The 70,643-nt window shown below is 49.2% G+C and overlaps 1 protein-coding gene and 1 long non-coding RNA gene across 2 annotated transcripts; both read right to left on the bottom strand.

Annotated features, from left to right (window-relative positions):
• Window positions 1–35,696: 35,696 nt before the first annotated feature.
• LOC135189830 (E3 ubiquitin-protein ligase hrd-1-like) lies at window positions 35,697–37,068 on the bottom strand. The gene is made up of 2 exons (XM_064170555.1): window positions 36,052–37,068; window positions 35,697–35,879 (listed from the first exon to the last, which is right to left on the bottom strand). The coding sequence occupies exon 1, from the start codon at window positions 37,030–37,032 to the stop codon at window positions 36,052–36,054; it is 981 nt and encodes a 326-aa protein (XP_064026625.1). The 5' UTR covers window positions 37,033–37,068; the 3' UTR covers window positions 35,697–35,879.
• A 5,924-nt stretch (window positions 37,069–42,992) lies between these two features.
• Window positions 42,993–43,700, bottom strand: LOC135189855 (uncharacterized). The gene is made up of 2 exons (XR_010308333.1): window positions 43,347–43,700; window positions 42,993–43,174 (listed from the first exon to the last, which is right to left on the bottom strand). It is a non-coding gene; the product is annotated as an uncharacterized LOC135189855 (long non-coding RNA).
• Between the last annotated feature and the right edge of the window lie 26,943 nt (window positions 43,701–70,643).

The following is a 70,643-nucleotide window of genomic DNA, read 5'->3' as shown; positions in this document are numbered from 1 at the left end:
ACAATGCCTGCTCACGAACGCGTGGTCTCCTCTCCCCCTCGTCACAGGCAATGAGAACTTGCAAGGCAGTGAATTTTCAACAGCCACTCGCATTTCCATGCCTGTTGCCAAGCACCTGTCAATCAGATCTGGGGCAGAGAAGCTGCCTGTCAGATGGGGGAGCAGATGGGGGAGAGTGGGAGAAGAGCCACCCACCCCAGCAAGCTGCAGGCAGCAGCCACAGCATCACTGCTGCCTTCTGCAGGCAGTGTCTTGTTGTGCTTTTGAGGGGTTTCTTTAGCAGATATGGGCCACATCACCTCCACCACAGCCTGGGCTGCAGCTTCTTCATGCTGAATGTCCCAGGTTGTCCTTTGGTGCATAGTGACTGAAGTCACTGCTTTCAGCTTTCTTCACAGGGGAGCAGGGAAAAGAAGAGTCAGGACTTCGAGGAAGAACCCCTCATAGCTCTCCTTCTTGGAGCCAGGACTCTGAGAAAGGTCTCCTCATTGCCCTTCTAGACACAGACTTGCTGGGAATCAGGACTCAGATCTCCTCATTGCTCTCCTACACACTGGAATCCAGACCCAGATCTCCTCATTGCTCTCCTACACACTGGAATCAGGACTCAGATCTCCTCATTGCTCTCCCACCCAGAGACTTGCTGGGAATCAGGACTCAGATCTCCTCATTGCTCTCCTACCCAGAGACTTGCTGGGAATCAGGACTCAGATCTCCTCATTGCTCTCCCACCCAGAGACTTGCTGGGAACCAGGACTCAGATCTCCTCACTGCCCTCCTTCCCACAGACTTGCTTCTCCAGCCACAGTAAAACTGTCACTCCTACCCTCTCAAAGCCCTTTCTCCCATGAGCAGTTTTCTGGACTTCCAGTGGACACGAACACGGAGGGTTAGCTGGCAAACCAAAAGCAAAAGTGAGCACATCTCACTCCTCAAGCCTTTGATCTATCCACTGTTTGGTCCTGTGTGCAAACAGTCCATCTGAAGCCTGTAGCTCCCTTCCATATTTGGTCCCAGAAGCTCTTTTTGAATCATAGAATCATCTCAAGGATCATCTAGCAACCCCCCTGCCATGGGCAGGGACACCTCACACTACATCAGGTTGCTCAAAGCCATATCCAGCCAGGCCTTAAAAACATCCAGGGATGAAGCTTCCACCATCTCCCTGGGAAACATGTGCCAGTGTCTCACCACCCTCATGGTGAAGAACTTCTCACCTCCAGTCTGAATCTACCCACTTCTAGCTGATTTACTCCCTGGGATCAGCAGTAGCACTCTCCCCTCCCCAGGGTTTCTGTTCTCTGAGAGGCTTGGCCACACAATTCTGTCTTCTAGTGTAAATAGCATTGCTGGGGGATTTTCCTATTCCCTTTCAAGGTGTATTTGTGGAGAGCAGCTTTAAAACATTTCCTCAGCACTTATGGTTAATAGAATTTGCTAGCAGCAATCTGTAAAAATCAAATCAAACACAGAGGAGAGGCTCAACACGGCGAGGTTTAAAATGTGCAGGGCTTGGGGAGGGAATTACTTTGTGGCTGGTTGGGGCTCTGGAGCTGAAGGTGTTCCTTTGACTTTTCCAGTGTCTTTTCAGCTCTGGTATATTTTGTAGCAGGCTCCTAAAACACAGAACACATTCCAGAAGGGATCTCAGTATATTTTCATCTCCAGCTCTTCATTCCAAAGACTAAACTGCCGCAGACAGATGTTCATCTGCCTCACTCTTAAGATACTCCAAGAGATTCTGCAGCCTACAATCTGTTTTGGTCCTCCTATTCCTTTTGACCCTGACTTCCTTAATTAGAATGCATTTTCTAATGGCTAAACTAAATCTCTTCAATTAAACAACTGCAATTAAATTGCTGCAAGTTAAGCTTATTACATCTTATCCTACCCACAGTGGACTCAGAGGACAGTTATTGCCTTTCTCTTTGGTTATGCATCTGGCATGGTTTAACCCCAGCCAGCAACTAAGCACCACACAGCTGCTCACTCACTGCCCCTCCCTTAGTGGGAAGGCAGAGAGAAGTGGGAGAAAAAATAGCAAAACTTCTGAGCTGAGATAAAGACAGGTTAACAGAACAGAAAACTAGAGGATAATAATAACAATGATGATGTTATGGTTATTATTATTGTTATTTACTACAATAAAAAGTTTAATTTAAAATTATAATGAAAATAATGATAATAATAATAACAAATAGTAGTAGAAGAAAGAGAAGGAGAAGAAGGAGAAAGAGAAGGAGGAGGAGAAGAAGAAGAAGAATGAGAAGAAGGCGAAGAAGAAAAAGAAGAAGAAGGAAGAAGAAGAATGAGGAGAAGGAGAAGAAGAAGGAGCCACTCCTTGACTGATGCTCTGCCAATCCCCATCCCACAGGAGTAGAGACTAATCCCACCTGGCTACAACCTCCCTTCAGGTAGCTATAGACAGCAATGAGCTCTGCCCTGAGCCTCCTCTTCTGCAGGCTGCACACCCCCAGCTCCCTCAGCCTCTCCTTAAAGGGTTTGTGTTCCAGGCCTCTTCCAACCTGAAGGGAGGTTGTAGCCAGGTGGGGTTGGGCTCTGCTGCCAGGCAGCCAGCAACAGAATAAGGGGACACAGTCTGGAGTTGTGCCAGGGCAGGTCTAGGCTGGATGTTAGGAGGAAGTTGTTGTCAGAGAGAGTGATTGGCATTGGAATGGGCTGCCCAGGGAGGTGGTGGAGTCACTATCCCTGGAGATGTTCAAGAAGAGACTGGCTGGGGCACTTAGTGCCATGGTCTGGTTGATTGTTTAGGGCTGGATGCTAGGTTGGACTGGATGATCTGGAGCTCTCTTCCAACCTGCTTCATTCTATGATCCTAAAGGGAGGTCTATTTTTCCTCAGTCTGGGTCACTGAGTGCAACTGTTGAGTATCAGCCGGCACCAAGAGCAGTCAGTCTGGCAGGCTGAGCTCAGAGCTGGAGGTGAAAACAGGAGAAACTGTGTAATTTAAAGAGGCAGAACGATGCTGAAAGCCTGTGAGCTAAGCAGAGCTCCTTTCTGAGAGCCATTCCAGCCGTGTGCAGGTGGGGTTTGACTCGAGGGGGTTGTGTCAGACAGGCAAGGCAAAGATAAAAGTATTAGTATGATTGGCAGCTGCACCTCGCAGGATGCAAAGCATTGAGCTCTTTCATGGCTGTTCAGTTCGTGCTGGCTGAGAGCACCAGCCCTCTGCTTCTTTCTGCACCACATTGTTCTTCCTGCAGCTTTGAATATGAGCTTCCTGGCCTTGGAATTAATGGACTTTCTGAGGCATGGCAGCTCCTAAACGTGGAGCACCTCAAACTATTGCTGTAGCATTCATCAATCTCCTGGTTCCAACCATCCTGATGGGAGACAATCGAACTTAACAGTTAGCCCAGGGAGGAATTTGGCCCATTAAGTCTAGCAAGATCTTATGGCCCATCAAACACAGCCTTATAAACCCAAAAGATAAAAATCCCCCCCCCCCCCCCTTATATTTTATCTTCCAGTTTTAAGTCCCATAATATAGGTAGCTGTCATTTTCCAGCTGCCTATTCCTTTGATTTACGCTACTTATACTGATGACTTTAGCACTTTGTTCCTTTGGTGTGAGGAACTGGCCTGAAATGCTTATTGTCTACTCACTGCTTTAACAACCTCAGTGCCACATATAAAGTACTTGCAAGAGCTTTGTGGAGCCTGGCATTTTGTTTGCTTCCACTGAGTGCCACCACTTGTGGTTGCATTTTCTCAGTGGCTGGAACAGCCTTGACAGTTTTGGGGCTTCTGACTACAAGAAGGGTATTGAGGTGCTCAAGTGTGACCAGAGAAAGGCAATGAAGTTGATGGAGAGTCTAGAGAGCAAGACTTAGGAGGAGTGGCTGAGGGAACTGGGACTGTTTAGTCTAGAGAGAAGGAGAGTGAGACCTCATTGCTTCTACAGCTCCCTGAGAGGAGGTTGGAGCCAGGTAGGGGCTGGGTCTCATTTCCTCAGCAAGGCAAAAAGGGGAAAAAAATTCTTCACTGAAAAGGTTATCAAGCCCTGGAACACACTGCCCATGGAAGTGGTGGCATCATTATTCTTGGGGGTAAAGGACACATAGATGTGGTGCTGAGCAACAGGGTTTGGTGAACTTGGACTCGATGATTTAAAGATCTTCCCCAGTCTAAATGCTTCCACAGTTCTGTGACACCTACTACTGTCATTCTATGACACTTGGTCACTGCCACAGGAGTTCAGTGGGGTCACTCATAGAGTACTGCACCCAGTTCTGGAACCTCTACTACAAGGAAGGACTGGGACATGCTGGAATGTGTCCAGAGAAGGGCCATGAGGATGATGGACTGGATGATCTTGGAGGTCTCTTCCAACCTGGTTGAGTCTATGATCAGAAAGTTGCAGCTCCTCTGCTATAGAGACTGACTGAGAGAGTTGGGGCTGCTCAGTCTGCAGAAGAGAAGGCTCCAGGAAGACCTTATTGTGGCCTTCCAGCATCTGAAGACACAGGAAAGCAGGAAAGGGACTCTTTAGGGTGTCAGGTTGAGGGAGCTGGGCCTGTTTAGCCTGGAGAAGAGGAGGCTCAGAGGTGATCTTATTACAACTATCTGAAGGGGCATTGTAGCCAGGTGGGGGGTGGCCTCTTCTCCCAGGCAACCAGCAATAGAACAAGGGGACACAGTCTCAAGTTGTGCCAGGGTAGGTATAGACTGGATGTTAGGAAGAAGTTCTTCACAGAGAGAGTGATTGGCATTGGAATGGGCTGCCCAGGGAGGTGGTGGAGGCACCGTCCCTGGAGGTGTTCAAGAAAAGACTGGATGAGGCACTTAGTGCCATGGTCTGGTTGATTGGACAGGGCTGGGTGCTAGGTTGGACTGGATGATCTTGGAGGTCTCTTCCAACCTGGTTGATTCTACGATTCTATTCTATGATTCTATAATAGGACTGAGGGGAATGGAGCAAAAATACAAGTGGGTAGATTCAGGTTGAATGTTAGGAAGAAGTTCTTCACCATGAGGGTGATGAGAGGCTGGCACAGGTTGCCCAGGTTGGTGGTGGAAGCCTCAACCCTGGAGGTTTTTAAGGCCAGGCTGGATGTGGCTCTGAGCAACCTGCTCCAGTGTGAGGTGTCCCTGCCCATGGCATGGAGGGTGGAACCAGATGATCCTTGCAGTCCCTTCCAACCCTCACAATTCTGATTCTAAGCTGAGACTGTGGTAGTTTAAGAATCAGGGCTATGTCAGAGAGAAGTCCACTGCAGTGACCACAAGAGTAGTGAAAATGTGAAGGCACAATTCTAAACTGGCAACTTCTGTCACTGCAAACAGATGCTTACAGGTACCTGTTGAAAAGGATGCTAAGGAAGCTGATAACATTCTCAGTCCTTATCAGCTTCTCTGCAGTGTTTTTTGAAGCATCCACTACTGCTTTTTTGGGGGGGGCTGAAGTAATGATGAATTCTGTGGCCACTGTTGGCTGTGGACACTCTTCTGATTCAATCTTTCTTAAACTGCTTCTGGTGTATCAAATGCAGAACAACTGCCACACTAGGAAATGGGAGACTGCTTGCACATGCCAGAAAGGACCCTTAGAAGCCCCAGCATCAGCAGCACTCATGTGGGCATGTGGGGTCTTCAGAGAAGGAAGGAGCTATCAGCTGCTACATCCTGGCCCATTTCAACAGTAGACAGTAGAGGATGGCAGATCACAGACTGCACTGGGTTGCAAGGGACCCTCAAAGCTCATCTTGTCCAACCTCCCTACGGTCAGCAGGAACACCTCCAACTAGACCATGCTGCTCAGGGTCACACTTAGTCTGATCCTGAATGTCTCCAAGGGCAAGGTTTCAACCACATCCCTGGGTAACCTGTTCCAGGATGTTACCACTCTCACTATAAAGAGTTTCCTCCTCATGACCAGCCAAAATTATCTGGAGCTTTTTTGCTCAGTCCTGCAATGACAGACTTCAGTGAGAATCACAGAATCATAGAATCAACCATTTGGAAGAGACCTCCAAGATCATCCAGTCCAACCTAGCACCCAGCCCTAGCCAATCAACCAGACCATGGCACTAAGTGCCCCAGCCAGGCTTTGTTTGAACACCTCCAGGGATGGAGACTCCACCACCTACCTGGGCAGCCCATTCCAATGCCAATCTCTCTCTCTGACAACAACTTCCTCATCACATCCAGCCTAGACCTGCCCTGGCACAGCTTGAGGCTGTGTCCTCTTGTTCTGTCCCTGGCTGCCTGGCAAAAGAGCCCAACCCCACCTGGCTGCAGCCTCCCTTCAGGTAGTTGTAGACAGCAATGAGCTCTGCCCTGAGCCTCCTCTTCTGCAGGCTGCACACCCCCAGCTCCCTCAGCCTCTCCTCATAGGGTTTGTGTTCCAGGCCCCTCCCCAGCTTCATTGCCCTTCTCTGGACACCTTCCAGCACCTCAACATCTCTTTAATTGAGGGTCCAGAACTGGACACAACACTCAAGGTGTGGCCTGAGCAGTGCTGAGTGCAGTGAAGTACAGGAGAAGTTGTGTGAAAGCTTCAGGCTGAGCTCTGGGAAGGTAATTTGTAACAGGAGGTGAACTGGAATCTGACTGATGATCTCCTTTCCTCCTCACATCTGCTCTAAAATACTAATGGTAAATAAATCAGTTAGGTGCTAGATATGACTCAAAACTGTACCATGTCCCCTCACCAAGGACACTGAAGTAGCCTGCCCCTCTCAGTGCTCAGAGCAATCTGCAGAGAAAGAAGTGCCAAACAAAGGCACAGGGCAAGGTCCCCTGAGCTCAATGTCACATCACAGCAAGGGTCTTAGCTGCCACGAGATAGGTTGGCTATGGCTGAGGTCTGCTCATAAGACATCTGAGGCTGCCTCCCCATCGTCCTGCACAGGCTGAGAGCTGGCACCACCACCCTGAGTGGAATGCTCCCAGAGCCTTGATAACATCAATACACAGCATCACTGATCTGAGGAGCTGTTTTGCTCCTGCCAACCCAAACCTGGACGCTGCAGTGGCACAAAGAGCTCAGCCACATCACAGAGGGGCATCCCCTCTGCCTCTGCAGGGCCACATGGAAACACAAAGGCTGTCTGAGCTAACAGCCTGGCCATGGAGCTCATACTGCTCAGTTTTCTGCTGGAACCTGGTGCAGAAGTAAAACATCTTCCCAGGTAAAAATGGCCCTTTTGTGGAGGTTGGTAATGAGTCCAGCTTGCTATCTGGCTGTGGGCTTGTAGGAATTTATAGCAAGAATGTGTAGTTCCATTATGAGAAATGAATATTGATGTCTGTAGTATATAGAGACAAATTGAGCCCTAATGATTTCCTAATCAAGTAATTTGTTCATAGATCACAAGGGGATACAAGCAAGAAATTTTTAATGGTAAGGCCAAGGTAATTATTTTTCAGCATCTAATTACACCTATGCAAGGGATCTGGGCTACATTTGGGAAGTAAATGATGATATAGAGTGTCCCACTGAGCTTCACATTCATCATTAAAAGCCAGTTCCTGGCCTTTGACAAGAGGGCAGAGCAGCTCCTGAGAGGTAATTTAATATAATTAGGAGGATATTATGTTTACTATCTGCACACTGTGCTTGCTTTAGATTAAACCTGACAACTGCAGAAGTGGAGGGACATTTTTTCCCAAAATTAGCCTTGTCATCTCAGATCAAACTTTGCCTGCAGTTTATTCTTTTCCCATCTCTAAATTGCAGCTAATGAGAAGGAAGGAGCCCATCACAGGAGTCACAGTAACAGCATGTGCTGGAGCAGCTCTGCTGTGAGCACAGACTGAAAGGGTTGGGGCTGTGCAGGCTGGAGCAGAGGAGGCTCCCAGGTGACCTTCTTGTGGCATTCCAGCATCTGAAGTGGGCTACAAAAAAAAAAGCTGGGGAGGGACTTTTTAGGTGCTCAGGGAGTGAGAGAACTGGGAGGAACAGAGCAAAGCTGGAGGTGGGGAGAGTCAGCCTGGATATGAGGAGGAAGTTGTTGAGCAGGAGAGTGGTGAGAGGCTGGAATGGGTTGCCCAGGGAGGTGGTTGAGGCCCCATGGCTGGAGGTGTTTGAGGTCAGGCTGGCTGAGGCTGTGTGCAGCCTGCTCTAGGGCAGGGTGTCCCTGGGCATGGCAGGGGGTTGGAACTGGCTGCTCCTTGTGGTCCCTTCCAACCCTGACTGATTCTAGGATTCTATGTTGCTGAGAGACAAAGATTGCTGTGTAAGGTTTATCTGCCTTCCACATGCAGGCAAGAGCTGGCCTTGCTTTGCTGGGCAGTGCCTGGAGGATTCTGGCTGCTGAAGCAAGTGGGTTGGTGCTTGTAGTGCATGCTTCATGGTGCACTGGAAACTCAGGATGGTTCAAGCCAAGCCTAGCTGAGAAGCATCCCTGCCCATGGTAGGGAGGTTGGGGTAGATGAAAAGAGAAGACTGAGAGGGGACTTAACCAATGTTTATAACTATCTGAGGGCTGGGGCTCAGGATGGGGGGTACAGGCTCTGCTCACTGCTCCCTGGGATAGGACAAGCAGCAATGGATGGAAGCTGCAGCACAGGAGGTTCCAGCTCAACACGAGGGGGGATTTCTTGACTGGAAGGGTCCCAGAGCCTGGCACAGGCTGCCCAGAGAGGTTGTGGAGTCTCCTTCTCTGGAGCCTCTCACAGCCTGTCTGGATGTGTTCTGTGTGCCCTGAGCTGGATTGTGTGGTCCTGCTCTGGCACTGGGGCTGGACTCAATGACCTTTTTGTGTCCCTTCAAACCCCTGACATCCTGTAAGTCTGTGATCTCTAAGATCCCTTCCAACCAAAGCCATTCTGTGGCCTCAGAAGCAGCCATTAGAAGTTTGATCTATAATTTACTTTGATTTTCAAAACACTTCTTTCTCTTACTCAGCTCAGCATAGTTAAGTATGGCCTAGCAACAGTGAGAGACAACATCAGCCAGGGATTAAAGAGATTTTCTCCTCTTTAGTGCTGTAAAGGACATCACCAACCTGTGACACATTTTAACCCTGTAATGCTATTAAGAACAGCATCCAAATACCTTATTTGCTTTGCCAGTAGCAGCCATATAAATTAAAGATGCCCAGAAACAGCCTTGCATTCATGTCTAGCAGCTTTGAGGAATGATCTCATTTTGATTGCAAGCAGTGTCACAATCTCCTTTGAGATAGAGCTCTTGGAGGTTTTGCTTCTCCATTCTCCAGCTTCATTTTTCTGCCAGCTACAAACAGTAGCAAAAATATTTTCTATCTGTCACTTAAATTCTCTCTCTAGAAACTCAGAGCATAAAAAACCTAACTGAACTTCTGCTTTGTTTTCCTATCTTTGCCATGAAATTCTGGAGCTGTTCACTTAAAGAGGATATGGAACTGGCTGCCCTTAATGCTAACATCTCTTTCCATCCAGGAGAACCTTTTCCTCTTTTCAATGACAAACACTGGACAAGAAGGGTCATCTGGGGTGCAATAAAGAGTGTGGACAGAGGTTCTCCTCTCTGTCTATGCTGTCATGTTGAGACCACATCTGGAGTATTGTGGCCAGATCTGGGCTGCCCAGTTCAAGGGGGACAGGGAAATCCTAAAGAGAGTCCAATGGATGCTGAAGGAACTGAAACATCTCTCTGATAAGAAAGACTGAGAGACCTGGGTTAGCCTGGAAGAGACTGAGAGAGGATCTTATTAATGTCTATAAATACCTGAATGGTGAGCATCAAGAAGGGGCCAGGCTCTTTTCAGTGGAGTCCTGTGATAGGACAAGGGGCAATGGACACAAACTGTAGCCCAAGAGGTTCCATCTCAACCTAAGGAAAAACTTCTTTACTGTGAGGCTGCTGGAACCCTGGAGCAGGCTGCCCAGAGAGGTTGTGGCACCTCCTTTGGAGACTTTCAAACCTGCCTGCACACATTCATGTCATACAATCATAGAATCAAGCAGGTTGGAAGAGACCTCCAAGCTCAGCCAGTCCAACCTAGCACCCAGCCCTAGACAACCAACCAGATCATGGCACTGAGTGCCCCAGCCAGGCTTGGCTTCAACACCTCCAGGCACAGTGACTCCACCACCTCCCTGGGCAGCCCATTCCAATGCCAATCACTCTCTCTGCCAGGAACTTCCTCCTAACATCCAGCCTAGACTTGCCCTGGCACAACTTGAGACTGTGTCACCCTGTTCTGTTGCTGGTTGCTGGGGAAAAGAGCCCAACCCCACCTGGCTACAGCCTCCCTGCAGGTAGTTGTGGACTGCAATGAGGTCTGCCCTGAGCCTCCTCTTCTGCAGGCTGCACACCCCCAGCTCTCTCAGCCTCTCTTCTCAGGGCTGTGCTCCAGGCCTCTCCCCAGCTTCATCACCCTTCTCTGGACATGTTCCAGTACCTCAACATCTCTCTTGAATTGAGTGGCCCAGAATTGGACCTGCCCTAGCTGATTGTGCCTTGGCAGAAGGGTTGGACTCCTTGATCTTCAAAGGTCCCTTCTACCACACTATGATATCAACTGTGATATGGTTTATCAGTCCTCTGAGGAGTTGCTACCACCATCCCTCAAACTACCACACTTAGCAAGTGAGTAGTAGGCTAGAAGATGACTCTTCCCTGTGAGTGATACCTCCAAAGGCTTGAGATTAACCTGTACTTGATGTCAGCCACTAGAACTGGGTAGTCTGTGTTGTGGGTAACTTATGCACAAAGCTGCTAGCAAAGCACAAGCCTATGGCCAGACAATTGGCCCAACAGACAAAAGCTCTGGGCCAAACCTCCTTTTGCTTCCCATCTTCCCACACCTCCACTCCTCTTTGTTCCCATGGGTCAGTGGCCACTGCTTTCTCACCACAGCTGCAGACTGGCAGGACTGACACCCATCCACCCTTCTCCTCTTGAATCCTTCTCCCTGGCACGGACAAACCTCGGGAGCAAGCACACACTGGCAGCTCCCAGCTGTGTCTTTACAGCAGACAAACCAAAGGGCTGAGACACACTGCTCAGAGAACAAGTGATGTAAATCGACCTGACCTGATTAATAGCAGCTGAGGGATTTGGCTTGGGAAGGCAAGCAGTCTGCTGGCATTGCAGAGGTGAAAATGCAGCCAGAGTGAAGCCCACCACGTTTGTCATCTGCAGCGCTGGGGTGCAAGCACTGCCTCTCCTCAGAGGGGAGCATCCCGGGTGCCAGGTGCCAGCGCTGTCTGGGATCCATCAGCATCCCAGCCCTCCCAGCCCCCTGCTTTAGCGCTGTAAATCAAAGGGAGGCACAGTGGTGCTGAAGAACACTGTGTGTGTCAATTCATTAGTCAATGGAGTGGGAGAGATCAGCGCATCTGTCAGGAAGATATATGAAGTCTGCCTCTTAATGATGTTAGCTCATAGGCAGATTGCAATGGAACCTTTTGTGGCCTGGTGACTGTGTTTAATATGTGTAATCCATACCCCAATAAATCCCTGGCTGGCAAGAGAGCACAGCCACTTTGTTCAGTTTATGGAAGGAAGCACAGCAAGAGTTGTGGGCAGCATTAAAATTTAACAATGTTAGGGCAGAATATAGAGAAGCTCTTGATTGGCTCCAAGTTAAATAATAATCAGCACCCAATGAAAGCAGTTGGTGTGGGCTAGGATGCTGCTCAGGGCAGGACAGACACCCACCAGACCCCATTACAGCTGCAGTCACGTTGGTGTCTGTGGGAATCAGATGTTCTATGGGCTGTGTGCAGCATTAATCAGTCTAGAATTTGTCCCTGCTCAAGGTGCAGCAGCTCCAAGTGCGAGCAGGGACTGACTTGCATCAAAAATGGCACATTGCTGAAGAGAAGGAGGAACCAATAAGCAAAGGCAAAAAGTTAAGAGTCACAGAATCATAGAATCATGGACTCAAAGACTCATAGAATCATGGACTCATAGACTCAGACTCGTAGAATCATAGCTTCAGACTCAGACTCATAGAATCATAGAATCACAGACTCATAGACTGAGACTCATAGACTCATAGAATCATAGACTCATAAGTTCATAGACTCATAGGCTCATAGAATCATAGACTCAGACTCACAGACTCAGACTCATGGACTCATAGAATCATAGACTCATAGGCTCATAGACTCATAGGCTCATAGAATCATAGAATCAGACTCATAAAATCATAGAATCATAGACTCATAGTCTCAAACTCATAGGCTCATAGACTCAGACTCATAGAATCATAGAATCATAGACTCAAAGACTCATAGAATCATGGACTCATAGACTCAGACTCGTAGAATCATAGAATCACAGACTCATAGACTCATAGAATCATAGACTCATAAGTTCATAGACTCATAGGCTCATAGAATCATAGAATCATAGACTCAGACTCATAGACTCAGACTCATGGACTCATAGAATCATGGACTCATAGAATCAGACTCATAGACTCATAGAATCATAGACTCAGTCTCAGACTCATAGAATCCTAGACTCATAGAATCAGACTCATAAACTCATAGAATCATAGACTCAGACTCATAGACTCATAGAATCATGGACTCATAGAATCAGACTCATAGAATCATAGACTCAGTCTCAGACTCATGGAATCACAGACTCATAGAATCAGACTCATAGACTCACAGAATCATAGACTCAGACTCAGACTCATAGACTTAGACTCAGACTCATAGAATCATAGACTCATAGAATCATAGACTCAGACACATAGACCAGACTCCTAGAATCATAGACTCATAGACTCACAGACTCAGACTCATAGACTCATAGACCCATAGATTCATAGATTCATAGACTCATAGAGTCAGTCAGGGTTGGAAAGGGACCACAAGGATCATCTACATCCAACCCCCCTGGCACGAGCAGTTATACATAGTAAGGATTTAAGATGATGTTCACTCTGGACATTTGTACTAGGGAAAAAAAAAACTCCTTAAGAGCTTGCAACAAATCTACTTCTAATATCTAAAAAGAAATTATTTCTTCCAAATTTTCAAGACCCTGTCCTGGGTCAGATCCTGGGCTGCAGCCAAAGGGCTCTTCCAGGGTAATGAAGAAGCATAAATGTACACCAACCAAGGAGCTGGTCCTCCTTAGTGCTCCAGCTTCTTTCTGCTATGCTTTGCTGCTGTGATAATGTGGGCAGGTCTGATTTCACAGAATCACAACAACATGCAGGCTGGCAAAGCCTCTCAGCACCACCAAGTCCAACCTAGAACCCTACTCGACAAGATTCACCTTAAACCATACCCTAAGCACCACATCCAAACGACCCTTAAACACCTCCAGGGTGGGTGACTCCACCATCCCCCTGGGCAGCTCATTCCAGTGCCTGAATTTACCACATGAAAAAAAAAGTGGGAAGCTGTTCCAGTTTTTGGGATGCTTTAGTTTTGAGGCAGAGCTCTCTGGTGAAGCAGCAGGTGGCAGCAGTGTAGCCACCCACACAAGATCCTGTTGGTGACTGGAGAGCCAAACTAATGTCAGCAGGAGATATAGGAGTAAGGCTGGATGCAGGAATAGGTTGTGAGTGTCCTTTTAATCACCGAGGCACAAACAATGAAGTCTGGCTCTGCTTTGCAAACAAATGCCAGTGAGGAAACTGAAATTGCTGGACCTCAAAATAAATGGTCCATTGACAATGATACAATCATAGAATGGTAGAGATTGGAAGAGACTTCCAGAGACTGAGTCCCATCCTCTGCCAAAGCAGGATCACCAAGGGCAAGGCACACAAGAAAAGCCTGGATGAGGCACTTAGTGCCATGGTCTAGTTGATTGGATAGGGCTGGGGGATGGGTAGGACTGGATGATCTTGGAGGTTTCTTCCAACCTGGTTGATTCTATGATTCTAAAAACACATCCACACAGGCTTTGACAGTCTCCAGAGAAGGAGACTGCACTGATTCTCTGGGCAGCCTGCTCCAAGGCTCCAGCACCCTCAGAGCAAAGCAGTTTTTCCTCATGTTGAGGTGGAATTCTTGTGTTCTACTTAGTGTCCATTGCCCCACATCATATCACAGGGCACCACTGGGAAGAGCTTGGCCCCTTCTTCTTGACACCCTTCAGGTACTCATAAACATTAATAAGCTCTCCTCTCAGTCTTCTCTTTTCCAGACTAGACAGAAGATGCTTTAGAGAAGAGGTTGTGAATTGTTTGTAGGTTTGGGCATTTGGGTCCTATTTATTAAGAAAAGAAAGAAATTCCCATCCTAACATTGTGAATTTTGCTGCTTTGAGTCTTTGGTTGGTTTGGTGTTGGTTTTGTTTGTTGTTGAACTTTGATGCTTTGAGTTTTTGGTTGTTTTGTTGTTGGTGTTGGGTTTGTTTGTGGTTGAACTTTGTTGTTTTGAGTTTTTTGTTGGTTTGTTCTTGGTGTTGGTTTTGTTCATTGCTGAACTTTGGTGTTGTGAGTTTTTGGTTGTTTTGCTGCTGTTGTTTGTTGTTGAACTTTGGTGTTTTTAGTTTTTTGTTGGTTAGTGGTGGTTTTGTTTGTTGTTGAACTTTGATGTTGTGAGTTTGTGGTTGTTTTGTTGCTGTTGTTTGGTGTTGAACTTTGTTGTTTTGAGTTTTTGGTTCATTTAGTTGTTGGTTCTGTTCATTGTTGAACTTTGGTGTTGGTTTTGGTTGTTTTGTTGCTGTTGTTTGTTGTTGAACTTTTGTGGTTTGAGTTGTTGGTTGTCTTGTTGTGATTGGTTTTGTTTGCTGTTGAACTTTGTTGCTTTGAGTTTTTGGTTGGTTTGTTGTTGGTGTTGGTTTTGTTCATTGTTGAACTTTGGTGTTGTGAATTTTTGGTTGTTTTGCTGCTGTTGTTTGTTGTTGAACTTTGATGTTGTGAGTTTGTGGTTGTTTTGTTGCTGTTGTTTGTTGTTGAACTTTGGTGTTGTGAGTTTTTGGTTGGTTTAGTTGGCATTGTTGGTTCTGTTCATTGTTGAACTTTGGTGTTGTGAGGTTTTGGTTGTTTTGTTGCTGTTGTTTGTTGTTGAACTTTTGTGGTTTGAGTTGTTGGTTGTCTTGTGATTGGTTTTGTTTGCTGTTGAACTTTGTTGCTTTGAGTTTTTGGTTGGTTTGTTCTTGGTGTTGGTTTTGTTCATTGCTGAACTTTGGTGTTGTGAGTTTTTTGTTGGTTTGCTGCTGTTGTTTGTTGTTGAACTTTGGTCTTGTGAGGTTTTGATTGGTTTAGTTGTTGTTAGTGGTGGTTTTGTTTGTTGTTGAACTTTGATGTTGTGAGTTTGTGGTTGTTTTGTTGCTGTTGTTTGTTGTTGAACTTTGCTGTTGTGAGTTTTTGGTTGGTTTAGTTGGCATTGTTGGTTCTGTTCATTGTTGAACTTTGGTGTTGTGAGGTTTTGGTTGGTTTAGTTGGCATTGTTGATTCTGTTCATTGTTGAACTTTGCTGTTGTGAGTTTTTGGTTGGTTTAGTTGGCATTGTTGATTCTGTTCATTGTTGAACTTTGGTGTTGTGAGGTTTTGGTTGTTTTGTTGCTGTTGTTTGTTGTTGAGCTTTTGTGGTTTGAGTTTTTTGTTGTCTTGTTGTTGGTGGTTTTGTTTGCCGTTGAACTTTGTTGCTTTGAGTTCTTAGTTGGTTTTGTTGTTGTTTTCAACAGAGTTTAAATCAATCAAGCCACCAGAAGAGTAATTTGGTGCAGTACCAAGCAGTGGCTTAATCCTGCCCCAGGACACAAATGGGTCCTGAGAGATTTTTGGTTTGATTCAGCAGCAGAAAATGCTGCAATATTTCAGTGAGTGTGAGGTAAGCAGTCACTGAACTTAGTAGCATGTGAAAACTCCAGATAAAGGTATGGGGACTCAGCTGACAGCCCTGAAACAAGCTTATCAGCTCCTGAAGGTGATAGCAATGGCTTTAAATGCTGCCAATTGAGTGACATGGAACACGGAGCTGTACTTTACAATCTGGATAAGAAATGCAGTCAGCAGCCATGCTTACAGAGTAGGGCTTCTTAAATTTCTCTTCTGTGACCTGTATGACTTTCAAATACAGTAATTTTTCATGTGAATCTTTATATATATCCCTGGCAAAGGGAAATGGACCTCAGAAGTTTTCAAGTGGTTAACACTATGTATAGAAACTTAAATTCTATCTGGAAAAAAAAAAGCCAACTACTTATCAATATTTTTGCCATCACTTTCTGATGCTTATCCTACATTTCCTGTTCTAAACAGCAGCATAGATGATGTACATCCAGCATTTGACACATTTCACCTTCCAAGTATCTTCCAAGTACTCAGGCAACATAATTCCTTTAAACCACATGTGCAGCAGTGTAAGGAATTAAGCTCACAGTTAACTTTATGTCAAAGCAGTCTTGTTACTTCTCCATTCAGATGGAAGAGCTGTCAGGGAAAAGGAGGCCATCATTGAGAGAGGAGGATGTCCTCCTCCTCTACTCTGCCATGCTGAGGATGCATCTGGAATACTGTGCCCAGTTTTGGGACCCTCAGTTCAAGAAGGAAAAGGAGGCCATCACTGAGAGAGGTTCTCCTCTCCCTCTACTCTGCCATGCTGAGGATGTGTCTGGAATATTGTGTCCAGGGACCTCAGGGAGCTGCTTCAAAGAGTCCAGCACTGAGCCACAAAGACGCTGAAAGCAATGGAACATCTCCCTGCTGAGGACAGGCTGCTCTGTAGCTTGGAGCAGAGGAGCCTGAGTGCTGCCCTCACGCACATTGATAAAGATGTGCAGGGCAGTATCAGGAGGACAGAGCTAGGCTCTGCTCAGGGCTCTCCAGTGATAGGGCAAGGGGTACTGTGTGCAAGCTGGAGCAGAGGAGGTTCCATGGAAACAGAAAGGAAAAAGTTGTCCCTGTGAGTGTGACAGAGCCTTGGAACAGGTTGCCCAGAGAGGTTGTGGAGTCTCTGGAGATATTCCAAACCCACCTGGATGTGTTCCTATATGACCTGCCCTAGGTGATCCTGGCAGAGTGGTTGGACTCAGTGATCTTTTGACATCCCTTCCAACACCCTAATAGTCTGTGACTTCACAGAACCACAGAATGTTAGGGGCTGGAAGGGACTCTGAAAGCTCATCCAGTCCAATCCCCTGCAGAGCAGGATCATCCAGACCAGATCACATAGGAACACATCCAGGCAGGCCTTGAACACTTCCAAGAGGGAGACTCTACAACCCTCCTGAGCAGCCTGTTCCAGTGCTCTGGCACCCTCACAGCAAAAAAAAAACCCATTTCCTCATGTTTCTATGGAACTTCCTACGCCTCAGCTTCCACCATTGCCTCTTGTCCTGTCACTGGGCATCACTGAGCAGAGCCTGGCTGCAGCCTCCTAGCACTCACCTTTACATCTTTATAAACATGAATGAGGTCACCCCTCAGGCTCCTCTCCTCCAAGCAGCAGAGCTCCAGCTCCCTCAGTTTCTCCTTGTAAGAGAGATCATCTCTGTATCCTGGCCATGTTTTAATGCCAGAGAGCAACAAAGCAAGATGCAGCTGCTCCCTCCCTCCTTTCCACCCTAGTGGGATGGAGAGGAGAATCTGGGGTTGTTTAGTGCAGAGAAGAGGGTTTGAGCACAGAGAAGATGAATGAAGGAGACTCCTGATGGTGAATAAGCTCACAGAAAGTCTGAGCTGGAGGTTTGAGCACAGGGAAGATGACTGAAGGAGTCTCTCATGGTAGGCAATTCCCACAAACTAAGTCTCGAGGCTGAAAACCAAGAAGCCTGCACAGAACAAAGAGCCAAACCCACATGAATTTGGTTTCTGCACCAAACGTTCAGACGTAGACAATGCTGGGGAGGGAGCTGTTCAGCCAGGGCTGAGACAAACAGTGACAACACTTTGAAAGCCATCCAAAAGAAATGCAAGCAGAGAATGAATAGATGCTCATTTAAGATCTACTCCCAGTTCAGGTGCTGGGCAAGCCCCTTTTTGCTGGAGGTGCAGGGTTAGTGGTCAGCGAGTTAATACAGCAAAGCAGCTCTTGTTATCCTGGGCTCTCTTATTCTAACTGGCTGTCAGTCAGAGAAGAGGGAGCTCAACACCGTGTGGAAGATTGTCCTCTCCACCTGTCAGTGATTGATTTCACACATTCAACCATCAGGGACTCTGTAGGAGATTCTGGTTAGTTTCCTTTCCTGTCTCAAAGCAGAATTTGCTGTCTGCACTTTGTACTTGGTTCTAAATGAATCCTCAGAGTTTGGGGGTGGGGGAAATTCGTTATTTGGCTACTGCTTTGGAATGGAAACTATTTGCATTTGTTGGGTTTCAACCAAACAATTTATGGGCTTCCCAGGCTTCTGGGGAAAGGAGGCAGACAATCTCTGACCTTGTCTCCTGGCTCCTCTGGATGATCTGTGTGTCTCCAGGACTTCTCATCTCAGCAGGAGACTCCCAAGTGCAGGCAGGATGTGATGTGCAGCCTCAGCACAATGTCTGGCTGGCTATGCAGGCTGGTCCCATGCAGGCATTTGGAGCCTGTTCCTGGTAAGCTCTCCAGGCAAGTTCAGGATGCAAAATGAGGCAGCAGCAGCCTCATGCTACCTGCTCATCCCTTCTATCAATATCCAGCCTGAGACTAGTAGGGCCTTGGACAAAGATTAGGCAACCAGAATGGCACTTTGGCAGGTCTCACCATTCTAAGTGGGGCCAGGGCTTTTGTCCTCCCCTCCCACGGTTGCCTCCCCGAACACAGGAGGAGCAGGGGCAGGGGAACATGGATAAGCCCATGTTTACCCCATCAAACCTACCACCACAAGGAGATATCCACAATCTCCCTGGGCAACCTGCACCAGTGTCTCAGCATGCTTAGTGCAAAAAATTCTCCTAATCTCCAGTCTAAATCTACCCTCCTCCTCCTCCTCCCAGTTCCAAGCAAGGGATTTGCCCTTTGTTGGAGAAGGGAGAGTAAGACACTGGAACAAGCTGAAGTGTCTCAAGTACATGACAGGGGTGATTTAAGTCAAGTTTCTTTCAACACTGAAAATAGCAATTGAACTAAATCCAAGCTACTGACCTCTGCAAAGGTATTTACCACATCCTGATGAAGACTGATAATGTAGCCATAAATATAGCAAGTAGCTGAAAATTCACAGCTGAAAAATACCAAGAGCCCTTGAAGCTTTGCCTCCTCTCCCAGCAAGTGAAGTACTTCAGTGAAATGTGAGAACAAAAAGATGATAGCCCAGAAAGATTTATCTCCTTACTAGGGCTCTGAATTACACATCGAGCTTGGATTCACTTCAGCCACTATTTCTGTGATCAGGTCTTGTCTTACCAAGGAGCTTCAAACAGAAAGGATTCAAATACAAAATCATGCAGTCAATAAACCTGACTTTAGAAAGCAATGGAATAATTAACTTGCTCATAAGAAATGTTAATTTGTAGCTGTCCTGCAGCATGAAGGGACAGGAAAATCTTTACCATTTGCATTACATAATTTCCCAACTAAAAGAGTGGAGGCTGACAGCCAGCACAAAGCCTTTGAACGCGTTTTGTCACATTGAATAGGCAGGGAAGCTCAGTGACCATGAAGTCCTGAGAGGGATGGGAAAAGGAAGATGGTTTTGGAGCAAGGAAAAACATTGGATGTGCCCAGAATATTGGAGCTGAAATCACAGAATGCATCAGGTTGGTAGCGACCCTCAAAGATTATCTTGTTTAATCCTCTCCCATGGTGAGCAGGGACATCTCCGATTAGAGCAGGTTGCTGAGGGCCTCATCAGGAGTGCTGTGTCCAGTTCTGGGCCCCTCAATTCAAGAGAGATGTTGAGATACTGGAACATGTCCAGAGAAGGGCAACAAAGCTGGTGAGGGGCCTGGAACACAAACTCTATGAGGAGAGGCTGAGGGAGCTGGGGGTGTGCAGCCTAGAGAAGAAGAGGCTCAGGGCAGAGCTCATTGCTGTGTACAACTACCTGCAGGGAGGCTGTAGCCAGGTGGGGTTGGGCTCTTCTCCCAGACAACCAGCAACAGAACAAGGGGACACAGCCTCAAGTTGTGCCAGGGGAGGTGCCAGGCTGGATGTTAGGAGGAAGTTGTTGTCAGAGAGAGTGATTGGCATTGGAATGGGCTGCCCAGGGAGGTGGTGGAGTCACTGTGCCTGGAGGTGTTGAAGCCAAGCCTGGCTGGGGCACTTAGTGCCATGGTTTGGTTGATTGGCCAGGGCTGGGTGCTAGGTTGGACTGGATGAGCTTGGAGGCCTCTTCCAGCCTGCTTGATTCTATCATTCCATGATTCTATGATGCTGAAATGGAGCTCTAAGGACTTCCCAGAGCTTTCTCTTCTCCAGGCTGAATAACCCCAACTCTAAGTCTATCTTCATAGGAGAGGTGATGTGAATACAAGGTGACTGTGAAATGTTCCCCTCCCTTTTGTTTCTTGGAAGACTTGAAGAAACAGCCCCAGAAGTGTGCCTCAATTCCTATGACACCACAACCTTCTTTTTTCCACTCTCTTCCCAAGAGCTTTTCAACACTTGGGCTTTCCTCAGGAAAATGGTCATCTGGAGCAGATTCTTAGCATTAAAATTAAACAAATAAGTCTAATTTTGAGCAGTATTCTTCTGAGGGAAGGTGTTAATGGCCACAGTCGAGTGGAACTTTGATCTGCAGATAATCAACAGATTTGAAGCAGACAAGCATGCTAATCTCCCATCACACAGATGGGGCTGCTAATAACCCAGGCTAGAAGGAAGGATGAGATTGGTTTTGCAGTTTGATAACTGGAAATAATAGGAGGCTGTGTCTAGTAGTGCACGTGGCAAAGAAGCAAAATCATCTAAGCTGTTTATAAATGTGAAAGCTAAAAGGTTTGCTGTGCAGAAGGTGATGGGGAGGATAAAAGGAGCTGTCAGACTCTCTGTGGAATCAACACAGAATGAAGGTGCAGAAAAAGATACAGAAGGAAGGAGTTAAACATATACCCTCTGTTCCTTTGAACAGCAAGACCTATGAGGAGAGGATGAGGGAGCTGAACATGAGGCAGCAGTGTGCTCAGGTGGCCAAGAGAGCCAATGGCATCCTGGGCTGGCTCAGGAGCAGTGTGGGCAGCAGGACAAGGGAGGTTCTTCTGCCCCTGTGCTCAGCACTGCTCAGGCCACCCCTGCAGTGCTGTGTCCAGCTCTGGGCTCCTCCATTGCAGAGAGATGTTGAGGTGCTGGAAGGTGTTTGGAGAAGGGCAGCAAGGCTGGTGAGGGGCCTGGAGCACAGCCCTGTGAGGAGAGGCTGAGGGAGCTGGGGGTGTGCAGCCTGCAGAAGAGATTCAGGGCAGAACTCATTGCTGTCTGCAGCTGCCTGAAGGGAGGTTGCAGACAGGTGGGGTTGGTCTCTTGTCCCAGGCACCCAGCAACAGAACAAGGGGACACAGTCTCAAGCTGTGCCAGGGGAGGTCTAGGCTGGATGTTAGGAGGAAGTTGTTGTCAGAGAGAGTGATTGGCATTGGAATGGGCTGCCCAGGGAGGTGGTGGAGTTGCTGTCCCTGCAGGTGTTCAAGAAAAGCCTGGATGAGGCACTTAGTGCCATGGTCTGGATGACTGGATAGGGCTGGGTGCTAGGTTAGCCTGGATGACCTTGGAGGTCTCTTCCAGCCTGGTTTGGAATATCAGTGTGCTCCCTTTGATCAGAAAGATGGGTTGGTTCTGGGGGAGAAATAAAAAGAACAAACCCAAACCAAAGCTTGTTCTGTTTTCTGTATGGAACAGATTTAAACAGAGAACACTGATGGAAGTGTTTGACACTAAGCTGCAGCTATAATCTATTTTAAATATGTCATTTTGCTTGTGTAAATCAGCCCTGCTTTTGACATGGAACCTTTCTTCACCATCAGAGGATAAAGGAAGAGTGAACAATTCAGAAATAAAGGCTTCACTACAGACTTCATCCTTCGATGGCTTTATCTTGTATGGTGTTGTTTGTTTTATACTCATTCTCATTTCATGCCAAGCCAGAATATGACAGCTTGGGCTTGTTACTGGTACTGACAGCCCCAAGCCTGCAATATAACAAGATTGCTTGTACCTGGGTAGCAAGTTTTAGGTTGGGACTAGAGTTCCTAGATCTACAGCTACTTGAAAGGAGGTTGTAGTGAGGCCAGTGCTGGCCTCTTCTCCCAAGTAACAAATGACAGATGAAGAGGAAATGGCCTCAAATTGCACCAGGTTGGGTATTAGGAAGAATTTCTTTACTGTAAGAGTGGTCAAGGATTGGAACAGGCCACCCAGGGAGGTGGTGAAGTCCCCAACCCTGGAGGTGTTCAAGAAATGCATGGCCATGGCATTTGGTACATGGTTTAGCAGCCGTGGTGGTGTTGGGTTGGTGGTTGGACTTGTGTGCTAGTTTGAAGCAGGCTAGAATGTTTTGGTGAGAAGAACTAGATTACAGGCTGTGAAAGGAAAACAATGGTGATGTCTACTTCACTCACAGGCTTGCTGAGATGTAGAGGAACAAGAAATAGAAACATTAGATAACACACTCGGCACCACTCTCACTTGGGCTGCTGGCTGAGCTGCATCTCTCTAACCTCACCCTCCTTTTTGGGCTAATCCACTTTGCATCCTAACCCCTTGGCTGAACCTCCATTCTTCTTTGGGACTGGGGTAAGGTTGAGAGGGGCAGGGGGAAGGTGCAGGGGTGGTTGGGAGCCCCTCCTGGGGACTCAGGTTTCTGGGAGGGCTGTTGTGTTTCTGTATTATCTTTTACCTTGTCTGTTTCTGTCTATAACTGCATATACTGTAACTATCTGCTTGTATATTGTGCCAGCTGTAAATATAAGCTTCATTCATATTTCCAGAGCTGGCTGAGTCTAGTCTGGGTGATTTCTAAAGTGGGGGGGGGGGGGGGGCAGGGAGCACCCAAACCATCACAACCTGACAATCTTAGAGGTCCATTCCAACCTTCATGATTCTGTGATCTTTAGAGCAACAGTATGAACCCAATTGCTTATCAGCATTTGATGTATGTGGAGATGAGTTGGACACGGAGGACAAGGAAGGCTTGAGTGTATTTTTGCTTATGGAAGGAAGCAACCCCTGATTTTTTAATAGCTGCCATTCAGCACCACGTGGCTGACTCTTAGTGAGGTTCTGCATGTGCTCTTTAAGATAAAGGAGTTGGATGGTGCTTTAAAAGCTAAGACACAGAACCATTTCTTTCAAGTTCAGGATCAGATGCCCACCATTATCCTGAACGACCAGGAAATCCCCACTAGGGTGACTTGTGTCAGGATGGAGAGGACCCTCAAGGCTACCTGTCTGAATAGATGGAACATGGGACGTGCCTTGACTTGAAGCCAAATATGATCATCTGTGGGCATAAAGAGCACCTTAATGTTAGCCTTAGCATTGATAATTGCTTTTCAGGCTTGCTGAGGCCATTGAGTGAGATCATCCCTAGCACAGTAGGTGATGCTTAGGTCACACAGTGCTGGTCAGACCTCTGTGCTCACACATTTGTGTACCCTTCTTGTATACAGGGAAAAACTGAGTAAACTCTTCACCTGTCTGGTGACAAAAAAAATCTAAACAGGAGGAGAGTCTTTTGCCAGTTCTAACATAGTTCCTCATCCATGCCAGGCCACTTTCAGACCTCCTTGACTTTTTGGACTGAATAACTGCTGCCATGCTGCCCACTGCCAATCTGCACCTCACACATTCCACAGCGTCTGCCAGCAGGCCCTGAGAAAAGGATGTCTCAGTTCTTTCCAAAGGCTACCAGAAAAGCTGAACAGTACCTCCTAGAGTGCCATGAGGCACTGTTTGCGTTTACCTCACCCATGCCAGGACTCCTGGCTGCTGTTGTCAGCCACAGACTTAACCAAAGAGAAGGACAAACTGTGCAGAAGTTAAACTTGCATCAGGTCACAGGAGCGTGTGGCACAGAGAACTTGTACCTTGGCAGAAAGAACTTGTTAACATGTGCCCACAGGATAGAAGCCTAACCTAGATCATTTATTCAGACCTTATTTAAAGATCAAAGTCATTTTCTGTTGAACCTCTGGCGATATTTGAATTTGATTACACGAGAACTAAAATGTCACTCTTGTTTATGGCTCTTCCAAAGCAAAACTCTGCTCTCTGCTCTCCATTCCATGGATAAATGGGTATGAGAACACATGCCAGGTGGCCACTTCCCTTCACATAAGGGACAGGACCATGTGGGTTAGTCTTTCCCTTAACGATGTGGGAGCTGCACAATGAATTCTTTTCCCCTGGGTGAGTAAAGACTCTTTTCCTGTAATCATGTACATCTCTGAGACTGAGGGCACACAGAAAGGGAGAAAATGCTGCTTGTGAGAATCCCTGTTCTTGCTGCTCCCCATGCAAAGATGAGAGATGCTGAGATACTGGAAGGTGGCCAGAGAAGGATGATGAAGCTGGGGAGGGGCCTGGAACACAAACCCTATGAGGAGAGGCTGAGGGAGCTGGGGGTGTGCAGCCTGCAGCAGAGGAGGCTCAGGGCAGAGCTCATTGCTGTCTACAACTACCTGAAGGGAGGCTGTAGCCAGGTGGGGTTGGGCTCTTCTGCCAGGCAAGCAGCAACAGAACAAGGGGACACAGCCTCAAGCTGTGCCAGGGCAGGTCTAGGCTGGATGTTAGGAGGAAGTTGTTGTCAGAGAGAGTGATTGGCATTGGAATGGGCTGCCCAGGGAGGTGGTGGAGTCTCTGTGCCTGGAGGTGTTGAAGCCAAGCCTGGCTGGGGCACTTAGTGCCATGGTTGGTTGGGCAGGGCTGGGTGCTAGGTTGGGCTGGCTGAGCTTGGAGCTCTCTTCCAACCTGGCCGATTCCATGATTCTGAAGGATCTTTTCCAGCCTAGGCAATTCGGTGCTATTTTGGACAGCCTCCCTGTTGCAGGTGCTCTGCAAACGCCTTCATTATCCGAAGCAAGGCGGATTTGCAGGCATGTGGCAGCGAGGTGCAGGCAGCGAGAAAGGTCTCTGCCTTCGGGGAGCTGAGCAAGCAGCGAGCGGCAGCGGCAGCAGCCGGCGAGAGGAGAACGCGAGCGACACCTAGCGCTGGGCAGGCGCTGCCGCAGCCAACGCCTCCGCGCCAGCCACCGAGCCAGCCTGCCCTGCCCGCCGCAACCAGCAAGGCAGCGAGGCCACGGCGTGGCACAAGAGGCATCCATGGCAGGGCACAAGAGGACCTCAGGGTGTTTTCTCGCAGGCAAGTGGTCTCCCAGCCCATCTTCTCAAGCAGCAAGAAATGTATTTGGGAGGAGAAGAGAAGGCTCCAGGGAGACCTTAGAGCCACATCTCCGTATCTGAAGGGGACCTTCGGGAAGGCTGAGGAGGGACTGTTGCGGTACCAGGATGAGCAGCAGTGGTTTGAAACTGGAGCAGGAGAGTTAGATTCGACATTAGGAGGAAGTTCTGCACAATGAGTGGTGAAATACTGGAACAGATTACCCAGGGAGGTGATTGAGAGCCCATCCCTGAAGACATTCAGGATCAGCCTCAATGCCCAGGGAGGTGGTGGAGGCACCGTCCCTGGAGGTGTTCAAGCAAAGCCTGGATGAGGCACTTAGTTCCATGGTCTGGTTGATTGCATAGGGCTGGGTGCTAGGTTGGACTGGATGATCTTGGAGGTCTCTTCCAGCCTGGTTGATTCTGTGATTCTACGATGCTGTCCTGAGCAGCCTGCTCGAATTGAAGGTGTCCCTGCTGACTGCAGGAGGTTGGACAAGACGACCTTTGAGGCTCCCTTCCAACCCAATGACTCTGTAATCACCCTTGACTGCAAGTAAGCAACGTTGCAAGGGTTCTTGCAAGGTGATGTTGGCAGCACACTCTGCACTCTACACCCTCCACACTTTTCTGTGCAGCATAGACCTTTGTGTCTGGTGAGCTGCAGGATATTTTGGCTTAGTGCTGTTCTGTAGAGGTTGGGATGCAGCCTGGGCACCGACACAATCCCCATGCACATACATCCACAAAAAACCGCAGTGGCAGGTTGTGTGCTGTACCCTAACGAGGAAGAAAAGGCAGTGCCTGAGAGCAGGGCTGCAATAAATCCTGAAACAAACTTCCAGCCCAGCAGGGAGCTCAGAGCTGGTAACCCACCACCCCTGACTCAAGACAAAGGAGAAGCAGCTTCCAAGGACAACCACATAGCAACAGCAGTTATAACTTGATGAATTCAATGTCCTTAACAAGTCACACTGAGAGCCAAGCAGCTCTCGCAGCTGCTTACTTTATTTTTTTTTACTGTTTGGTTTGTTCCATTTCCTGTTTCTAAAAATAAGGCTAAAATGGGCTGTGAGATCATAAAGTGCATAAAAACAGATGTATGCTTAATGTTGTACAACACAGTTAAAGAAGTTAGCATATGAATAACTAATCACCACGGCAAGTGCCTCAAGATGTGATTAATGCAAAAAATACCCTCATGTTGCTGTTAGAAAGAGACTCTCAGCCTGAACTCTGTACAGATGTATGACATTTTTATCCCTTTTGATATTTACCACACAATCATAGAATGGTTTGGCTTGGAAGGGAGCTTTAAAGGTCATCTAGCCCAACCCCACCTGCCCCAACCCCCTCTGCATTCAGCAGGAGCATCTTCAACTAGATCAGGATGTTCAGAGCCTCACAAAGCCTGACCTTGAGTGTTTTCAAGGTTGGGACTTCTGCCACCTCTATGGACAACCTGGACCAATGTCTCACCACCTTCAGTGTAAAGGATTTCTCCCTTATATCTAGTTCGAGTCTACCTTCCTTTAATTTCAAACCATCACCTCTTGTCCTATGGCAACAGGCCCTGCTATAAGTCTGTCCCCACCTTTCTTACAGGCTCCTTGAAGTACTGAAAGGCCACAACAAAGTCTCCCTGGAACCTCCTCTTCTTCGGGCTGAACAACCCCAGTATAGGCTGGATGTTAGGAGGAAGTTCTTCACAGAGAGAGTGATTTCCCATTGGAATGGGCTGCCCAGGGAGGTGGTGGAGGCACCGTCCCTGGAGGTGTTCAAGCAAAGACTGGATGAGGCACTTAGTGCCATGGTCTGGTTGACTGGATAGGGCTGGGGGATAGGTTGGACTGGATGATCTTGGAGGTCTCTTCCAGCCTGGCTGATTCTATGATTCTATGATTCTCAGCTCTTCACAGGAGAGATGTTCCACCCCTCTGATTATTGCTGTGGCTCCCTCTGGCTCCGCTCCAACAGGCCCATGTGTCTCCTGTGCTGAGGACTCCAGAGCTGGCTCCAGCACAGCAGAGTGGAGCAGAGGAGCAGAATCCCCTCCCTTCACATCTGCTGCCCTCGCTGCCAGGGATGCAGCCCAGGACACGGCTGGGTCTGGGCTGTGAGCACACGGTGCCAGCTCACATCCAAGAAGAAGAAGTAATAACAAAATTAAATCAAGTGAAAAAGTTGCTGTAAAAGTAATGAAATGGCCAAGTTCACAGGCTGGTTCATTATGAAGAATCCAGATCAAAGTTGAAGACTGCTGTGGCTCCTGCAGACTTGCACATGTCCAGACAAGATTAGATTACTTCAAGGCTTCAAAGATGCAAAGCACTTCTGAATCAGAGGCAAGCTGTAGGTCTGGTGTCCTACATTAGATGAGCTTAATATGTTCAGTGCTTTGAAAGTCATATAAAGTCACCAGAGACTTTGTGAATTACCTTTTGGAAGATATTCAGCATCTGTGTTGTTTGATAAAAGAGTGACACAGATGTCTGAAGCTCCTGAAGGCAGGGAGCATCAGTGGAGGTCATTTGAAGAAGATCATGGAACACAACAGGAAAGGACTAAAGTGATCCTAGAAGGTATGCTGGGACCAAAGGAGAACTTTGTTGCAGGGACATAGTTTGCACTGTTCTGTTCCTGAGCAGAGTGATGCTGCTGTGTCAGTACAGAATTTTAGTTCAGACTAAAAGGGGTTCAGTATTGGGACCGGTTCCTTGTAATATCTTTATCAATAATCTGGGTGAGGTCAATGCAACCTCAGTAAGTTACAGTAAGTTTGCAGATGACAGGATCTGCTGAAGGTAGGAAGGCTCTGCAGAGAGACCTGGACAGGCTGGATGCATAGGCCAAGGTCAACTGTAGGAGATTTAACAAGGCTAAGTGCTAGGTCCTGCACCTGGGTCACAACAACCCCATGAATGCTCCAGGCTTGGGGACAAGTAGCTGGGAAGTGCTCAACAGGGAAAGACCTGGGGATGCTTGTTGACAGGTGGCTAAACATGAGTTGCATGTGCCCAGGAGGGCAAGAGGGACAATAGCATCCTGGCCTGGATCAGGAATACTGTGACCAGCAGGACCAGGGAAGTGATTGTCTCCATGTACTCAAGGCCTCACCTTGAGTACTGGGTTCAGTTTCAGACTCCTCATTACAAGAAGGACACTGAGGTGCTGGAGCAGGACCAGAGAAAGGAAACAAAGCTGGAGAAGGGTCTGTAGAATAGGGCTGGGGAGGAGCAGCTGAGAGAACTGGGGTTGTTGAGGCTGTGGTGAGACATCACTCTCTACAACTGCTTGGAAGGTTGGAACCAGGGCTTTTTCCCTGGTAACAGGTGATAGGACAAGAGGAAATGGCCTCAAGTTGTACCAGGGGAGGTTTATGATGGACATCAGAAGAAAATTCTTCCCTGAAAGGGTTTTCAAAGACTGGAACAGGCTGCCCAGAGAAGTAGTGGGATCCCCATTCCCAGAGAAGAGATGTGGTGCTGAAGGGCATGGTTTAGTACCAGCCTCAGTAGAGTTACAGAATTCAGGGGCTGTGTTGCACATTGAACTCTGTACTGGACTCAGTCTTGAAGGTCTTTTCCAAGTGAAATATTTATCTGATTCTATGACTAATGCTAAAAAAGAAACCACTAACCACAAGTTAAGGCTAATTTAGTGCAAGAGTAGATGAGGCTGGAAGAGGGCAAAAGTCAAACATATTGGAGCAACACCACACATTCAGTGGGAGAGGAAACAAACCACTGCAGGAGGAGTCACAGAATCACAGAAACATAGAATCAGCCAGGTTGGAAGAGACCTCCAAGATCCACATATGGTGTGGAGACACAATTAAGGCAACATTGCCTCTTCTGAAGGGGTGAGGGCACTTGGTGTGGCTGTGTTGCACACTGAACTCTGTGTGGAGCCACAGTTAAGGCAACATTGCCTCTTCTGAACGGGCGAGGGCACTCGGTGTGGCTGTGTTGCACATTGAACTCTATGTGTAGACACAGTTGTGCCAGGGCAGTTCTAGGCTGGATGTTAGGAGGAAGTTGCCAGAGAGAGTGATTGGCATTGGAATGGGCTGCCCAGGGAGGTGGTGGAGTTGCCATGCCTGGAGGTCTTCAAGAAAAGACTGGATAAGGCACTCGGTGCCATGGTCTAGTTGACTGGATAGGGCTGGGTGCTAGGTTGGACTGGATGAGCTTGGAGGTCTCTTCCAACCTGGTTGATTCTATGATTCTATGATTGCCTCTTCTGAATGGGCGAGGGCACTTGGTGTGGCTGTGTTGCACACTGAACTCTGACAATAGCATAAGGAAGCCTAAACCAGATCCATAAATGCAGGCCATAAATCAGTTTTTGAAATAAATCTTATTTTTTAATACCTCTGTATTCTGTGGGTAGAGTTGGGTATTGTCAGGTGAGTGAAAGTGCAAGCAGGACTGTACTGTGCTTGATAGTGGCAGCAGATTCTTATTCACTGCTGTCTTTGAGATCAACCGAAGCAGGAGGGAGAAAGATGCTGACAGCTCTCCAGTCATTGCATTTCTGTAGGGTTCATTCATTTTGATTACTGCTCTTACTCTGATGATCTTCTAGCTATGTGAAACCAAACTGCAGTTCTCTACAGTTCAGCTCTCTTTAAGACACCATCAAACGGGTATAACTCTCACAAGCTTTCGTCAAAGTGCTGGTGGCAGCTATTGAGTTCTAACTAGCACTGGTTTTATGCTTGCCATAAATAATTACTTTCATCAGCCATTTTCTCAGCCATACATCACTGGGGAAAGGTGCAGCACACTCCAGGTCTCCACACATGTTAGCACTGATTTATTATTTCACCTTGTTCATCTGAATATAAGAACAGTACAGGCAGAGTTATCCATCCAGCCTTTGATTTCCTCTTCTTTTCTGTCTAGTTTTACTGTTTGACTCCAATGACTTTGGAAATGGCTTTTCTGTTGTCTCCATGTGAATGACATTTTAGTTAGGGTCTGTTGGGTAGATTCCCCAGTGCAGCAGAGCTTTTTGCACTGCTAAGGTAGCAACAAGCTCTAAAAGAGCCACAAAGTGCTCTCAGAGTCCCCTAGGATAGGAAACTCCACACAGCTTGAGTCTACCACTGCATAGCAAACTGCCTGTGTGTGTGTAGGGGAGGGAGTATGCTTCAATGGCAAAAGAGGACAAGCTGGACATGTGGCAGAGACTGCTTCTCTTAAGGAACCACATTGAGAGTGATGAAGTAGGGGAATAACACAATGTTTAAGCATTAGATGACTGAGGGACCTTAAACCGCACCAGGCTTCACCTTGGAGGCCACCTTCTCCTTGCACTTTTGTTGTGGAGCCACATCCTAACTCGAGGATGCCCTTCCAGGTAACATACTGTCCCCAGTTGTGGGACTGGCACTCATCTGACCAAGTTCAGGGGGAAACTGAACCCAGCTGGTGTTGCTCCTTCACATCAGGAACAGCTCCTGCATCAGGAACAGTGTGGCCAGTAGGACAAGGGAGGTTATTCTTCCCCTGTACTCAGCACTGCTCAGACCACACCTTGAGTACTGTGTCCAGTTCTGGGCCCCTCAATTCAAGAAAGGTGTTGAGGTGCTGGAACATGTCCAGAGAAGGGCAACAAAGCTGGTGAGGGGCCTGGAGCACAAACCCTATGAGAAGAGGCTGAGGGAGCTGGGCCTGTTTAGCCTGGAGAAGAGGAGGCTCAGAGGTGATCTTATTACTGTCTACAACTACCTGAAGGGGCATTGTAGCCAGGTGGGGGGTGGCCTCTTCTGCCAGGTAACCAGCAATAGAACAAGGGGACACAGTCTCAAGTTGTGCCAGGGTAGGTACAGGCTGGATGTTAGGAAGAAGTTCTTCACAGAGAGAGTGATTGGCACTGGAATGGGCTGCCCAGGGAGGTGGTGGAGGCACCGTCCCTGGGGGCTTCAAGAAAAGCCTGGATGAGGCACTTAGTGCCATGGTCTGGTTGATTGGATAGGGCTGGGTGATAGGTTGGACTGGATGAGCTTGGAGGTCTCTTCCAACCTGGTTGATTCTATGATTCTATGATTCTATGATCAGAGGGAGATCAAATGTGTACCTGCAGCAGAGCAAGAACAAGCAGGGATGCAGCTGGAGAGGGGATGGGAAGAGAAGACAAGGGTAGAGCAAGTCCAGTGCTGCTATGAAAAGGCAGCCTTGGAGAAGCTACTGATGATGTCTTCTGACTATTTGGGGCAGAATATTTGGCATAAGGAGCCAGTGAGACTACTGTGCCTTTTTGCCATATAAAAAAAAGGCCTGAATCCAGAACTAGGTGGAGTCTTCTGCTCCTGTGTGAGGGCTGAAAACAGCAAAACACGGTGTGATGAAGCCTTGCAATGGAATTCCTTTGAATAGAGATCTAGGCAACTCATCTGGACATAGCAAAACAGGTCTTGGGAAAGGATCTGTGTGAGGAAGATAAGCGGTGAAGACCTCCTCCTGAGGGTGGTGAGACTCTGGAGTGGGTTGCCCAGAGAGGCTGTGGATGCCTCCTCCCTTGAGGTCTTCAAGGCCAAGTTGCATGAGGCATTGAGCAACCAAGTGTAGTTGAGAGGCATCCCTGCCACTGGCAAGGAGGTTGAAATAGATGATCTCTGAGGTCCCTTCCAACCTAAGCCATTCTGTGATTCTGTGAGTGTACTTTAGGGCTACAGAGATGCTGATAGGACTGAACATCTCTCTTATGAGGGAAAAACTGAGGGAATTGGGGCATTTTAGTCTGGAAATGAGCAGACTGAGGGGAGATCTCATCGATCCTTATAAACACTTAGAGGGTAGGTGCCAGGAGCATGGAACCAGTCTTTTGGCAGAGGGATTGGACTTGATCTCCAGAGGTTCCTTCATACCCCTACCATCCTGTGATTCTGTAAAGTCACTCACAGACCATTGCACAAGGGTTCTGTGAAGCCACAAATTCCAGGTTAATCTCTTCCTTGGTTTGTGTATCTATGGACTAACTTCTCTCTTTACTTTTATCCACAAAGAAGGAATGCAAACAGGATTCTTAGGAATGAAAACTATTTTGAAGGAATGGAGTTGGGTTTTTTTTGTGAAATAGGTAAGAAATTAATTTCTAGCATATGCTTATCTTGACAGCATCACTTTAATTCACTCTTAATTGGTTGGCTGAGTGGCTGTTTCCATGACTGCACGGCAAATATACAGTAAGGGCACTGATAAACACTGATGAATAACAGATCATTAAGACTTCAGAGAGAATTCTTCACTGGGCTGTTGCTGCTTTTTACATTTGTCAGGTGGAGACAACACATTTCCCCATGGTCCATGACACAAGGTGAAAGCTGTCTGACTTCCAAAGCCCTATGTGCTAAAAGACCACAGTCACTGCTTCTGAAGGTAGGTCAAATACTGGTTTTAAAGGATGTTGAAGTACCTCTTCTAAGAGTCAACATGCTAACTACAATGATGTACAACACCAAGTGTCTTATCTATACTTGTCAAACTAGTCACAAGCCCCTACCAAGCAACAGTGCTTTTAAGATGGAAGTGGCTTCTCCTGACCCCGTCTCAGACTTTTCCAGCCATGCTCTCCAACAGAAGGAAACTCTAATAGAAAGCAAAATTCCCCTCTGGTTCACTGCTCTGGGGTTCACTGTGCAATCCGTGTGGAAAGGTGTTGGAATAATTCCTCTTACTTAAAGGCATCAAAGAAGACACTCTCAGGGGGAGATGAAAGTGGAGGTGATAGCAGTCACTTGCAAGGTAACCCTACTGCCACAAAGGCTGTTTAACCAAGTTCAGCATTAGAACACACACAGATCTCAAAACAAACCTGTGGTTGCTGTTCCCCACAGTAAGAGCAGCTGAGACACTGTTTTTTTGAGCAGGTTTCATCGGCTTAGATGTGTCCTACTGCAAAATTTAAACCCTGCTGTTCTGCAAGGATTTAGATAAGCACTGCAGAAAAAGATCAAATCTCCTTCCTCTTGAAATCAATGACAGCTTTGTCATGAACTAGAGGGGAAGCAGAGGGGTTTTTTTCCCCTTGTTCTCTTGCTTTTTATGCTAATCCCCTGTTTTAACGACACCAGGAGAAACACTATTGAATAAAATATTAAAACAAGACTAATGATCTGCTTGTTTAGACAATCTGCAATACAGGCTGAAACGGGAAGGTCATCTGCAGCCTTCCAAGTTTTGTGGAAAGTGTTGGGGTTTTTTTTAAGGAAATTCCCCATATCCCAGTGAAAAATGACACATTTCAATTTGCTAAACACAAATTCACACTGCTGAGACAAGTTGGTACCAAATCTGAGACAGCCAAAGCTTTGCTACCACTCTTCTTGGAACAACAAAACTCTCCCTGTGAATTCAGCACAGGCAATGCCATACCTTGAGTACTGGGTTCAGTTTTGGACACTTCACTACAAGGACACTGAGGTGCTGGAGCATGTCCAGGGAAGGGCAATGAAGCTGAAGAAGAATCTGGAGAATAGACCTGGTGAGGAGCAGCTGATGGAACTGGGATGGTTTTATCTGGAGAAAGGGAGGTTGAGGGGAGAGCTTCTGACTCTCTACTACTGCCTGAAAAGAGGCTGAAGACAAGTTGGGTTTGTTCTCTTCTCCCTAGTAGTAGTAACAGGATGAGGAAATAGCCTCATGTTGGATGAGGAGATGTTTAGGAAGATTATTCTTCCCTGAAAGAGTTCTCAAAGACTGAAACAGGCTCTGCAGGCAGATAGTTGAATCTCCATCCCCTGGAGGTGTTTCAGAAAGGAGAGATGTGGTACTGAGGGATATGGTTTAGTCCCAGCCTTGGCAGACTTAAAGTTGAACTTGATGATCTTAAAGGTCTTTTCCAACTCGAATGGATTCTGGTTATTGTCTAACCCAGTAGAGTTTCAAAGTTCACTGTTAATTCTCCCCCTTCTTAGAAATGCTTTTTTAGCAGTAATGATGAGCAGTAACCTCTGATTTGCTTTATATGATTTTAGGGCAAAACATGACTCCTAGAGAAGATCAAAGATCACTTCTGTCTAGCTCTAAACCACTCAGTGGTTGTCATAAATCAACAAGACTTCTCCTCCGCAGTTGAAATGTGAGTGGTAGCTTTGCTGCCCTTGCACTAGTACTTATCCAGTGGTTCATTGTGCTGGCACCCAGGACAACACTGCATGACAGGGACGTGTGGCATGTCTCCACCATTCCCATCACTGAGGCAGAGTGAAGCACCAGCATGGTGAACCATCTGTGCTGATGTCAATGATGTTATTAAATCATTCATTACGTTTCACAATGTCATATGAGACCATTTAAATGTGTACTTTGGCACAGCACATGGATTTCAGCCTCTAGAAATATGAACTCAGTATGAAAATGTATTTGCCCTGTTTTCTAAGACATTTATGTCTGGGCTGAACATCCTTACAAGTGCTGTGGTTCATGTGATTATGTCCCCAGATCTAGATAGCAGAAATAAGACCCCTAGTTTACATTACACCACAATAATTGACCAGATTCCAGCACAAGTAAATTTAATGTACCCATTTATGCCAGTAGAAAACAGAGTTTTGCCCAGGAGAGGCATGCCCAGGTCCTCCACTACAGCTGTCCGTTAAGACCAACCCCCCAAGACCACTGCAGCTTTTGATGCCATGTTCCAAATGGCCTAAGAAGATCCACGTGGTCCCTGAACAGGGCTGCCCAGGTGCTGCACCAGAGTCCCAGGTGCCATCAACACAGCAAATGGTTGTGGTGCTGCAGTACTATGGGCTGCTGCACAGCCAGGAGCTCCTCTTGCTGGCGCACGATGGCTGGCAACACTTCATGCATGGAGATGATGTCCCCTTCAAAGTTGACATTGCCAGGCCATGCATCAACACTTGAGGCTGGCCTGGAACAGTACTGTCTGCTTCTTCAGCGCCACACCTTCAGGAACGTTTTCTGCCCAGGTTGTGCTCCTAAAACGGTAGGACCGGGAGAGCCAAGCGGCCCCGAGTAGGCTGCATTGCTGCCACTCACAGCTGACCTCACGGCAGTTTGCACTGAGAGAGAAAGCAGCTTAGCACCAGGCAGCAAGGCCCCGTGCCTGCCAGCACACCTGGGAACCTCCGTGCCGAGCCCCGCAGCCCTGGAAGGACACATCCACCTGAGAAGGGTCCAAGACCTGGTCAGAGGATCGTGCAAGCCCCAAACACCCTGCGAGAGCCCAGGGGAACTCTGAACGCTTTTACCGGCTCCCACACCAGGGAAAGCTTCCCTCTGAGTGTTTTGGGCACTGTTAAGCACAGCCCTGGTACCCTCCAGACAACTCAGGCCCTCAGCAAGATGACCTCTTGGTCATTAAAGCTCCTCCTTTAGCCCTGTTGCTCTTCTCTGTCTTCTCTGCTTGAGCAGAGGCTCCCGAGTGCCCCTAGAGGGCAAGCGGCGCATTGCGCCGCAGCAATCTCCCAAAGGTCACTGCTTTGCATTCTGCTGCTTTGGCTAAGTTGTTTGGCACTGCCCTATGCACAGTGCATATCCTGCAACCCACCTGCACAACCCAGCAGAAAAGGCCCTGGAAATGAGAAATTGCTCATGTAAACAATAACCTTGGTATCAGCCTTTACATAACTCATCCTTTAATAACAGTCACATCAGCCCTCCACCAGGGCTGCCTGGAAAGTCCAACTTTTGAAGGTCCACCTCAGCTGCTGCTGCAGCCACACCTGAGCAGGCTGGAGGAACGCTGCCTGCTCCCGGGAAACGGTGGTCCGTGAGCTGTGCCAGAAGTCCCCCGGAGGAGCCCTGCAACAGACATCAGTTCTCAGGCTTGCCTTGTGGCTGTGCCACTGCTTCTTCAGCCCCACACCTTCAGGAACGTTGTCTGCCAGGGCTGTGCTCCTGACTTCCTCCCTGCGGCTGCAAGTGGCCAGCTGCATTGCGTGCTGAGACAGCTGGAGGTGGTCAATGTCCTCACCTAGTGCTGCCCGTTGGGTGGCTTCCTCTTGGATGGAGCAGAGGCGTGGGGGCTGCCAGCCCTCCTCTTCGGGGGTCGCCGTGGCCCCCCGCGGGCGCGTTCCGTGCCCTGGGCGGATGTCGAAGGGCTCGGCCCAGCCTCGCCAGCGTCCTGCCGGCGCTCCCCTGGCTCCCCGCGGCTGGGCAAGGGAGCGGAGGGAGCGCTGCCGGCACGGCCAGGGCGGGCAGCAGCGGAGGGGCTGGGCAGGTCCCCCGCGTTCCTTCCCTGCCGGCTGCTGGACGGGGCCGCAGCAGGCGTGGCGGAGCCTCGTCGGAACACGGCGGGGCGCGGGTCCTCGGCGGGGTTGGGGTTCGCGGCAGGGCCGCCCTGCGGGCCCAGCAGCCGCATGGCCTCCGCGCTGCAGCGCTGCACGGCGACGGCGATGAGGCTGGTGACGAACGCCTCCGTGTGACCCCCGAGGGACACCAGCAGCAGCTGCTGCAGCATCTCCGCGTCCAGCCCGAAGAGCACCAGGAGGGGCACGACCAGGTCCTCCACCAGCTCTGCCCGCGGCAGGCGCCGCCCGAAGAGCCTCCGCAGCTCTCGGCGCAGCCAGGCCCGCACGGGCTGCAGGAGTGCTGGGTGCTCCCTGAACAGCGCTGCCCATGCGCTGGGCCGGAGGCCGCCCGGGGCAGCCCCGGGCACCACCGGCACCGCCCGAGCCGCAGCTGCTCCCCGGGCAGGAGCGGCGCCTGCCTGCCGGGCGGTGGCTGGCGGCGCCGCGGGGGCCGAGATGATGTCCTCCTCGAAGCTGTCATCGGCCCGCACCCCGTGCACGATGGAGGCCATGCCGCGCTTGCAGAGCGGGCACGCCGAGCGCCTGCCAGCCCACCGCTTGATGCAGGCGTAGCAGAAGCGGTGCAGGCATGGCAGCACCAAGCTGGCGTCCTCCTCCCAGCTGTCCAGGCAGATGGGGCAGGTGGTGTCGAGCTCCGAGGCCATGCTCTCTGCCTGCTCCGCTGGCCTGGAGGCAGCTGCAGGTGTCAGGCTGCTCCCTCTCTCTGGGGCTGCAGCAGCCGCGGCTGTGGCGCTAGAAAAGAGCAGAGGCCATGGTCAGGAGCCGGCCCGGGGACAGGGAAGAAATGCACAGGAAGCCCTCTCAGGTGCCCAGCTGAGGTCTCCTGGCCCAGCTCACCTCTGCTGCTGCGAGCACTGCTCCTGGCTGCCCTGGCTGCCTGCACGGAGCAGGGCCAGGGGAAATGCTCAGCTGGCTCTGGGTTGCGGCTCCGAGAGCTGCACCAAACAGCTCTCTGACCACGCTCACCAGCACCCAAGCACTTGATCAGCACCCCAGACCTCGCTGGCTCGCTCGGCTGGAGTGTGGACACAAGTCACCTGGGGCAGCCTCGATGCCTCAGTATAAGCAGTGAGGGGCACCTGGTCACAATGCTCTGCTAGGTGACATCACAGTGCAGCCCTCGGCAAGAAGGGGAACGGGGCAGAGGGCAGGGGTGAGACACTGCAACCCATCCAGAATGTGCTGTGCTGAAAGAGACCTTTAGAGCTCATCTTGGCCACCCCTCCTGAAGCAAGCAAGGATGCTTCCTCGGCTCAACTGGGAGAGGCTGCTCAGGGCTCCCCCAAAGCCTGACCCCAAATGTCTCCAGGGATGGAGTCTCCACCACCTCCCCAGGCAACCTGTTCCACTGTTCCACCACCTTCACAGTCCAAAAACTCTTCCTAATGCCTAATCTAATTCTCCTCTGCTCTAGTTTCAAACCATTGTCCCTTGTCCCTGTGCTACAGGCCGTTGTGTGGAACTCCCTCCCCAGCTTCCCTCTAGGCCCTCCTCAGCTTCTTGAGGCCTGCTCTAAGTTCTGCCTGCAGCCTTCTCTTCTGCAAGCTGAACAGCCCCAACTTTCCCCGCCTGCCTTTGCAGGAGAGCTGCTCCAGCCCTCTGATCTTTGCTGCAGCCTCCTCTGGACCCTCTCCTCCAGCAGCTTACCCTGCAGCTGGTCAGCTGTGCAGTGAGTTGTGCCTATGCAGAGGCTGCTCAGCATCTCGGGGACTCCTTGTGTGAATGAGACCTCTCAGGAGTGGCTGACAGCAGAGTGCACCACAAACAACACAAGAGGTCGTGGCTAAGAATTGCTGTAATTGATCCAGAAGCCCAGGGTGACCATAAAAGCAAACCCAAGAAGAACAGAGCAAAATAAACCTATCTTTCTGTCAGCTGAGGTCCTGGACGTGCCTGTGTTGGGTGGGAAGGGTCTGCTCAGCCAGGTGGCTTAGGTGCAGGTGGAAGAGCAGAGGGTTATAAGGGAGTGGGAGAGGGAAATGAGGCAGGTAGAGCTGTGGAGCAAGACTCTTGCTTCTGAGGGAATGGCAACAGTTTCCTCATGAAACAAAGTGTCTTGTGCCCTCTTGCCTCCAGGGAAGAAGTGGTGGGGATTGGAAGCAGGTTCCTCTTCCAACAGGCAGGCGAATGTCCTGCGGCCTCCCTCAGCTCCCCAGTTACAGTGCACTGCAGCCATGGGGCTCTGCAAGCTCCTCTGCAGGCGAGTGGGGATGGGGAGGAGGGTTCGTGCTGGAGGACGCACAGGGTGAGGCAGGCACCCCCACACCTCAGCACTAGGTCAGTCAAGGAAAAGAGGAGGCTCATCATGGTTGGTGGCTGCCTTCTGAGGGAACTGAGGGCTCTTATGTCGACCACATCCCTCCCACGGGGAAGTCTGCTGCCTCCCCGGGGCCTAGGGATAGGAGTAGGACAGTCCCTGGTCTGCTGTGGCCCTCAGGCTGCTACCTGCTTTGGGTCATCCAGGCTGCAGGAGCGAGGTGACAGAGACAAACCCAGAAGCAACTAAAAGAGACTTCAGGCCACTGGGGAGATGGTTGGAGGATTGGGACCACAAACAACATTTCCCTCAATGCCCTGCTTGGGAGTGTTGATCCCCTTGAGGTACAGGAGGCTCTGCAGAGGGACTCAGACTGGATCAAGGGGCCGAGGCAAACTGAGCTCAACAAGGCCAAGTGCCAGGTCCTGCACGCAGGCCACTGCAGCCTCATGCAGTGCTACAGGCTGGGGGGGGAGTGCACCTCGGAGTGCTGAGTGACAAGCGGCTGAAAGGGAGCCAGGGTGGCCAAAGGCTTCCTGGCTTGGACAGAAGTGCTGCAGCAAGAAGCTCTAGGGCAGTGATCCTCGCCGGCAGGGGGAGGTGGGTGAGGGGAGGTAGGAGTGGGTGGGTGAGGGCCCACCTCGAGCACTGTGCTCAGCTTTGGGCACCTCAGTGTAAGACATGTAGGTGCTGGACAAGTGCAGAGAAGAGCACCTGGCTGGTGAAGGGCCTAGAGCACAAGTCCTGTGAGGAGCCGCTGAGGGAGCCATGGGGGTTTAGGCTGAAGAAGAGGAGACTGAGGGCAGACCTCATTGCTCTGTACAACTCCCTGACAGGGCGTTGTAGAGAGGTAGCTGCTGCTTCTTCTCACAAGTAAACGGAAATAAGGCAAGAGGGAAGAGCCAAAAGTTACACCAGAGAACGTTTAGGCTGGACATGAGAACAAATGTCCTCTCTGGAAGGGTTGTCAGGCTTTGGAATTCTGATTCAGATGCTCCTATCTCCACACAGAGATTTTCCCAACCTGTCCATCTTTGCACTTTATACTCTGATTTTCCAGATCAGAGAACCATAGAATCAAGCAGGTTGGAAGAGACCTCCAAGCTCACCCAGTCCAACCTAGCACCCAGCCCTAGCCAGTCAACCAGACCATGGTACTAAGTGCCCAGCCAGGCTTCTCTTCAACACCTCCAGGGACAGCGAGGCCACCACCTCCCTGGGCAGCCCATTCCAGTGCCAATCACTCTCTCTGCCAGGAACTTCCTCCTAACATTTAGCCTGAACCTCCCCCGGCACAACTTGAGTCTGTGTCCTCTTGTTCTGTTGCTGCTTGCCTGGGAGAAAAAACCAACTCCACCTGGCTACAGCCTCCCTTCAGGGAGCTGCAGACAGCAATGAGCTCTGCCCTGAGCCTCCTCTTCTGCAGGCTGCACACCCCCAGCTCCCTCAGCCTCTCCTCACAGGGCTGTGCTCCAGGCCCCTCCCCAGCTTCATTGCCCTTCTCTCAACACCTTTCAGCACCTCAACATCTCTCTTGAATTCAGGAGCCCAGAACTGGACACAGCACTCCAGGGGTGGCCTGAGCAGTGCTGAGCACAGGGGCAGAAGAACCTCCCTTGTCCTGCTGCCCACACTGCTCCTGAGCCAGCCCAGGATGCCATTGGCTCTGCTGCCCACCTGGGCACTGCTGCCTCATCTTCAGCTCCTCTCTACCAGCACCCCCAGCTCCCTCTCTGCCTGGCTGCTCTCAGCCACTCTGTCCCCAGCCTGTAGTGCTGCTTGGGGTTGTTGTGGTCAAAGTGTAGAACCCTGCACTTGGCCTTGTTCAGTCTCCTCCCATTGGCCTCTGCCCACCCATCCAGCCTGTCAAGATACCTCTGCAGGGCTCTTCTCCCCTGCAACAGCCCCACACCTGCTCCTAGCTTGGTGTCATCTGCAAACTTACTGCTGCTGGACTCAATCCCCTGGTCCAGATCATCAATAAAGATATTGAACAGGACTGGGCCCAGCACTGATCCCTGGGACACACCACCAGTGCCAGCTGCCAACTGGATGTGGCTCCATTCACTACCACTCTCTGGGCTAGGCCCTCCAGCCAGTTCTTGACCCATATCAGAGTGAATCTGCCCAAACCAAGAGCTGCCAGCTGTGCCAGGAGCTTGTTGTGGCAGATGGTGTCAAAGGCTTTGCTGCAGTCCAGATAAACTACATCCACAGCCTGCCCCACATTCACCAGGCAGGAACCTGATCATAAAAGGAGATCAGATTGGTCAGGCAGGATCTGCCCTTCCTAAACTGGCTGGGCCTGATCCCTTGCCCATCCTGTAGGTGCTGTGTGATGGCCTTCAAGATGACCTGTTCCATGACCTTGCCTGGCACTGAGGCCAGGCTGACAGGTCTGGAATTTGCTGGCTCCTCCTTCAGGCCTTTCTTCTGGATGGGTATCACATTGGCAGCTTCCAGCCTTTGGGGACCTCTCCAGTGAGACAGGACTGTTGAGACACGATGGGGAGCAGCTTGGCCAGCTCATGTGCCAGCTCAGGAGGCCAGTTGTCCTGCAGACAACCTGTCCCACTATTGAAGACTGAGGCAAAGAAGGTCTTAAGTTCCTCTGCCTTTTTACTCTTCTCTTGTTACTCTGTTTCTCTCTGCATCTAACAAGGAGTGGAGGTTGTCCTTGCCACTTCTTTTACCATTCATATATTTATAGAAACGTTTTTATTCTGCTTAACAGCAATGGCTACTCTGAGTTCTAAATGGGCTTTTGACTCTCATTTTTTTCCTACAAGTTCTGCCTCTGCAGAGGCTGCTCAGCATCTCAGGGACTATTTGTGTGAATGAAACCTCTCAGGAGTGGCTGACAACAGAGTGCACCACAAATGACGAAGGAGGTCACAGTTAGGAGTTGCAGTAAGCAATCCAGAAGCCCAGGGTGAACATGAAAGCAAAAGGAATGAAGCCATAAAACACTTTCTCCTTTACGTTGAGGTTCTGGAAGCTTCCTGGTAGATAGGGTACCACAGGCCCCATGGAAGACCTGGTCGAGCAGGGAACATTTGCTGTGGCTGCATCCAGCTGTTGTCAGAAGAGATGTGCAGACCAGATGGAGGTCCCTCCCAAATCAGCAGCATCTGCTGCAGTAGCTCTTCCTCCAACCCAAAGAGGACCAGGAGGTGCATGTCCGAGTCCCTGTGGTGGTAGGGCAAAACAGCCCTAACAGGAGTCCTGGCGTGTCCAGCCATGGTCCCCCGCTGCCCTCTCCCCCTTCCAGAGTGGGGAGATGCGGGATAGAGGACACAGGGGCCTGCAGCCACCACGTCTAAGCACCCTGCCTTGTTCAGACTTCTTTTGCTCCTCTTTACATCTGTTGGGAAAGAAACACACACCTGGCCTTGCCTGCCCAAATATGGGTAAAGCTTGGCCGTGGCTTCACCTAATGTGCTTAGCTCTGGCCAAGGGCCATTCTTAGTGGGTAGTGCTTTTGTTCCTCTCAGTTGCCAGTAGGTCCAATGCATGCTCAGGCAGTTGATAAAGGCAGGCCAGCTGTAAGGAGCTTGCCTTGCTGTTTGATACTGAGCCTTGTTGCTTCGAGCTACGCCTTGATGCTTTAAGCTGGTTTGCTGGATTCTGCTGTGCTTCAGTTTACCAGGGAGCACAGGAGTGCTACACTGCTTCAGTGTGCAGAGTGAGCCCCTGGCAGCAGGGACCACAGCCTGCACTGTGCAGAAAGGGTAGGACCAGGAGAGCCAAGCGGCCCCAAGTAGGCTGCATTGCTGCCACTCACAGCTGACCTCACGGCAGTTTGCACTGAGAGAGAAAGCAGCTTACTGCCAGGCAGCAAGGCCCCGCACTTGCCAGCACACTGCTCGCAGCCCTGGAAGGACACATCCACCCGAGAAGGGTTCAAGACCTGGTCAGAGGATCGTGCAAGCCCCAAACACCCTGTGAGAGCCCAGGGGAACTCTGAACGCTTTTACCGGCTCCCACACCAGGGAAAGCTCCCCTCTGAGTGTTTTGGGCACTGTTAAGCACAGCCCTGGTACCCTCCAGACAACTCAGGCCCTCAGCAAGATGACCTCTTGGTCATTAAAGCTCCTCCTTTAGCCCTGTTGCTCTTCTCTGTCTTCTCTGCTTGAGCAGAGGCTCCCGAGTGCCCCTAGAGGGCAAGTGGCGCATTGCGCCGCAGCAGTCTCCCAAAGGTCACTGCTTTGCATTCTGCTGCTTTGGCTAAGTTGTTTGGCACTGCCCTATGCACTGTGCCTATCCTGCAACCCCCCTGCACAACCCAGCAGAAAAGGCCCTGGAAATGAGAAATTGCTCATGTAAACAATAACCTTGGTATCAGCCTTTACATAACTCATCCTTTAATAACAGTCACATCAGCCCTCCACCAGGGCTGCCTGGAAAGTCCAACTTTTGAAGGTCCACCTCAGCTGCTGCTGCAGCCACACCTGAGCAGGCTGGAGGAAGGCTGCGTGCTCCGGGAAACGGTGGTCCGTGAGCTGTGCCAGAAGTCCCCCGGAGGAGCCCTGCAACAGATATCAGTTCTCAGGCTTGCCTTGTGGCTGTGCCACTGCTTCTTCAGCCCCACAGCTTCAGGAACGTTGTCTGCCAGGGCTGTGCTCCTGACTTCCTCCCTGCGGCTGCAAGTGGCCAGCTGCATTGGGTGCTGAGACAGCTGGAGGTGGTCAATGTCCTCACCTAGTGCTGCCCGTTGGGTGGCTTCCTCTTGGCTGGAGCAGAGGCGTGGGGGCTGCCAGCCCTCCTCTTCGGGGGTCGCCGTGGCCCCCCGCGGGCGCGTTCCGTGCCCTGGGCGGATGTCGAAGGGCTCGGCCCAGCCTCCCCAGCGTCCTGCTGGCGCTCCCCTGGCTCCCCGCGGCTGGGCAAGGGAGCGGAGGGAGCGCTGCCGGCACGGCCAGGGCGGGCAGCAGCGGAGGGGCTGGGCAGGTCCCCCGCGTTCCTTCCCTGCCGGCTGCTGGACGGGGCCGCAGCAGGCGTGGCGGAGCCTCGTCGGGACACGGCGGGGCGGGGGTCCTCGGCGGGGCGAGGATCCTCGACGGGCCGTGGACCCGCGGCAGGGCCGCCCTGCGGGCCCAGCAGCCGCATGGCCTCCGCGCTGCAGCGCTGCACGGCGACGGCGATGAGGCTGGTGACGAACGCCTCCGTGTGACCCCCGAGGGACACCAGCAGCAGCTGCTGCAGCATCTCCGCGTCCAGCCCGAAGAGCACCAGGAGGGGCACGACCAGGTCCTCCACCAGCTCTGCCCGCGGCAGGCGCCGCCCGAAGAGCCTCCGCAGCTCTCGGCGCAGCCAGGCCCGCACGGGCTGCAGGAGCGCTGGGTGCTCCCTGAACAGCGCTGCCCATGCGCTGGGCCGGAGGCCGCCCGGGGCAGCCCCGGGCACCACCGGCACCGCCCGAGCCGCAGCTGCTCCCCGGGCAGGAGCGGCGCCTGCCTGCCGGGCGGTGGCTGTCGGCGCCGCGGGGGCCGAGATGATGTCCTCCTCGAAGCTGTCATCGGCCCGCACCCCGTGCACGATGGAGGCCATGCCGCGCTTGCAGAGCGGGCACGCCGGGCGCCTGCCTGCCCACCGCTTGATGCAGGCGTAGCAGAAGCGGTGCAGGCATGGCAGCACCAAGCTGGCGTCCTCCTCCCAGCTGTCCAGGCAGATGGGGCAGGTGGTGTCGAGCTCCGAGGCCATGCTCTCTGCCTGCTCCGCTGGCCTGGAGGCAGCTGCAGGTGTCAGGCTGCTCCCTCTCTCTGGGGCTGCAGCAGCCGCGGCTGTGGCGCTAGAAAAGAGCAGAGGGGCCATGGTCAGGAGCTGGCCCGGGGACAGGGAAGAAATGCACAGGAAGCCCTCTCAGGTGCCCAGGCTGAGGTCTCCTGGCCCAGCTCACCTCTGCTGCTGCGAGCACTGCTCCTGGCTGCCCTGGCTGCCTGCACGGAGCAGGGCCAGGGGAAATGCTCAGCTGGCTCTGGGTTGCGGCTCCGAGAGCTGCACCAAACAGCTCTCTGACCACGCTCACCAGCACCCAACACTTGATCAGCACCCCAGACCTCGCCGGCTTGCTCGGCTGGAGTGTGGACACAAGTCACCTGGGGCAGCCTCGATGCCTCAGTATAAGCAGTGAGGGGCACCTGGTCACAATGCTCTGCTAGGTGACATCACAGTGCAGCCCTCGGCAAGGAGGGGAATGGGGGAGAGGGCAGGGGTGAGACACTGCAACCCATCCAGAATGTGCCGTGCTGAAAGAGACCTTTAGAGCTCATCTTGGCCACCCCTCCTGAAGCAAGCAAGGATGCTTCCTCGGCTCAACTGGGAGAGGCTGCTCAGGGCTCCCCCAAAGCCTGACCCCAAATGTCTCCAGGGATGGAGTCTCCACCACCTCCCCAGGCAACCTGTTCCACTGTTCCACCACCTTCACAGTCCAAAAACTCTTCCTAATGCCTAATCTAATTCTCCTCTGCTCTAGTTTCAAACCGTTGTCCCTTGTCCCTGTGCTACAGGCCGTTGTGTGGAACTCCCTCCCCAGCTTCCCTCTAGGCCCTCCTCAGCTTCTGGAGGCCTGCTCTAAGTTCTGCCTGCAGCCTTCTCTTCTGCAAGCTGAACAGCCCCAACTTTCCCCGCCTGCCTTTGCAGGAGAGCTGCTCCAGCCCTCTGATCTTTTCTGCAGCCTCCTCTGGACCCTCTCCTCCAGCAGCTTACCCTGCAGCTGGTCAGCTGTGCAGTGAGTTGTGCCTCTGCAGAGGCTGCTCAGCATCTCGGGGACTCCTTGTGTGAATGAAACCTCTCAGGAGTGGCTGACAGCAGAGTGCACCACAAACAACACAAGAGGTCATGACTAAGAATTGCTGTAATTGATCCAGAAGCCCAGGGTGACCATAAAAGCAAACCCAAGAAGAACAGAGCAAAATAAACCTATCTTTCTGTCAGCTGAGGTCCTGGACGTGCCTGTGTTGGGTGGGAAGGGTCTGCTCAGCCAGGTGGCTTAGGTGAATGTGAAGCTGGAACAAACATTTCTTCTCTGGGAGCATCATCAGGCATTGGAATTCTAATTTAGATGCTCCTGTCTCCAGTCAGAGGAGGTTTTTCCAACCAGTCCTTCTTCACATTTTTCACACTGATTTTACACATGATCTCTCTGCTTGTCACAACGTAGCTATCTCACAGAAAGTCCAGTTTCAGGCTGAGCTCTGTTTTCTGGGCAAAAGGAGGGGAAAGATAGATGAGTTGTCAGAAAAGCAGGAGAAGAAGAGGACCTTCAGTGAGATCTGACACAGTTAATTTGTGTGTGATCGTTCTCCAGGCCATGAGCTGAACAATGCCGGCTCGTGGAGTCTGCCCTGACATCACCTCCTCGGTGAGAGGATCAGAATGGCTCTGGATGCCTCTGTCTGCTAGACAAAGTCAGCTCTTACACAGAAAATTTTGTCTTCCAGCTAGTAAATGCTCATGAATCTTCTGGGCTCCTTTTTTGCTTTTAAACACCTCCAATTTGAGATGCTCCTGGTACAAATCATGGAATTGCATCAGTTGGAAGAGACCTGTAAGATCATTAAGTCCAACTTCTCTCCCAACACCACCATGGCCTTTAAATCTGTCCCAAATTGCCACATCCACATATTTCTTGAACACTCCCAGGGACAGCAACTCCACCGCCTCCCTGGGCAGCCTGTTCCAATCCCTGACCTAAAAGAGTTTTCAGTAAAACTTCTTCTCCTAATCTCCAGCCTGAACCTCCCCTGGCACACTTTCAAGACATTTCCTCTCATTCTGTCATCTGATACTAGGGGAAAAGAGACCAATCCTCACCTCACAACTACTTTCAGAGAGTTGTAGAGACCAATGAGGTCTCCTTTCAGCCTCTTCCAGCCTAAACAGTCTCAGTTCCCTAAGCTGCTCCTCATAAGACTAATTCTCTCAACCTTTCTGGTGTGCATTCTTGGAGATATATAAAAGCTAGAGAGGCTTTTTCTTCACCTTCCATGAGACTTAAAACATCTGGCAGCATACAGTACCTATGAGAAGGTAATGCTGTTGGAAAAATCATTGTTCTTTTGACTAATTTTCATCCCCTCTTTCACCAAGTGTGTCAAATTCTTCATTCTCGCTTTGTCCACTGTCATTAGCAATGCCTCATGATGTTAATGAATCCTGCAAGAGCTTAAACCTCAGGCTGTCTCTCTCATGTGTGGGAATGAGTTGTGTGGGTTTGCAGAGCAACATCTGCCCTTGAATAGATTTTTGACCCCCCTCAAAACTGAAATGAAACAAAAGAGAACCTCTAAGCTGGATCTGTGGCTAAATGATTAATATTGCTTCATGTTTAAGGTCTCTCTTTTTTTTTCCCCAGCCTATTTTGTTTAATGATTTTCAGCTATGAATATTACATGTCCTTCTGCAGTTAATTATTTATGCTGATGAAACATGGCACTCTCTGTACCCTTTTTGGATTCTAAATGGGCAGGAAAGCATTTTCTAGACAATTCTTCTGCGTAGGGCTTGCAGGGGCTTCTTTCATTGGAGGCAAGATCATCCTCAAGCCAAATTTCAGAAAGCCTGGAGTTCACTGGGGGAAGCTGTTGTGGGAGCAGAGTCTTCACCACTGGCCATGAGCAGTGCAGGCCAAGCTGCACTGCTCTGAGTGGGCTTCAAAGAGCCTGACCTCAGAAATCCTTTCCTCCCCCTTGGGAAAACCTTTCCCATTAAAGCTTAATTAATCAGCAGAGTTTATATTTCAGAACTTTTAGTGCTTCAGGAACAGTTTGCATTTGCCCAGGGTAGACTTAGACTACAGATTAGGAAGATCTTTACAATGAGGGTGGTGAGACACTGGCACAGGTCACCCAGGGTAGCAATGGATGCCTTCTCCCTGGAGGTGTTCTAGGTCAAGTTGGATGAGGCCTTGAGCAACCTGCTCTACTGGAAGGTGTCCCTGCTCACAACAGGATCTCTAAGGTCCTTTCCAAACTAAAGCACTCTGTGATTCTATGAATTTAAACTGAGCTTGGAATATGGCTACATGGAACTTAGACACTTGGAGGTTTCATTTTAAATCAGCATGAAAGCAGTTATCAAATACTGAAACCTTCCTGGAGATGGAATTATCTTTTTCCACTCAGCTCTGATAATTGCTGCTTATAGATCTTTTTGCAGCCAGATACCCCTCATTCTGCAAGGTCTGCTAAGCAAGAGCTGAATAAAGTCTGCAGATATTACCTCTGCTGCTGTGTCATTTTAGGCAGAGAAATGTGTGACCACTACAAGAAAGACATTGAGGTGCTGGAGCAAGTCCAGAGAAGGGCAGCAAAGGTGGTGAAGGGTTCTAAGAACAGATCTGGGAAGGGACAGCTGAGGGAACTGGGATAGTTTAGCCTGGAGAAGAGGAGGCTGAGGGGAGACCGCATTACTCTCTGCAGCTGCCTGAAAGGAGGTTGTTGTGAGGTGGGAGTTGATCTCTTCTCCCTGGTAACTACTGATAGAACAAGTGGGAATAGCCTTAAGCTGCACCAGGGGAGGTTTAGGCTTGGTAGTGTTGTCAGGCATTGGAGCATGGTGGTCAGATCACCACTGCTGAAGGTGTTTAAAAGCTGTGTAGATGTAGTGCCTGGAGATGTGGCTTAGTGGTGGACTTGGCAGAATAGGGTTAATGGTTTGGCTCAGTGATCTTGAAAGTCCTTTCTGACACCAATGGTTCCGTCATTCTGTGACTCTCTTGTGCCACAAGTGCTAATAAATTATCAAATGACTCAGGTCTTCATCATTTGACCTTCATCATAAATTGATGGCACTCGAATAGGCTGAATGGTGAGGGGTCCAGAGAAATACAAGCCTCAGATAAATGGAGCTGCTTTTAACCAGCATGACTACAAGGTGTTGTGGTAAACCAACCCCACTTAGAAACCCACTGTAGCTTGGCACTTGGGGAAGCAGAGCAAGGTCTTACAAGCTTTACAGACTCCCAGCTATTAACTACACATGTACTGCTATTAAATTAAGGAGGATTCTTCTCTGGGGGCAACAAAGTACTATTACAAGGAACAAGAGAGAGGTGTTTTTTACTGAACTCAGCAGTGGGATATAAAAATAACATTTGGTGGGACTTGTCTCAATTAGTGTGGCTGGTGTGCATCAGCTGTGATTTGCATCTCTTGAAGTCATCCTTTCTTGCGCTGAATTTGGAGGTGCTTAGGAGCAGCCACAGAACCCAGGTGCTGCGAAAATTGGGCTTCAGCTCTTAGGCACAGGCAGATGGAGCAGACCTGGAATAGCACCAAGATCTCTAAGACCCCTTACCCTTCAGACACAGAGACACTGGGAAAGGTTCAGCCATAGGGAGCCTCCATCCCAGTGACACCGTGAGGCTCCTCCGCTGTGTCTGGCTCACTGTCTCCTCGCTTCCCTCCAGTCTCAGAAATGAGGTTAGGCTAACATCTGTGCTAATGCAAACCCTGCCTTTGTCTCAGGCCCTGCTACTGCCAATAAATCAGCCAACTCCAGCAGCAGCTGGTCCCATATAAACACACTGCCACTTGCTTTCCCCAAAGTCCCTTTTGCCTCGAAATCTGCCTCCTCTCAGGATCATCTGGGTTTAAAAAAAAAACCCTCAACGTTTTCTGACTCCTACCAATGACATCTTAAATAAAATAACTTCCTGTAATTCTGATAGCAGCTACTACCCTTATTTCCATAGCTTTCATCATTCACCTCTAATCCTCTTGCTGGCTTGCTTGTCATTATTTGTCTTTGCCTTTATTCTTTCTGATCACTATTGTTACCCAGTTTCCTTCCTTCTTTCATCTTTCCCTAGCTCCCACTGCATTTGTGTCCTGTCATTTTACCATTTTGTTTTTACTCCCCATGTAGCTTTCTATCAAATATAGAACTTTGTAACTGACTTTACCTTCATCTTCCTGCCTTTTGTTTTTTGTTCTTAGTCATGCTGCAGGGCCTGCCAGCAGTGCAGGCAATTGCAGACTCCTCTCACCCATACCCCACTAAGCACACCCACTCAGGCTGCTCCCCTGGCTGCTGGCACAACAGCCTTTGGCTTACTTTGCTGCTCATGTTAGGGTGAAGGCTCTGGGGGATAGCAAATAATTCTTACAGTCTCACAGTATCATCAAGGTTGGAAGAGACCTCACAGATCATCAAGTCCAACCCTTTATCACAGAGCTCAAGGCTAGACCATGGCACCAAGTGCCACGTCCAGTCCTGCCTTGAACAGCCCCAGGGACGGCGACTCCACCACCTCCCCGGGCAGCCCATTCCAGTGTCCAATGACTCTCTCAGGGAAGAACTTTCTCCTCACCTCCAGCCTAAATTTCCCCTGGCGTAGCTTGTTCTGGTGCTGGCCACCTGAGAGAAGAGAGCAACCTCCTCCTGGCCACAACCACCCCTCAAGTAGTTGTAGACCATTCAGTGTGCAGTGCTGGGATGGAGAAGGACCTAGGAGTGCAAGAGGACAAGTTCACCATGAGCCAGCAGTGTGTCCTCAGGGGCAAGAAGGCAAATGTCATGCTGGGGTGGACCAAGAAGAGAGTGGCCAGCAGGTGAAGGGAAGTTGTTCTGCTCTTCTACTCTGCCTTGTTAAGGCCACACCTGGAGTATTATGTCCATTTCTGGATTCTCCAGCCTAAGAGGGACAGGAATTATTGGAGAGAGTCCAGAGGAGAGTGCTACAAGAATGCTGAGGGGACTGGAGCATGTCTTAAGAGAAGAGGCTTAGAGACCTGGGGCTGTTTAGCCTGGAGAAGAGGGGATCTGGTCAATGCATGGAGGCTATGAGGATGTCACTGGGTAATTCTGAGTGGTGCCTAGTGATAGGACAAGGGGCAGCTGGTACAAGCTAGAACACAGTAGATTTCACTTGAGCCTAAGGATAAAATCCTTTCCTTTGAGGGTACTGAAGTCCTGGTGCAGGCTGCCCAAAGAGGTTGTGAAGTGTCCTTCTCTGCAGACTATCAAAACCTGCCCAGACATTGCAACCCTCTGCAATCTGCTGTAGGCAAACCTACGTTAGCAGGGGGTTTGGACTGGATGATCTGCAGAGGTCTCTTTCACTCCTACCATTCTAGGGTTTCATAGTTCTATGGACCTGGTCCTTATTGGGATAAATCCCCAATAAAAAACTACAACTGATGAAAAGTCTAACTGGAGAAAAGCCATCCATGCCTCTAAGACTGTTTGTCTTATATCTACTTAGTAGGAAACAAACGATCAGAAGTCAATATTTCCACCACCACACCACCCCAGTAAAACAGAACCAAGGAAAACCAAAGAGATTACCCCATCCTAATAACCAGTTAGTCAAACACAAAGTCCATGGCATGGCTTCATGCTGTGTAAGAAAGAAGGGGGCAGAGGTGAAGGAGCAGATGTGTCATCAGTTTCTCCCACAGAATTTCCATACCTAGGCTGTATCTGTCTGGCTCAATAGAATGTAGTACTTTAGACCACTTGGCTGCACACGCCATGCATTTCTGAGGGGAATGCTTGCTCCCATGCTGGCAGTCATACAAAGCAGAACACATCTGCTGAAGAGAGGAGGGAATTCCCCTTTCTCCCTTTTCTCCTCCCCGAGAGGAATGGGCTTCAGCGTTCAGAGATAGACTCTCAAACGGCTGGAAAATGAATATGTAATAATTATTTGGGATTGGAGAGAAGGGAAAATGGGTCATCAGCTTTATCTGCATGCCTCAGAATGTCCCTGCTGCTGAGTTACTTAACTGAAGTTCTCAACTGCAGCTGTGTTTCTTTCAGTTGTCAGACGTGGCCACACTGAGTGATTTCTGTGCGGCTGCAACAGAAAGAGATCATGTCCTTCTCTTGAGGGTAACTTGTCCTGACAGAGGTGTCAGGGACAATCTACTTCACTCAATCCAGGATTCAGCTTTTAGTCCCTGAAGCTGTTTGCTCAGTGGAAACAGACAACTCCAAGATGCTTTTTCAAGAAAATTGAGCTCGCAGACTATGAGATTGGCAACAGCTCTGTCCTGGAGTACTCACATTTGGGATGAAGCCCCACTAGAATCAGAGAATCAACCAGTTTGGAAGGGATCTCCAAGCTCAGCCAGTCCAACCTAGCACCCAGCCCTGTCCAGTCAACTCGACCATGGCACTGAATGCCTCATCCAGGCTTTTTTTGAACACCTCTAGGGATGGCAACTCCACCACCTCCCTGGGCAGCCCATTCCACTAGCCTACACATGGGTCATTCTTTGGGCTTAGATCAGTGATGTGAGCAAGGCTTGGACCAGGAAGGTATTCTCCAAACAAAAGGTCTGTGCTGGATGGCTGTTACACACCAAGTTCCCTATTCAAACACATGGGAGCAGTGGCTCTAGTGATATTCTGCCATCACCAGTTGTGCCATTCTCTTGTTCTTGCTGCAGCTCTCTCTCTTCCTCCCGTGCCACTGTCTCAAAGGAGGAGTGTTTGATTTCAGACAGGTTAGGTTACAGAGATTCAGGTTGCTGAATTGTTCTGGATGTTACACAGCCTGCAGAAGTTGTCTCTTCCTACCAGCAACACTCTCCTGTGTAACTGTCACTACTGTCTGTTGAGTTAAGAACAGAAAGACTGTGCTTAAAGTTAAGTGTATATGGGTGAAGCTTTATGGGTCTGTAAATCCACCACCCAAATGCAAGTTCTCATGCAATGCCACTGCTGAGCAGGCAAGCCTTGAGTTCTCATAGTGTGATTCTGGCTCAGAAGATGTCTTCAAACATTTGTAAGAGTTTCAAGGTGTCATCTTCGAGCACCTGAATTGACTGGCTGTAGTGAGTGAAAACAAAAAGCCACCCTCTTGAGAAGCCATCCCAAAGCCTAACACTGCTGTTTGCTATAGCTCTGCAGATCATAGAATCAGTCAGGGTTGGAAGGGACCACAAGGATCAGCCAGTTCCAATCCCTCTGCCATGGGCAGGGACACTTCACACTAGATCAGACTGGCCAGAGCCTCATCCAGCCTGGCCTTAATCACCTCCAGGTATGGGGCTTCAACCACCTGCCAAGGTAACCTGTTCCAGGGTCTCACCGCCCTCATGCTGAAGAACTTCTTCCTAACATCCAGTCTGAATCTACCCATTTGTAGCTTTGTTCCATTCCCCTCAGTCCTATCACTACCTGACAGCCTAAAAAGCTTTCTCATAGGCCCTCTTAAGATACCGAAAGGCCACAATAAGGTCACCTTGGAGCCTTCTCCTCTCCAGACTGAGCAGCCCCAACTCCCTCAGTCTCTCCTCATAGGAGAGCAGCTCCAGCCCTCTGATCATCTTCATGGCCCTCCTCTGGACAGATGAGGACTATCCTTACATTACTATCTCCATCCCTGGAGGCATTCAAGGTCAGGCTTGATGGGGCAACCTGACCTAGTTAGAGATGTCTGTGCTACTGCAGGAGGGTTGGAAGAGACCTTTAAAGGTCATCTCTTCCAACCCAACATATTCTATGATTTCATGATTCTTCTCTGTATTAAGAAGAACTTCTGGAGATCAGCTATGAGCTTGTTTTGGAATAACATAGAGTGACTACTCCCATCAGTGAGGAGGAGCAGGCAGTGCAACACAAGAGAGCAAAGCACAAGCCTGGCTTGGCCCCTGGTGTCTCTGGGTCAGAGCTGGTGAGCTCTTGCCTTGGAAGAGGGCAGGTTGCAGGCAGAGCGAGGACAGGGACGCTGGGAGGGGAGACAGATGCTCACTTCTCATTTGACCTGGAGAACATGCCTCACTTTACAGTGCTCATCAGGGGCAACTCCAGCTCCCTCTGCCAGCTTAGCAAATCTGCTGCCATCCACACTGCAGGCTTGATAAAGTTCTTTGTCCTGCCATGAAGAATACCAATTGAAACTTCTCATCCAGACTTCTGCACCATGACCACGTCCTACTGCACGGCTCCTTTGTGTGTCTGCGCTGAAAACCTCCCTTCGAGTACATGATTCGTGCAGCACCAAGCCTCAGAAAGGTTCTCAGGCTGGAGGTAGGGTTCTTGGCCTCACAGTAATGACAACTAAATTGACATTGTTTGCTTTGTGGTAGTGCCTTTAGGCTTCCATCGAAAATGACACAAGACAACAGATGGATGCAGGCACACGAGGGGAAACACGAGACAAAACATTGATGCGTTTAGTAACCATCAGCCACAGTGCACCAGCTGCTTAGGTATTAAATATTTTGTAGGCAGTGTTGTGTGGATATAAAAATCATCATAATTGTTGGTATTGTTATAACCTAGAGAGAGGGGGGGAAAAAGAAAACACAGCTAGTTGTATCATGGGACTGGAAAATGTGGCCATTAGAAGCAAACACCTCGATAAGTCTAAGCATTCAGCCGTTCTTCAGCTGTCAGCATTGCATTCTGCTAGGCTGACTCAAAGCTGATAGTTGTGTTCTACATTTAAAAGCTGATAAATAGCATATTAGGGTTTCCTGACGAGGCTGTCTGCAGTATGCAACTGATTATGCTCTGCAGCATTGGCTAATTTTACATCTGGTTGGATATTTAAACCCTTCTGAAAAGAAAACTTGCCCCGTCCAAGCACCCCCCTGAAGCGTATTAGAGCAGCACTGGTCTGTGAAACACAGCAAATGGAAAAGTGGATGACAGATTTCATTGTAGGCATTAGAAGAGTATTTTAGAGATGAGCTTAGGCAAATTGTGACCAAAGAGGACATTCAGGGGGTGGAGTGTGTCCAGAGAAGGGCAACGAGGCTGGTGAAGAGCCTGGAGCACCTGGGCTATGTTTAGGCTGGACATTAGGAAGAAGTTTGTCATGGAAAGAGTGATTCCCCATTGGAATGGGCTGCCCAGGAAGGTGGTGGAGTCACCATGCCTGGTGGTGTTTAAGAGGAGGCTGGATGAGGCACTTGGTGCCATGGGTTAGTTAATTAGAAGGTTTAGGTGATAGGTTGGACCTGACAACCTTGAAGGTCTTTTCCAACCTGGTTAATTCTGTGATTGTGTGAGGGGTTGAGGGAGCTGGAGGTGTTCAGCCTGGAAAAGAGGAGGCTGAGGGAAGACTTCCTTACCCTCTACAAGTCCCTGAAAGAAGGTTGGAGTGAGGAGAGGTCTTCTCCCTAGTACGAGGTGACACAGTGAGGAAGAATGGCCTGAAGTTGCCCCAGGGGAGGTTTAGGTTGGAAATTAGGAAAAAATTCTTTGCTGCAAGAGTGGTCAGGGATTGGAACAGGCTGCCCAGGGAGGTGGTGGGGTCACCATCCTTGGAGGTGATCAAGAAGCATTTGGACATGGTACTTTGGGACATGGTTGAATGGCTGTGGTGGTTTTAGGTTGCTTTTTGGAGCTGATGATCTTAGAGGTCTGTTCCAACTGAAACAGTTCTATGATGCTGTGATCTTAGAGGTCTATTCCCACTGAAACAGTTCTATGATGCTGTGATCTTAGAGGTCTGTTCCAACTGAAACAGTTCTATGATGCTGTGATCTTAGAGGTCTATTCCCACTGAAACAGTTCTATGATGCTGTGATCTTAGAGGTCTATTCCCACTGAAAGTGTTCTATGATGCTGTGATCTCAGAGGTCTATTCCCACTGAAACAGTTCTATGATGCTGTGATCTTAGAGGTCTATTCCCACTGAAACAGTTCTATGATGCTGTGATCTCAGAGGTCTATTCCCACTGAAACAGTTCTATGATGCTGTGATCTTAGAGGTCTGTTCCAGCTGAAACAGTTCTATGATGCTGTGATCTTAGAGGTCTATGCCCACCAAAACAGTTCTGTGATGCTGTAATCTTAAAGATCTTTTCCCACTGAAACAATTCTCTGATTCTATTTAACTGCTGTCAAATGTTATAACTAATTTTTTTTCTCATCTAAGGTAGTTTTGATTGTCTTCTTTGTTGTTTAAGAGACATAAAATATTTATGGAAATTCCCCTCCCTTAGTTCTTAAGGACAATCTAATGCAGTAAGCACACAAAGCAAGGGAAAACACATAAATAAAGAGTATGTCTGTACTTGGGTGCTAAGCCAACATCCATAACATTTATTCCTAGATCCAACGAGGTTGCTCAGGTTGGACAGGGCCTTGAGCAACCTGTCTAGTGGAAGGTGTCCCTGGCCATGGCAGGAGGGGTTGGAACTAGATGATCTTTAAGGTTCCTTCCAACCCAAACCAGTCTGTGATTCCATGATTCTATGATTCTCATGATTTCTTCAATTTGATTTTTTTTTTCCTTAGGAAAAGGGGTGACAGAAATGCTGAATGAATCCACTGAATTGGTTCCACATGTTAACTAGCCTGGAACATTCCCAACTAATAGAACTAAGCACCAACTCCATGAAGACATCTCAGAGAAGGTAGCAGTTCTCTAATTTTCACAAAGCCTAGAGAAACATGTCATGAGATTTGGAACTGCTTAGACATTCTTTTTGTCTCTCATCAATAAACAATATTTCAGCCATTCATTATGTGTTTTGACAGCTGTCAAGATCTGTAAAGTACAATTCCTAGGTATATTGTGTGAGATTCGGATGTATTTTTGATGTGGTACTGTGGCCAGTTCTGGTGTCCCCAGCATAAGAAGGACATGGAACTGTTGGAGTGGGTCTGGAGGAGGCCATGAAGGTGATCAGAGATGTTAAGAGAGATGGAGTTGTCCTGCCTGCAGAAAAAAAGACTCTGGGGAGACCTTAGAGCAGCCTTCCAGTACCTGAAGAGGGCTACAGGAGACCTGGGGAAGGACTTCTCACAAGTACTTGTAGTGATAGGATTAGGGGGAATGGATGGAAGCTTGAGGAGGAGTGATTTAGACTAGAGATTAGGAAGAAATTCTTTCCAGTGAAGGTGGTGAGACACTGAAACAAGTTGCCCAAGGAGGTAATGGATACCCTCTCCCTGGAGATGTTCAAGGCCAAGTTAGATGAAGCCTTGAGCAAACTAGTCAGGTGGGAAGTGTCTCTGGCCATGGCAGGGGGATTGGAACTAGATGATTCTTAAGGTCCCTTCCAACACAACCCATTCTATGAATCAATGAAATCAAATTGTGCTCTTTGCTGCTCACTCTTTGTTTAATATTCCCTTCTTCAAGTGGCTCTATTGCTAGGACAAAAGGAAGCAGCAAGAACCTTGGCTTCTTCCCAGCTGAGGGAATGTTTATGGAATGAGCATGCAGTTTAGAAAGCACTTGTAAGTACTTGAGAGTCAGAGTATGTTAGCATAAATCTTTGGTTCCAGCAGACCTTTGCTAAACTTCTGGTCTTCTAGCTGGATTTAAAGTGTGGTTTAGAAAAGCTGAAGCTTGGGATACCTGAAAGCACCTCCCTTATAGCTTGTCTTGCCTCTTTTCTGCCTGTGAGCTAAATTACTCAACACAGGCAATGCCCTTCTTTGAATAATTGTCCACCTCAGTGATGAAGTGTGTGGAAGGACATTTATATGAACAACTGTGTTCCTCACTAGTGCAGACTGAATGCTGCCTGGTTTAGCCTTTGATTCCAGCCCCTGGGTTTTGGTGCTTAGAATAAATTCCTTATGCTCTAGGATGTCACTACAACATTTCATAGTGTTAGAACTTTGTGGTATACCAAGAAGGATGTGCTGCTTATTGTAGTCTTATATCTTCTTCTCATGAATTCATATCAAGGCTTGATTTTTGGCCATCTCCTAGGCTCTTGATAGCCTAAGACATAATGCCCTTAGGATGCCATTATGGTGCTAAGGGTCCAGACTTGGTAGAGTTAAATGATGGTTTGACTTGATGGTCTGGAGATCATTGAGTCCAACCTAACACCAGGGCCATTAAACCATGCTCCACAATGCCATGTCCACATGGATTTTTTGGGTTACTCTTTGGTTGGTTGGTTAGGGTTTTTTTAAGTGCTCAAGAAAAATGTGGACATGGCACTTCAGGACATGTTTTGATGGCCGTGGTGTTCTTAGATTGACAGTTGGACTCAATGATCTCAGGTCTTTTCCAACCAAAACAATTCTATGACTCTATGATCTTAGAGGTCTTTTCCAACTGAAGCAATTCTGTAGTTCTATGATCTTAAAGATATTTTCCAACTGAAACAATCCTATGGTTCTATGATCTTAAAGGTCTTTTCCAACTGAAATAATTCTGTGATCATCTGAAACAAAAAATGCTATGGACCTATGGTCTTGGAGGTCTTTTCCAATCAAAACAATTTTATGATTCTAGAATCTTAAAGGTCTTTTCCAACTGAAACAATTCTATGGCTCTATGACCTTAAAGGTCTTTTCTAACTGAAAGAATTCTGTTGTCCTGTGATTTAAAGGTCTTTTCCAACTGAAACAATTCTGTGGTTCTATGATCTTAAAAATATTTTCCAACTGAAACAATTCTGTGATCAGCTGAAACAATTCTATGGTTCTAGGATCTTAAAGGTCTTTTTCTAACTGAAATAATTCCATGATCAGATGAAACAGTTCTATGGTTCCAGGATCTTAAAGGTCTTTACCAACTAAAACATTTCTATGGTTCTGTGATCTTAAATATCTTTTCCAACCAAAGCAATTCTGTGATCAATTGAAACAATTCTATGGTTCTGTGATCTTAAATGTCTTTCCTAACTGAAGCAGTTCTATGGTCCTATGATCTTAAAGGTCTTTTCCAACCAAAGCAATTATTTGATCCTATGATCTTAAAGGTCTTTTCCAACCAAAGCAATTATTTGATCCTATGATCTTAAAGGTCTTTTCCAACTGAAACAATTCTGTGATCAATTGAAACAATTCTATGGTTCTGTGATCTTAAAGATCTTTTGTAACTGAAATAATTCTATGGCCCTATGATCTTAAAGGTATTTTCCAACTGAAACAATTCTATGGTTCTGTGATCTTCAAGGTCTTTTCTAACTGAAACAATTCTATGGCCCTATGATCTTAAAGGTCTTTTCTAACTGAAACAATTCTATGGTCTTATGATCTTAAAGGTCTTTTCCAACCAAAGCAGTTCTATGGCCCTATGATCTTAAAGGACTATTCCAACTGAAACAGTTCTATGATCAGATGAAACAGTTCTATGGTTCCAGGATCGTAAAGGTCTTTACCAACTAAAACATTTCTATGGTTCTGTGATCTTAAAGATCTTTTCCACCAAAGCAATTATGTAATCAATTGAAACAATTCTATGGGTCTATGATCTTAAAGGTATTTTCCAACTGAAACAATTCTATGGCTCTGTGATCTTAAAGGTATTTTCCAACTGAAACAATTCTATGGCTCTGTGATCTTAAAGGTATTTTCCAACTGAAACAATTCCATGGCTCTGTGATCTTAAAGGTTTGGAGGTTCTACAACTACCTGAAGGGGCATTGTGGAAAGGCTGCTGCTGGTCTCTTCTCACAGATAGTTGGAACAGAACAAGTGGGAATGTCCTCAAGCTGAGACTGAAGAGGTTTAGATTGGACATTAGGGAAAAGTTTTTTCATGGAGAGAGTGGTCAGGGACTGGAATGAGCTGCCCAGGGAGGTAGCAGAGTTACTGACTCTGGGTGTGTTTAAGGGTCGTTCAGATGTTATGCTTAAGGATATGGTTTAAGGTCAGTCTTGTAGAGTAGGGTTATAGGTTGGACTTGGTGATCTTGAGGGTCTTTTCCAACTGAAACAATTCTATGCTTTTGTGATCTTCAAGGTTTTTTTCAACTGAAACGATTCTCTGATCAGTTCTTGATGCTTTTACTACCCTCAGTGAGGAAGGCAAAGCCCTCTTCAGCAGTGCTGTTCAGCCTAGCACACCACAAGGGGTCAGTAGACGTTAGTGAGAATTACTCTTCTCCACCCCAGGAACTCTGAAGTGCTCACAGCCACTCTGCCATTCCCTATTAATTCCAGGAATTCAGTGAGGGAAAACCAGATGTGATGATTGTGCTTTATAAGCAGACAGCTTTTACCACGAACATTTACGAGTGGTTTCCTAACGTTGCACAGAGGTTTGGTTTGGATCAAAGCTAGTTGGGGTTCAAAAGCTTCTGTTCATTTCTTTTTCCAGGCTAACTTTTGTCTCTGTGGTCCCTCATTGCATTTGTTAAAGTGAGTGCTTCGAATGCAGCACAGATTCATGATCAAGGAGCAGAAGTTTTGTCTTTCCTCCAAAGTCGATTTCCTGGAATTATTTTTCTCTTTAAAAATCAAATTAAAAAGACTTTTTAAAGTGAATCTGACTCATGTGTCCTGCTAAGTTCTGTGAGGCTCAGCAAGCAGTTGCATCTATTTTCTCTCCAAATGCTTATATAACTCATTTCTGATTTATTCATGACTGCCCCATGAAGACTGTTCATCAGACTCGTGCTCTTCTTTCTCTATCACATTCCTTTCATTCCAAAGGATACTGGGGAGCAGTGGGGGAAAAAAGAACACAGATCATTGCCTTGAAGTCTGAATCTCTGTCACTTTGGGGAGACAAAGCAGTACCCCTGGGGAGCTGTGCTCAAACCAGGACAGCAGCCTTCCAGGCAGAAATTACAGCAAATGAAAGACCTGCCTACACCAGAGTGGGAACTGGCATCTCATAAACCTTACTGAATGCTATCTGACCACTTTGCTTCAGGCAGGTCGAGCTGATGCCAGTTAATCTTAAACTGCAGTGATCCATTAGGTACTGCTCATGGAGTCTTGCAAATTGCTCTTGGTTTTTCCTGTTGTGGTCTAGAATGAGAATGCACTGGGTTGGGAGGCACCTTTAGAGCTCTTGTCTCATCCAAATCCCCTGCAGTCAGCAGGGACATCCCCAACTAGATCAGATTGCTCAGAGCCCCATCAAGCCTGAGCTTGAATGTCTTCAGGAGTGGGGCCTCCACCACCTCCCTGTGCAACCTGTTTCAGTGTTTCACCACCCTCACAGTCAAGAACTCCTTCCTAATGTCCAACCTAAACCTCCCCTGCTCTAGTTTCAAAGCATTGCCCCTTGTCCTGTCATAGAGCCATAGAATCACTCAGGGTTGGAAGGGACCACAAGGATCAGCCAGTTCCAACCGCTCTGCCATGCCCAGGGACACCCTACCCTAGAGGAGGCTGCACACAGCCTCAACCAGCCTGTCACTATGAGCCCCTGTAAAAAGTCCCTTCCTAGCATTCCTGTAGCCCACTTCAGGTACTGGGAGGCTGCTCTAAGATCTCCCCAGAGCCTCCCCTTGTCCTAAACAATTCTAATCCAATGTGAAGGAAACAACCTGGGAAATAAGTTGGGAAACATTCAGAATTTAATTTATTGAGACTGTTACAGCAAAGATGTTACAGAACCTAATTTCATTTGTAGAGGTAAACCAAATAGATTTAGAGTTGAGTCTTGTTTGGTGCCTTGAACATCACAGGCAATCCTGTTGAAAGTGCAGCTGAAAACAAACCCACTCTGTGTTGGAGGTGGAACTCAGAGCATAGAGCACAAGCTCCTGCAAAGACCCTACCAGCTGATGGCAGATGAAAGTGGGATTGTGCCCCTGGAACCTTGCTGGCATGGGCTGCGTTTGGCCACAACCTGTGGGGGAATCACAGAATGGAAGTGACCTCTGAGATCCTTGAATCCAACTCCCCTGCCAAAGCAAGATCACCCAGGGCAGGTCACACAAGAACACATCCAGATGAGTTTGGAATGCCTCCAGAGAAGGAGACTCTACAACTTCCCTGGGCAGCCTGCTGCAGGGCTCCAGCATCCTCACAGCAAAGCAGCTTTCCCTCAGCTGAGGCAGAGTTCCAGTTGGCACTTGTTGCCCCTCATCCTGTCGCTGGACACCAGTGCCCTGGAGAATCTGCAGAGCAACTGCAGTGGGTGGTGGGAAACAAACAGCAATCATAGAATGGTTTAGGTTGGAAGGAACCTCAAGGATCAGCCAGTTCCAACCCCCTGATGTAGGCAGGGACATCTCCCACTAGAACAGATCACTCAAAGCCTCATCCAGCCTGGCCTTGAGCACCACCAGGGAGGTTGTGGAGCACAGGTGCTCCACAACCTCCCTGGGCAACCTGTGCCAGTGTCTCCCCACCCTCACTGCAAATCACCCTTTTCTATCATCTAGTTTGAATCTCCCTTCATTACTCCTCCTCCTGTCATTACAAGTCCTTGTCACTAGTCCCTCCCCAGCCTTTCCCTCTCCCAGAGAGGAAGCATCCACAAGGCAAACTTTAGTTATCCCTATACAGACTTGCAGAGCTTGGCTACTCAGTGACTTGCCTCAACTCATATCAGAGCTAGAAATGGAACTTCAATGTCATCAATCTCCTTTCAGCCTGCTAAGCATCCTGTTTTTAGCTGCTTCCACCTGCAGTCATAGAATCAAGCAGGTTGGAAGAGACCTCCAAGCTCATCCAGTCCAACCTAGGACCCAGCCCTGGCCAATCAACCAGACCATGGCATTAAGTGCCCCAGCCAGGCTTGGCTTCAACACCTCCAGGGACAGGGACTCCACCACCTCCCTGGGCAGCCCATTCCAATGCCAATCACTCTCTCTGCCAACAACTTCCTAACAACATCCAGCCTGAACCTCCCCTGGAACAACTCGAGACTGTGTCCCCTTGTTCTGGTGCTGGTTGCCTGACAGAAGAGCCCAACCCCACCTGGCTCCAACCTCCCTTCAGGGATGGTGACTCCAACATTTTGCTGGGCAGTGCCTGAAGAGGGAGGAAAGGTAGAAGGAGACTTCTGGCATGGAGCTTCAACACTCCAGAGATCGAAAGATTCTTAGGAGCTTCGAGGCAAGGAAAAAGAAAAGGAAAGTTTATACTCAGTAGGAGGTGGGGGAAAGGAGGGGGGGGAAAACTTGCTTGATGCATACAAACTCAAGATGTATTTAGGAGCTGGGTATGCAAGCTGAACTTTCCCTGGGGCTAATTGCTGTAATGGCATGTTAAATAAATCCCTTCTAAACTTGGCTGTGCCACAGGAACACTGTTTAAATAATGAAGTGCTCATGGACAAATTCTCCAAAGTATAAGACAGAAACAGGTTTTTATTTAACTGGAATTGTAATTTATGAGCCTTTTTTCCCATCTAGTTATTGTGGCCATCACAAATCAGATAATTTTTTCTTCTGTTAATCTCAGGGCTTCCTCCTCCTTTGGCTGTCCTGGATGACCATGAATATAACACAGGAGTCTTTGATTTAGTTGTTGGGTTCCCCCCCTCCCTGCCCTTTGTTCCAGACACAGGAATGTTCTTTGTCCTTGATTAGAATCTTAGAATCAGTCAGGATTGGAAGGGACCACAAGGAGCAGCCAGTTCCAATCCCCTGCCATGCCCAGGGACACCCTACCCTAGAGCAGGCTGCACACAGCCTCAGCCAGCCTGGCCTTAAACACCTCCAGCCATGGGGCCTCAACCTCCTCCCTGGGCAACCCATTCCAACCTCTCACCACTCTCCTGCTCAACAACTTCCTCCTCACCTCCAGCCTCACTCTCCCCACCTCCAGCTCTGCTCCATCCCCCCCAGTCCTGTCACTCCCTGACAGCCTAAAAAGTCCCTCCCCAGCTCTTTTCTAGGCCCCTTCAGATCCTGGAAGGCCACAAGAAGGTCACCTGGGAGCCTCCTCTGCTCCAGCCTGCACAGCCCCAACTCTTTCAGTCTGTGCTCACAGCAGAGCTGCTGCAGCCCTCTGAGCATCCTCCTGGCCCTGCTCTGGACACTCTCCAGCATCTCCACAGCCCTCTTGTCCCAGGGGCTCCAGAGCTGGATGCAGTACTCCAGGTGGGGTCTCAGCAGAGCAGAGCAGAGGGGGAGAATCCCCTCCCTGGCCCTGCTGGCCACACTTCTGCTGCTGCAGCCCAGGCTCTGGTTGTGTTTCTGGGCTGCAAGTACACACTGCTGGCTCCTGTTGAGCTTCTCCTCCAGCAGCACCCCCAAGTCCCTCTCTTCAGCGCTGCTCTCCAGCCAGTCCCTGCCCAGCCTGGATTTGTGCTTGGCATTTCCTCAACCCAGCTGCAGGACCTTGCACTTGGCTTTGTTGAACCTCCTGAGCTTGGCTTGTGTCCACCTCTGCAGCCTATCCAGGTCCTTCTGGATGGATGTCTTCCCTCCAGCCTGTCTGCTGCACCACACAGCTTGGTGTCAACAGCAAACTTGCTGAGCAGTTGGTGACTTCTGGGCCTTTCACTTTTCATGACACATGTGCTGAAGACAAGGCAAAGCTGATGGGAAATGGAAGGTATTTATGAAACAGGAGTCTCCAGGACCAAGCTTCTTGGAGAAGAGTCTTGCAGCTGATGAGTTAGGACAGGCTGTGCCTCAAGTGAATCTGAATGTAGGCAGTCCATGCTGAGGAAAAGACAGAAGACAAAAAGCAAAGCACTGAAGGATTATTTCTAAACCCTGACATTCTTAAAGCAGAAAAGGTTTGCTCAGTCTGTATAGATAAAACCAGCAAGATATAGCTGCAGCTTTCCTGGTTTGCTTATCAGAGAATCATTGAGCTTGGAAAAGACCTCTAAGATCCACTCCAGCCATCAACCCAACACCACCAGGGCCATTAGAGCACGGCCCAAACTGCTATATCTACGCTTTTCTTGACCATCTCCTTGGCTGGTGACTCCACCACCTCCTTGGGCAGCCTGTTCCAATGCCTGACCACTCTTACAGCAGAGAAAAATTTCCCTAATATCCAACCTAAACCTCTGGTGCAACTTGAGCCTGTCATAGGAGAGGGACTTGGTGGAGTAGGGGAAATGGCTGGAATTGTAGAGTGGTTTAGGTTGGAAGGGACCTCAAGAATCATTCAGTCATTCAGTTCCAATTCCTCTGCCATAGGCAGGGACACCTCTCACTAGAACAGGTCAATCAAAGGTCTGGCCTTGAGCTCTGTGGTAAAGGGTTGGACTTGATGATCTGTGAGGTCTCTTCCAACCCTGATGATACTGTGATACTGTGTGTGATACCTCCAGGGAGGGAGCAGCCACAACCTCCCTGGGCAACCTGTGCCAGTGTCTCACCACCCTCACTGCAAAGAACCCTTTCCTGACATCTAGTTTGATTCTGTCCTCTGCCAGTTCAAACCCATTCCTCCTCCTCCTGTCATTACAAGACATTGCCAGTAGTCCTTCCACAGCCTTCCTCTAGCCCCCTTCAGATACTGCAAGGCCACTCAAGGTCTCCTCCAAGCCTTCTCCTCTCCAGGCTGCACAGCCCCAACTCTCTCAGCCTGTCCTCACAGCAGAGCTGCTGCAGCCCTCTCAGCATCTTGGTGGCCTCCTCTGCACTGGCTCCAACACTTCCATGTCCTGCTTCTGCTGGGGGCTCCAGAGCTGCACCCAGGGCTGCAGGTGGGGTGTGAGGAGAGCAGAGCCAAGGGGCAGAATCCCCTCCCTTGCCCTGCTGCCCACACTGCTCTTGCTGCAGCCCAGCACAGGGTTGGAATTGATGATCTCAGAGGTCCCTTCTAGCCCCTAACTTTGTGTGTGATCATTTCTTTGGTGGCTTTCTGCCAGCAAACACACACAGAGCATTTTTCCTCATTTTATTCTTTTGATAAAATGTTTCCTGCCAGTGTTTTCAGAAGGGAGCAGAAATAAACCCCTCTGCTTCCTCTAAACCTTAGAATAATGTGTTTACATATTAGGGAATATACTTCATAGAAATCAATATCTTTTCATTTCACCTGGGGAAGAGCAATATTAGACACTTGTTGGTTCCTGCCATCCTAAACACTCTGCTTGCAAAAGGGAAAGGAAGAGTTTCTTTTACAGCTGCTTCCAAGAGAGCATCATTATTAGATCTTAATACTTAACTGCATCTCCTCACAAACATTGATTTGCTGTTGTTATTGTTGTGACTGCATCCAGGTGGCCACAGAGTTGGAGAGAAATATGCAATTAAATGGGGATCACAAAATTATACTCAGTCTGTTTGTGCCTGCCTAGGTCTCAGGCTCAGAAGCAAATTGTTTGATTTCTCTTCTGAAGTGGAAAACTCAATTTCCTCTTATGAACTGCTCACAACTGTTAACAACCACCCAGAGTGAGAGAGGATGCTTCTAACTGAGAGGTTTACTGGAGGGAGAAGGAAGCTGATCCAGTCCCTCAACCTCTGCCTCATAGAATGGTTTCAGTTGGAAGTTCCAACCCTGTACTAAGGGCAGGGACACTTTCCTCCAGGTTGCTCAAGGCTTCATTCAACCTGGCCTTGAATACCTCCAGGAGAGAACATCCACAACCTTCCTGGGCAACCTGTTTTAGTGTCTCACTGTAAAGGAGCAGGGGAAATGTCCCCATTTAGATTCCCACACGCATCCCAGAAATGTGCCACAGTCCCCAGGTGTTGTTTAGGCTGGGCTGGGGATGAGAAGGGAGTGTGAAGCAGAGGAATGCATTATCCCACTTTGAATGTCTCCCTCAAAATGCCTTAGACATCGTGTAAAGCTGTACTTTAAGAGAGAAAGGCTGACTGGTGATGGATCAGCTTCCTGTGGGGTCAGGAAAAGAGCAGCAAGCTCAGCAGAAGCCATGGGATGTGGAGCACCAGGGGAAGTCCTGCTGCAGCCAGCACTGCCTGGCCTGCCCAGCAGCCCCTGCCTGACCAGAGATGCTGGAAGGCCCTTCCTGGCTAAGCTCTCAGCTGTTCCCTTTAGCCAGCAGAAGCCAGAACTCAGCAGCTCCTCTGCAAGCCAGGCAAAAAGTGTCATTGTCCTGACCAAGTCCCTGTCCTGCCTAGCCGGGGGGCCACGAGGCCCCCCGGCCTTTAGATCCCCTCCACCATGCACCCAGTGTGCACCAGGGGCACTCACCAGCGATGCCAGGAGGAGGATCCCTCTGCCCAGTCGGGCAAGCTTGGGGCTTCTGCCCCTCCTGAGCTGATTATAAAGGGGAGTGAGCAGGGAGGGCAAATTGGCCGCAGCTGGGGTGGGAGGAGACTCCAACAGCACCCAGGTGCTCTGGGCTTGGGGGGGGGAAATGCTGTGTGGGGTGGGAAAGGGGCAGCTGTGGTGGGAAATGGGAGGTGATGCTGAAAGGAGGGAGATGAAGAGGAAAAGGAGGGAGATGGGAGAAGAGGAAGGAGATGAAGAGGAAAGGAAGAAGATAGAGGGAAAGAGGAAGAAGGAGAGGAAAGTAAGGAAATGGGAATAAAGGAGGAAGATGGAGGAAGTAGGAGCTGAAGAGGAAAGGAGGCAGATGGGGGAGAAGGGAGATTAAAAAATACAAAGAGAAAACTGGACTGTAGTGTTTGCTCTGAAAGCAGCCTTTCCATGGCCAACCCTGTGGCTTTTCTGCTTGGAGAAGTAAACAGACATCTTCACTGGCTCACTGTGTTGGCTGAAGAAGAGAAAATCACATCTGCCTAAGAAGAAAAAAAAGAGGAAATAAAGAGGAAAACTAAGAAATAAAAATGAAAAAGAAATTATAAATATATATATATATGATGCTGAGAGGGCTGCAGCAGCTCTGCTCTGAGGACAGGCTGAGAGAGTTGGGGTTCTGCAGCCTGGAAAAGAGAAGGCTTGGAGGAGACCTTGGAGTGGCCTTCCAGTATGTGAAGGAGGCTACAGAAGGTCTGGGGAGAGACTATTGCCAAGGTCTTGTAAGGACAGGCTGAGGAGAAATGAGTTTGGAGTGGCAGAGGGGAGATTGAAAGTGGATGTTGGGAAGAAGTTGTTTACAGTGAGGGTGGTGAGACACTGGCACAGGTTGCCCAGGGAGGTTGTGGATGCTCTCTCCCTGGAGGTGTTCAAGGCCAGGTGGGATGAGGCCTTGAGTGACCTGTTCTGGTGGGAGGTGTCCCTGCCCATGGGAGGGAGCTGGAGCTGGCTGAGCTTTCAGGTCCCTTCCACCCTAAACCATTCTGTGATTCTGTCAATATCTATAAAGTGTGAGGTCTGTCAGCAAGCTCTCCATGGGATGTGCTCCTGTGTAACCTGAGCTAGACTCTATGGTCCTGCTTTGGCAGGGGATGTTGGACTCAGTGATCTATGGAGGTCCGTTCCAACCCCTGACACCTGTGAGCCTGTGACCACCAGCCACACTTAGAGGCTTTGCTGTCCATTTGAGCTCCTTGACAACCAATCACTCCAGACTTTCTTGCACATCTTGCTCCAAGGACATGAGATTTATTTCATCTCCATTTTGTCTAAATATCCCTGTGGAATTGGATTGCACAATAGTAGGAGTCTGAAATTCTTTCTTCTGAGGGCTTTGTTCTTACACATTAAAACTGGTCACAGTCAGCAGGAATCTTGGCCAAGAAATGATGATTTAGACCAAGCCTTAGCTCTGTGCTCTCCTAACAACAGTCTGCCCAGGAACACAGTTAGTGCAGCTTGTCTGGCTGCTGCTGCAGAGGATCTCCACTGGCACACAAGCCCTGTGAGGAGAGGCTGAGGGAGCTGGGGGTGTGCAGCCTGCAGCAGAGGAGGCTCAGGGCAGAGCTCATTGCTGTCTGCAACTACCTGAAGAGAGGCTGTAGCCAGGTGGGGTTGGGCTTTTCTCACAGGGATCCAGCAGCAGAACAAGGGGACACAGTCTCAAGTTGTGCCAGGGGAGGTCTAGGGTGGATGTTAGGAGGAAGTTGTTGTCAGAGAGAGTGATTGGCATTGGAATGGGCTGCCCAGGGAGGTGGTGGAGTTGCTGTGCCTGGAGGTGTTGAAGCCAAGCCTGGCTGGGGCACTTAGTGCCATGATCTGGTTGGTTGGATAGAGCTGGGTCCACCTGTCACTGCACACCCCCAGCTCCCTCAGCCTCTCCTCGCAGGGCTGTGCTCCAGGCCCCTCCCCACCCTTGCTGCCCTTCTCTGGACACATTCCTGTATGTCAACAGCTCTCTGCAATGGAGGAGCCCAGAACTGGACACAGCACTCAAGGGGTGGCCTGAGCAGTGCTGAGCACAGGGGCAGAAGAACCTCCCTTGTCCTGCTGCCCACACTGCTCCTGAGCCAGCCCAGGATGCCATTGCTCTGCTGCCCACCTGGGCACTGCTGCCTCCTCTTCAGCTCCTCTCTGCCAGCACCCCCAGCTCCCTCTCTGCCTGGCTGCTCTCAGCCACTCAGTCCCCAGCCTGGAGTGCTGCTTGGGGTTTTTGTGGCCAAAGTGCAGAACCCTGCACTTGGCCTTGTTCAATCTCATTCCATTGGCCTCTGCCCACCCATCCAGCCTGGCCAGGTCCCTCTGCAGGGCTCTCCTACCCTCCAGCAGCTCCACACCTGTCCATCCTGGCTTTGATGAAGAGAGGTCCTCTGCTCACAAGACAGCTGCTGAATGGTTGCAGTTTGGCCTGCTGAGCAAAATGGACTCCATTAAGAGGATCAGACCCTTGGGGCTGAGGTGTTGGTGACCAGGCAGGCAGATGGGCAAGGAGGTCAATCACTCCTGCTGGTGGGTCTGGGCGTGCTGCGAGCACGCTTGCAGCTAGCTGGAGCACATTGTGCTTCCTGGCAGGGCTTCAGCTTGCAGAGTTAGCTTCACTGGAGAGGAAACTGTGCCAGATTCTGGCCTTTGAAGATTTGGGTAAACTTCTTTTTTCAGGGAAAAAGGGTTGCCAACTGGGATTTTTCATGGCTTGAGTGCTTTTCAAAGCTCTCTGTGGAAGGGGCTTGGCTCAGGGCACTGCTAGAGGAAACCAATTATAATTTGCAAATATGCTAGACTTAAATAAACATTTAATTAAAGTAAGAGCAGCTCTTTCAGCCACTGCCTGCTTTCTCCTGGTGGTAAAGTTGGGGAGTTCTGGGGGATTCCTGATACTACACATTTTTTTGACAGCATCAGCAAACTTTTCAAACCAACCTTCAGAGCTTCCTCCTCTTTATCTTCCTTCCCTCTCAACTCTTTCTCTCAGACACTTTAACCTACTTTTTAGTCTCTTGATTTTCTCTTTCTCCCTATTCCTTGCATCTCCAATTTTCTTCTAACCTTTCCCTCCTTGACTGTTACTCCCTAGTCCCTTTTCCATGCTTTTTGCTCCCACTCCCTCTTTCCCCTGACCAACTGAACCTCACCACAAACTGGATTATCTCCCCAGCAGCTTCTGCCTAATCAGAGGCTCACAGGATGTCAGGGGTTGGAAGGGACACAAAGAGATCATTGAGTCCAACTCTCTGCCAGAGCGGGTCTAGCTCAGGCTAGACCTGCCTAGCTCAGGGCACACAGGAACACATCCAGACAAGCCTGGAAAGGCTCCCCAGAAGGAGACTCCACAACCTCTCTGGGCAGCCTGTGCCAGGGCTCTGGGACCTGTACAGTCAAGAAGTTCCCCCTTGTGTTGAGCTGGAACCTCCTGTGCTGCAGCTTCCATCCATTGCTGCTTGTCCTATCCCAGGGAGCAGTGAGCAGAGCCTGTCCCCCTCTCCTGACCCCCAGCCCTCAGATAGTTATAAACATTGATTAAATCCCCTCTCAGTCTTTTCTTCTCCAGACTAAGCAGCCCCAGGTCCTTCAGCCTCTCCTCATCAGGCAGTGCTCCAGATGATGGAGTCTCCTTCTCTGGACTCTTTCAAACTCCACCTGACCACCATCCTGTACAACCTGCTCTAGGTGAACCTGCTCAGGCAGGGGGACTTGGACTGGATGATCTCCAGAGGTGCTTTCCAAACCCTACCATCCTGAGACTGTACTTTCACAGCCCGTGCCTGTCGTGCACTCAGAATCAGCCCTTTACTATCTGTAACCACCCTGGCAGTGGCACACAGAGGTTTTACTGCAGTGACAGATTGGTTTCTTTTCTAAGGAGGGAGGGAACAGTGACTTATCCTCCTTTAACTCTGCACATAAGAAATCATTCCATTAGACAGGACAGTCTGAGGATGGGAGCTGTTATTTTCTAAATGATAAAGCTTCCTGTGGAGATGAACTCTTGCAGTCCCTGGCAAACTATCTGGTGATTACTCTGCCAAGAGCAGTAATTCACAGAATCATAGAATCAACCAAGTTGGAAGGGACCTCCAAGCTCAAACAGGCCAACCTAGCACCCAGCCCTGGCCAAGCAACCAGACCATGGCACTCAGTGCCCCAGCCAGGTTTGGCTTCAACACCTCCAGGCACAGAGACTCCACCACCTCCCTGGGCAGCCCATTCCAATCCCATTCCAATGCCAATCACTCTCTCTGAC

This window comes from Pogoniulus pusillus, chromosome 34 (assembly GCF_015220805.1).
Source record: "Pogoniulus pusillus isolate bPogPus1 chromosome 34, bPogPus1.pri, whole genome shotgun sequence".
In the NCBI taxonomy this organism is placed as follows: domain Eukaryota; kingdom Metazoa; phylum Chordata; class Aves; order Piciformes; family Lybiidae; genus Pogoniulus; species Pogoniulus pusillus.
The sequence above is the reverse complement of the archived record's forward strand: the minus strand, read 5'-3'. Positions and strand labels throughout refer to the sequence as shown.

What these genes read in the sequence shown, in the direction of transcription:
- LOC135189830 (XM_064170555.1), bottom strand. Translation starts at nt 37,032, where the DNA reads ATGGCCTCGGAGCTCGACACCACCTGCCCCATCTGCCTGGACAGCTGG.